Consider the following 72089-nt stretch of genomic DNA (forward strand, 5'->3'; position numbering starts at 1 on the left):
CTACCATTTGTAGGCACTTGGATGGAATTAGAGAACATTATGCTAAGTGAAATAAGCCAGTCAATGAAAGAAAAATACCACATGATCCCACTCATTTGGGGATAATGAAAAACATTATAAACTGATGAACAAAAAGATAGTTACAGAGGCAGTAAAGCATCAAACAGACTGTCAAATTACAATGGTAAGGTTAGGGAGAGGTGGGGGAAATAAGAGATCAACTGAAGGACTTGTATGCATGCATATAAGAGTAACCAACGGATGCAAAACATTGGGGGGTGAGGGCATGTATGGGAGTGGGGTGGGGGTGGGGGGCAATGGTAAGATATGTACACATATAATACCTTAATAAAAATTTGAAAAAAAAAGAGAAGCCAACCATAGCCCAATATTACATATTGTATGATTCAAATTTAGAAAAGTCTAGAAAATGTAAACTAATATATAATGACAGAAAACTGATGAGCATTTCCTCAACACTAGGGGAGAGGGTGGGAGAAAAGCAGAATGAAGAGATTACAAGAGGGTCCTGAGAAGGCTTTAAGAGTGAAGAACATGTTCATTATCTTCATTGTAACAACTTCTCTGGTGCATGCATCTGGCAAAACTTATTAAATTATATACTTTCAATATTGTAAGTGTATTGTATGTCAACTTTAACTCAGTAAATATGCTTGAAATTATGTATACACATGATATATTGCTTAAAATATAAGTTGAATAGAAAATACAAAACTCAAAAAAATACCTAAAAGTAGCATGACCTTTTTTTGCTCATTTTTCTGCTTGTTCACCAGAGGGCGACAAAGCTACTACATGACCTGGAGCCTCTCCAGGGGCTGCTGACCCCACTGGAGCAATTCCCAAGCCCAGCAGGTCCAACCTCACCAGCATCACTGAGTCCACAGCACTTCTCGCTCTCCAGTCTGTGCACTCTGGACTCTGTGAGCTCCTCCATGCAGCTTCACCTCTGCCCATCAAAGGCCAGTCCTCCGCAGGCAGCTCCTCCCCACCACCCTCTGTCCTTCAAGGGGTGAATGGCCACTCACACTTCAGAAGGCTCTCTGAGATCCACAGTCCAGTTGAGACTCAAGTAAGTGCTCTGGACATACCAGACCTTTTTCTTCACTGCCCTTCTCATGATTATTATTAACTCCTTAGTGCTGTGATTTCTCTTGGAGCCTGTCTTTGATACAAGGTAAACTCCATGAGCACAGGTCCCACCTATGTCCTGTTCTCTGAGTTCCCAAGGCCCATCCCAGGCCTGATACATCACAGATGCTCAGTAAACACTCATTAAATGGATGAAGGAAACCACCCAATGGAAGCTTGTCACCTGTGTGACACTTGCAATGGGAACATGTTCCTTATCAGCACGAAGGCATTGCTGTCAGCCTGGGAGGAGGCCAGAAAGTGCCTTTGGATGTCCCAGGTTTGGGTCTTTTATAAAATATATATTGTAATTGATTTCAGAGAGGTAGGGAGAGGGAGAAAGAGATAGAAACATCAATGATGAAAGAGAATCGTTGATCAGCTGCCTCCTGCACACCCCACACTGGGGATCGAGCCCACAATCCGGGCATGTGCCCTGACCAGAAATTGAAGCCAGGACCCTTCAGTCTGCAGGCCAACACTCTATCCACTGAGCCAAACCAGCTAGGGCCAGGATTGGGTCTTTACCCTACTTACAGCCAGGAGGGAGGACAGGCCCTTGGATAGCTTATGGGTCACTCACAAGGTGGAGATAGGAGTGTTGTGATTTTAAGGGAATAGGGAAGTACAACCTCTCACTGTTAGCAGATCCCTGACCTGGCAGACACCTGGATCCTCCACCCCAAGTAGAGTTACTACTAGGGAAGGAGGGTGCCCACCCTGAACTCAAAGGAATTAGGGAATAACTCTCTATCCCCAAGGTGCCTGGACTGTGGTACACATGCCTGTCATCTCTAAAGACATCTCATCACCCCTGTCCTGGGAGACTTCCTATACAGAATGGGACAGGAGAACCCAGGATCTGTGGTAGCTTCCATCTCAGAGGGGCTGAGGGAAGCCTCCCATCCCCTAACAAGAACCTACAGGCTTCCCGGATTAAGTCTCCACCTGAGCTACTCCAGCTCCAAGCCATGCAAGGAGGCCTACAGCAGATGACAGACAGGGTCACAGATGACTTGGATGCAACACCCCAATGCTACGATGGAGACACACAGGGCATTTGGGGGATCAGCCCTCCAAGTTCGAGACACTCTACTAAAAGCCTCAGAAGAGACCTCACCAGGGTATTTCTTTGAAATGTTTGGGACAGAGAGCTCCTCCTGAAACAGCACATCCACTAGAGGGGACAGTTTCATGACACTGGACTCATAATACTCTGGACAATGCCTGTCCTCTCACTGGGCTCACCCTGCTCTGGGATGGAGTCAGGATGCCTGGAACCCACAGTGACTGGGCCCTGACTGATTGTCCTTTCAGCTTGAAGGCCAGAGCCCACCTCTGTCCAGGTGTCAGAATCATCTCCTACCCTCTGGTCAGCATCCCTGGTGCAGCACCTGACATTGGCTGCAGGTCTCCTCCTGCTCTCCAGGGGGCGACATTTAAACACACAGACAACACAGGGAATTCACACATGAACCTGGCTTTGCCTAAGGAGCTGGAGAAGGAGCCTGATTTCCATCCCTTGCTCCCACAGGCCCTTTTGGACCCCGCCCTTGTGCCTGCTCCATCCCACCTGCCACTTCTAGGGCCTGTGAATAAAAAGGGGGGCTGTAAAATAAGCCTGAAAAGCCCAGCGGGTCACATGGCAGGCCTGTCAAGCTCAGTGATGCACAGTGTGGTCTGATCACAAATGCCTAACTGGGCAGGTGATGGCAGGTCATCATGTCCCAGGCCCACAGCTTCGTTAGCAAAGGTCAGATTTACCTTAAGTGAGCCCTGTTCCCCATTCTATGCATCTTGGATAACATAACGTTGACACATCAGAGTAAATTTTTCTTTGCAAGACAATTTGAAGGCACCAACTCTGGGACCAGCATACGAGACCACAGACTCCTTATATTACCTGGTTCTTTGCATAACCTCTCTACATGCTGTAAATGTTAATTATCTAGGGCCCACCAATGTAAAAAACAATGTGTTCTCCCTTTTGCCTTTTGTTAATTCTAAGGATTTCCTCACTATACTTTCTCTAACCTCCTAATGGATTTCAAGCAATTATTTTCATCTTCTCTTGATTATAATCCTATCTAATAAAGATGGAATATGCATATTGACTGTCACATCATAACTAAGATGGTGGCGCCCACAGCCAATAAGGAGGGAATATGCAAATTGATGTGACAAAGATGGCAGCATCCGGGCCAGGACACTTGTGTTCTGCCCCGCCCCGGCTGCTCCTGGCCTCTGGGCAGCTTGTGAAGGTGGAAGGCAGCGGCCAGAGTGAAGGTCCGGGTCTCGGGTGTCAGCAGCCAGGGAAAGGAAGGCCTATTCTTGCATGAATCTTCATGCATCAGGCCTCTAGTGTATAAAATAAGCTGCAAAATGGCCATTCTCTGCAGGATTTGAGATCCTGTTAACAAGCCTATGGTCTCAGTGTGGCTCAAATGAATTCATAAAAATTCTCCACGGGTTTGGATATTTCCTATTTTGACAGGGTCTAAGAGCTCCTGCTCTCCCAGGGGCTTAGTGCTGCTCCCCACCCCATGCTTGGCACCACCAATGGGCAAGGAGAGGGGACCACAAGCAAGTCTCCCAGGCAGAGGCCAGAGGCTGCCCCAACAGTCAGGGAGCACATGGACAGACTCAGCCAACAGAAATAGAGAGGGAGGGTCTCCTTGAAACCATTTCCCATGTACGTGGGAGCCCACAGCACATGAACTCCCCCCACCGTCTTCTTCTCCCAAGACAAACAGGACACCTTCCCCTTCACACTCAGGAACTGCAGGTCCTTCTGAGACATCCAGTCCTGAGTCTCTGTCCCTGGAAGCAAAGGCCAGGCTGGTGACAGCCTAAGATGAAGGAGGGATCCCTCTGCCATCACCACCCAGCTTGACACCCCCTGAGTCACCTCTATGGCCTTCTTGCTGGGAGAAAATCCAACCTTCCCGGCGCATTTGAGAACACGGGGAAGACCTGGTACCCAGCTGGATTTCTGTGTCACAACCAGAAATAATCCCCAGTTTGGGGCCCGTGGGGCTCTCTGTGTGGTGCTGACAGACCCCAGATCAAGACACAGCAGAGGCCAATGCTGGGGTGAGGGGGTCATTTTCTCAGGGGATACGTGCCCCCATGAGCCTTGCTATTGCAAGTGGGCTCCACAGGCCAGTAAGATCCACTCCCCTGAGAGCTCCTCAGATGCAGAGTCCCTGGTCCACTGCACACCTGCCGAGTCAGAATCCACATTTTAACAGGATCTGGAGACCCTCCCTGTGCACAGGAGCGGGGGAGGGGAGTCCCAACCACATCATGGGGTCTCCCTCTGGCATTGCATCCATGTTAGCTGGACAGCTGCTGAACAGCGTTTATTGATTTTAGATGAGAGAGAGAGAGAGAGAGAGAGAGAGAGAGAGAGAGAGAGAGAGAGAGATTTGTTGCTCCAACCAGGGATCAAACTTGCAACCTAAATATGTGTGTGACCAGGAATCAAACCCGCAACCTTTTTGGTGAATAGGACCATGTCAAGGCTGATGCAACCTTTTTAAGATGTTAACTGGACATCGCAGTCTTTACAAAGTTTCACAGGAGATCCAATGCACAACAACGGAGACACCCCTGTGACAATTTTTCTGAGGTGGCCCCAGAACTCCTCCTCTGAGGAGAAAAGTCAAATGTGAAAGAGAGAGGGCTGTGGGGGAGGCTACTGTGCACCTGCCAGGGAGCCAGGGAGAGTGACCAGAAACTGGACGCCCCAAGCTAGTGCTTTTCTGGATGCTGTGTGCATGTGCGTGCGTGCGTGTGTGTGTGTGTGTGTGTGTGTGTGTGTGTGTGTGTGTGTGTTCAGAGGTCTCAGCAATTCCCAGGGAACCGAGATATAGAGTAAAGGTAAACTGCAAGGAGGAGACGGGGTGACAGGAAAAAGGGGAGGGAGAGTGAGCTTCCTAAGCACAGACCCCACCGTGGCCCACGTGAGGAGGGAAGTGATCTGGCCCCAGGAGGAAGCTCAGCACATGGGGAGGAGGGACAGCAGATCCTACCCGTCTGGAGAGCAGTGCCTGTGAGCCTTACTGGAGCCCAAGCTCTTCCCACAGAGAGAGGAACAGAGAAGGCAGCAGTCACCATGGAGTCCCCTTTAGCCTCTGCTCACAGAGGGCTTGTCCCCTGGCAGGGATTCCTGCTGGCCAGTAAGGAGGGGACAATTCCTGGAGGTGGGCGGAAGGATGGGGGACAGAGACTGGTTAAGATCCTCTGGGGAGGACAGCCTCTGGGAGGAAAGCGAGGCTGATATTTGGACCTGAAGGGAAAGGTCAGGGGCGCAGAGTAGGATGGGGGAGGGAGTTCAACAACAACAACATCTCAGGATCTGAAAGTGGTGAAGGGCAGGAAAACCTCGATTGCTGTTCATTTCTTACATTGTTCCTTACTGAGGGTTGAATTTTGTAAACTGATTATAATAAGAACAATTTATGTGAGGAGACACCAGAACAACTTCACCAGGGGAGCTAAGCATTGTCTTTACCACCAACCTCAGAAATGGGCACCTGCACCCAGGGGGTGTAGGACCCAGGGAGCACTCATTCATTCACCCACAGGCACCTCAGCTTGCTGCAGGCCCTGGGGTACAACAGAGCAGACCAGTCCCTTCCCCCATGGAGCTCACCTTCTAGGAGACAGACAAGGGAAGATCTAGATGTGATGTCAGGTCCCCACAAGTGCCATGAGGAAAACAGCTGAGGGACAGGTCAGAAAGTGGAGACACCGGGCTTTTAGAGGAGGTGGTCACCACAGGTGTCTCCCAAGGACATTCTGAGGTCATCAGGGGTCTTAGAGCAGTGAGAAGGTGAGCCAGGCAGACACCTGGGGAGGAGTATTCAAAACAAACTAACAAAAATAACAGGTTCAGAGGTGCTGACCTTAGTGCCCCTGATGAAGTTTTTCTGGTGTCTCCTCACATGTGGCCATGCTACTGACCTTGGCCATGGGCGCCACACACACACTCACATACAGACAAAGGCAAAGAGATGAAGAGATGAAGAGACTTGCTCAGTATAAAGGGCCTCATCTTTCCATTCCAATACATAGATCCAAATAATGACCCATTTATCTTTTCCCTCTAGTCTCACTCTTAACCTTCTGGAGCCCCCCCACCACTGCACAGCTCTCTATTGTGCCGACCAATGCTGCCGAAGGGAAGGATGTGGTTCTGCGTATCCGCAACAAGCCTCCGGATGCTGTGAGCTTTCAGTGGTACAGGGGGGAAGGGGCGAGATTCCATCGGAATATTGCATCTATTGTAATGGACTTAAGAGTACAAGCATTGGGGCCCGCATACAGCGGTCGAGAGAAAGTAAACAGTGATGGATCCATGCTGTTAAAGAGGGCCACACGGAGGGACACGGGATACTACACCGTAGTAGCCTACCTTCGAGATTCAAAAAAAGAAATAGGATTTGGACGGCTCCGTGTATACCGTGAGTGATTGCTCTCTGACTTCTGGGTGTTCTGTGGGTGAATTTTACTTTACACACAGGACTGACAGCACTGGACTTTCCTCCATCCCTCTCTGCCTCACATTCCAGGTTGGGTTTGGGCATTTAGTGCAGGACACACACAGTGGACACAAACTTCCTAGGTCAGAGTTCCCTTCCCGGATTCCTGCCCTGCAGACAGTCACCACAGAGAGAAGGGCCAGTCTAATGGGACAGACTCAGCAGAGGGAGACCAGTCTCAGTCCGGGTCCCTGGGCCCCTCCCCATGACCATGACCCTGAGAAAGACCCTGCAGGACTCGGTCAGAGCCTGGCCTGAGGAGCTTCCTGGAATCCTCATAGAGAAACTCAGCTAAGGAAGCCCCTTCACAGGCCCTTCTCCTAGAGCTCCTGACTTCAAGGACCCTGGGGAGTGTGTGTCAGGTTGGGTTTGAGCTCCTGGAAAGGGCTGACTGAGATCAATCATTTCCTGAGTGTCTGAAGCACAAGGCTGGGCTCAGCCCAAAAAGCTACATCTGGGCAGAAATGGAGTCTGGTCCTTCACCTGAGGCTATGTGTGAAGAGCACAGCTAGATAAGGTCCCTGGGTCATTAGACAACTATTCTGGGGGACTTAGGAGAGTGAAGCGAAAGGTAAGTATCCCCAGGGAGGAACAGAGGAGAAAAGATGGTCCTGGCAGCTCCTCACCCACCAGGGACCAGCCCAGGGGATTCTCTCTTAGAGTTGATCAAGAAGAGATACCTCTTATTTGAGCATCTTTGTTAGATACTGTGAATATTTCATGATTAATACACTGACAACTGGGCAGTCAAATATCTATCCTCCTTCATTGAAAAGAAACTGAGGCACAGGTAGATACAGTCACTAAAACAGAATCCCACAGACCATGAGCAGCTAGCTGATCAGAGTCACCTGAGGTCTGGCTGCAGGCAGAGCCCCATCCTCTCCTCCATCCCGGGGCCTATTAGGTGTCTGTGGATCGCTAGACCAACCATTGGTTCAGATCCTTTCTTCTTAGGCATCCTCAGCTCAGAGGGAGATATTCTGGTCTGGGGAAGGAAAGGAAATGAAGAATTAATCTGTTTTCATGCTAAAACTAAATTACCTGCAGTAACAATCAGAGTCAGTGCTGGGAACGCCCAGGCCTTCCCCTCACGTGGCTGATCCACCCCTCCCTGCACTTCCTTCCTGCACTGAACTTGAAACCACTTATTTGTTTCCTGTGTGAAGGTGTCACTCCCACTGGATAGAAAGGAAAGGACTTTGCCTGCTCTCTCCTCACTCTACACCTACAACCAGTTCAGGGACCATCATGTAACACTCAGTTACTTTTGATGAATTAGGAAGAAATAAATGGTGATTGAATGAATGAATAAATAAATGATCCAAAATCTCTTCAGAAACTGGAAACTGGATGCAGAGTCCTTAAAATTCTGGCCACAAAGGACAAAACCCTTGTCCCTGCCCCATGTCTCAGATCCTTTGCTGCTTTTTAGAGAAATAGTCCTTCCAACAATTGGTGTATTAATAATAATTATCACATATGGAAGATTTTAAATTATTTCCAAATTTATATCTCATAACCACCAAACACAAATGGTTCACAAAGGTCAGAATTTCAGCAAGTCCATGCTACTCTATTGCCGTCCTTCACCCCTTCTGAATCTGTCCTCAGCAGAGGGAGAATGACTTTAATGACCAAGCTTTGGCCTGTGCTCACTCTTTTCTAACTCATTCCTCGGACTCTGCTCTATGACTTATTGGCTCACTGGCTCATGCCAGTCACACTTACCTGGGAAGGCCTGCTCAACCTCTTGGCCCAGGGGCCTGAGTAGTCAACTGACCCTGGGGTTGCTCCTGGTCCCCATGTGTTATTTCTCCTCAAAGCCCGGGCTGTAGGATGTCCTGAAAATGGTATTTCATAGAAATACACTTTAGCTGGACAATGGAGGTATGTGCAGCTGGAAGGAATGCTTCCTTGTCAGCCAGGCAGTCAGCTGGTCTATGAAAATCCGAAAGAAATCTGGGGTGGTCTCTGGCTCCTAGTCTTATGTTTTTCCATGACCGAACCCTGATACTTAACTGTCACCTGAGAAAGTCTGTGCTTTCTCCCATTCACAGAGCTGGAGGCCTTACATTCTCTGAGCACTCAGATCCTCATGCATTTGTCTTGTAATACACAGATCTGCCATATTCTTTTAAGGACTCATGTTGGTGAGAGGTCCAGCTCTGATTGAAGAAGCCTTTGGAGGACTCAAAGGTACCACACAGGGCAGTGTTCTCTCTGTCACCTGCACAGTCAGGTACCCACACCCAACATCACAAGCAACAACTCCAACCTTGATAGTTTTGATTTGCATTTTTGTGTGACAGTGATGTTGAGCATCTTTTCCTGTGTTTTGGTGGCCATTTCTGTATCTACTCTGGAGAAATGTCTATTCAAGTGCTTTGCCTATTTTTAAATCAGGTTATTTGGTTCTGTTGTTGTTTTATTGTATGAGTTCTTTGTATATTCTAGATATTAACCCCTCATCTTGTATATGATTTTCAAAATATTTTATCTCATTCCATAGGTCACTTTTCACTGTTTATTTTGTCCCTTGATGAACAAATGTTTTCATTTTGACAAAATCCAATTTATCTAATCTTTTTGCTGTGTTCTTAGTGTCATGTTTAAGAAATCATTGCCAAATCCAATGTCATAATGCTTCCCCCTAAGAGTTTTATAATTTTAGGTCTCCATCCATTTTGATTGAATTTTTGTGTCTGGTATAAGCAACAGTCCACTGCATTTGTTTTGCATGTGGATATGGCTGTTCAACACCATTTGTTGAAAAGACTGTCCTCTCTCCATCCAAACCATTTGCTTGTGTCTTTTGGTGAATAAAACTTTTTGTTCCACTGGCACACTATTTTAATTACTTTAGCTCTATAGTAAGCTTTCAAATTAGAAAGTATGAAACCTACAATTTCATTCTTCTTCTGTAAAATTGTTGCAACCATTTGGGGTCCACTGAAATTCCACTTGTATTCTAGGATGTATTTTTCTATTTCTACAAAAAAGTCCATGGGGTTTTTATAAGGATTGTGTCAAATATGTAGATAAGTGGGAGTCTTCCAATCCATGGACATGGATGTCTCTTCATGTATTTGTTTCTTCTTTACTTTCTTCCAGAAACATTTGGTAATGTTCAGTATATACATTTTCCTTTTTATTAATTAAGTTTAATCCTAAGTATTCTGTTCTTTCTGATGCTATTGTAAAGGGAACTGTTTTCTTAATCCATTTTGGGATTGTACATTTTTGTTGCAAATAAGTAGAAATGATGCTGAGTGTTGATTTTTGTCTCCTGTAACTTTGCCTTATTTATTCTTTCTAACAAATTGTGTGTCTTAATCTTTAAGATTTTCTACATGTACGATTATGTTGTCTTTCTTAAAAGATTATTTTCTTCTTTTTTTTTCAATTTAGATACCTCTTATTTTATCTTTCTGCCTAGTTTTTCTGGCCATGACTTCTAGTACTATGTTGAAAATTGGGAAAAGCAGCATCTTATCTTGCTCATGATCTTAGTAACATTTTCCAAGTATCTCCATGGAGTATTGTGTAAGCTGTGGGCTTTCATGCATGGCCTTGACAATATCGAGTAGTTTCTTTATATTTTGACCATCTTTTGTTAAGATGATAACCACTTCTCTAGCAATTTTGTCCATGGTGCTATTCAATGTGCTGGCCAGGAAATAAAGTTTTGTTCAGACTGAGGAATCCTTTGGATGGAACTTCTTCCAATCCAAATCATGAAGACTGGGGTGGGCCATCTTTATTGCCTAATGAATTATTTAACAAGGGGTAAATGCTTTTTTTTAAACTTTCTGTAAAGTTCCCTTGGCCCCAGAGATGGACAAATATGGTAAACCCACATTCTCCAACATATATGGAAGTTTACATGAAAAGTGGGACCTGATCATATTTAAAGTCAAATAAAGTTTTAGGAAAAAATCAATAAAAGCTCATGAAAGTTTTATCTTGATGATGAGGTTATTGTACACATGGGCTGGAAAGGGTTTCATGTGCTGATACTACAGAGATGTCTGTGGGAACAGGTCAGGGGTCACCCTGGTGTGATCTGGGGTCAGAGAGGAGGTGCAGCAGTCCTTTTAACACATTGTCACTGGATCAAAGACAGTGGTCCTTCTGCAGAGGCCAGGACCATCCTCTGATGACCTTACACTGGGCCAGTGAGAGCCTGAGAGGTCTGATTTATTTGCGTGGTTCCAGGCCCCAAGCCCACTCTCAATCAGTCATACCCTCTGTGTCTCTGCAGAGCCCGTGAGAGTGCCCACCCTCCTAGCCAGCAACACCACTGTCACGGAGCATAAGGATTCCGTGGTCCTGACCTGCTACACAAATGCAGTCTCTACCCAGTGGTTTTTCAATGGCATGAATCTGCGGCTGACGGAGCGGATGCAGCTGTCCTGGAAGAACAGAACCCTCACCATAGTCCCCGTCAGGAGGGAGGATGCTGGGAACTACCAGTGTGAAGTGTCCAACCCCATCAGTTCCGCTGAAAGTGTGCCAGTTGAGCTGGATGTAAAATATGAGTGACCCTCCTCCTCTCCTATAGGTTACTAAACTCTGAATAATTTTTTGCACCCTTTAAATAGATTTGTTGTGAGGGTGGAAAGTCCTTAGAAGACTTACATTGAGTCAATAAATACACAAAAATCAGAGCTGACTTTGTCATTATTTTTGAGTTAAGGTCACCTTCCACACTAGATCACACCTCTGACTTGTTTTAGTTGCACCATCTCCACAGTGGAGGTGACACTGAATCCCTCAGAGGATGGTTAGTGGTTGTGTGATGACTGGTGGGAGTATGTGTTGAGGTCACAGAAATTTGAGCTCTGTCCCTCTTTCAGGGGGCCAGTTGAGGGTGCCTGGACACTGTTGTTGGACAACAGAAATACACAGAAGGACACCCATGTGGGTAGCAACACTGACCTTTTTTTCTCCCTGTTTGACTTCTCCCCCCAAAATTTCTTAAGTCTTCTTGGGTATTTTTGTTTTAATGGCAATAGACTTATTTACATATGTTAAATGCGACTCTATTCTCCTTGTTAATAGTATATCATTGGAAATGTTGCTAATATAACCAAGGCTTTGGCTAAAATGTTCTAGTTCAGTGAGGTACACACAGAATTAGAAATGACCTCACCCTTTATGGAGCTAAGTTTGACCTGAGGAGTATTTTGGAATCTCTTGGAAAAGAGGGCATCCCCCAATGCTAGAGAGACTGCAAGTGAAGCGTGAGGGTGAGGATTCCTAACCTCAAGAGGCTGTTAAAACTCCCATCTTGGGTTTCATAGAAACACCTACATCAGAGCAAACTATGAGGTGAATGTCAGTTTCTCTGCACTTAGGTCACTAATCAGGCCAAATCCAGTGACATCAGCCATGATGTAGGATGGAGAATACTCTTCTTCCTTGGAGATGTCATTTCCTCAAAGGGAAGGTGACTGTAGAGAGAAATGTAAAGTCTTCATAGAAAGCACAGCCTTCTGGGAGATAAGATTCTGACTGTGTTCAGGGTCTGTCAGCTATTTTGCATCTGTTTATAAATGGCTGAGAATTGCACCACTTTATAAATTGCAGTAGCTGGTGGAGATGCAAACCAGGTCTTGGCTGAATGAAATTTAGTTGTGTTTCTTTCAACTCTGCAGAAAGCAGTTTTGTTATGACCCTGAGGTTTTAGTGTTCCCTCAAACAGGCTCTTCCTGACTACAGGTCTCTGATCTCTATTTATTTTTTTAGAGCATTTCCTTTATAAATGTAAATTGCAACTTGCAATTGCAGATTTTTTCTGTGCCTTTTTGAAATATACAGAAGTCTCCTTAAAAACTTTTTGCCAGTGTCATTACCCAGAGAATATCTGTCTCAAGGGCCTGGCCCCATCCCCTTAAAATATAATCCTCCTGGTGTCCCTGTGTCGCAGTCTCTGAGAAAGGGTAAGAGTCTAACTTGGGTGAGGACCTTTACAACCTAGAGGTAACCTCCTGTCAGGATTTCATAAGAAGTTTTCTTTTTTGAGTGTGTAAAGCCAGTTAGCAAACACAGATGCCTATGATCCTGCTTCTGTTCTTAATTTTTTCCCCAGCATTTTGTTTCGGGGGTGTTGAGCTCAGTCTCACTGCCCTATTGCATGGTCTTGAATAGAGTCTGTCTTGCTTCTTTCAATTTGCCCAATGCATGTTATACTTTGACATCACCTAATAAGCTGAATCAGTGTCCATCCTTCCCATATCTTCAAATATTCCAATTTCTTTGTTTTTTAAATATATTTTATTGATTTTTTACAGAGAGGAAGGGAGAGGGATAGAGAGTTAGAAACATCGATGAGAGAGAAACATTGATCAGCTGCTTCCTGCACACCTCCTACTGGGAATGTGCCCACAACCAAGGTGCATGTCCTTGACCGGAATTGAACCTGGGACCTTTCAGTCTGCAGGCCAATGCTCTATCCACTGAGCAAAACTGGCCAGGGCCCAATTTCTTTAAAATACATATTCCCAGTTTTCCTGCCTTTCTCCTGACTGGGCGTCCACAGCGGGAGATGACCTGACTGCCCATATCCTTCTGGTGCCTCGGGTTGCCTCAGAGGGGCCATTATTTGAGAGGACGTGGCAGTGTGAACAGTGTTCTCATTCTACATGTGTTTTCACTGCATGTTCAAAGAATAAGATCACAGAGGTTTTAAAAAATATTCTGTCATGAAACTCAACAACTCCAGTAAACATGCAGTTCCCCAGTCACGTCCTCCACCCACAGGCCTGCACCGGCCAACCCTGTTTCCGACCCTCTGTGACCTGGAGCTCAAGCCAGACATTTGTGTCCTCATTCTTTGATTTCTTTGTTGATTTTACAAACTCCATGTGCCTGTCCTTAGAGAGTCAACAACCAGAACCTGGGAAATGGAAACAAATCTCTCCTCTGGTTCTGTTTCCTTTCCTACTCCCTGTGGCCTCTGGGGTATTTGGCTGAAATCCTTGGAGACCCAACTAAGGGTGGATTGTAGGTAGGCAGAGGTGGGCAAGCAGGGGACGTTCATGAAGGAATGGGGTCTTCTCGGAATTAAGATAAGAAATGGTAAGGCCTGTGGGTTTGGGGGCTGTTAGGTATTATATGGGTTCAGAGGGACCTGGGGTACCATGCAGGAGGGCTTTTTTATAGGGTCTCAGAATGGGACTAAGAAATATGAGTGAGGGGCAGACCTAACTTGTTGAGGTAGGAACCACTGGAGCTGGTGTGGTGGGGTGGGGTGCCATTCTCCCAGACCTGGATGGGCATCAGAAGTGAGACACAGGGTGAAGGGGAAAGGACAAAGTTTTTAAACACTCCGATTCGTGCTCTGACATTGGGACACGAGGGAACAACAGGTGTACAAGCTGGCAGGAAACATGGGACAGGAGACATGAAACAGGGAACACAGGGGAGAAGTGGATGAGCATCTTGTAGGGAGCAAGGAGTCTGGAGAGCAATGAGGGATTGTAGGAAGGGGACACCATGAGTGCAGAACATGAGGACAGGGAGTTGAAAGATTTGAGTGAGGAAGGGAGTTAGAGTGCAAGGTAGTTAGACTAGAAAAGGGGCAGAAACAGAGCTTGGAGAAGGTGGGGAATGCAAGGCAGGCTTGGGGGTGAGGACCAAACTTGAGGGTCAGAGGTGTCCAGTCTCCAGGTCTGACGAGTAGAGGCATGTGCAGCAGGCTCTCAAAGGGTGGTCTGGGGCAGCAGTTTTCACATGGCCTCAGAGAGCCAGGAAAAGCCAAATCTCACCCGCATTGCCCAAGACGTGCCTCAGCTGAGTCAACAAGTTAGCCAAGTCCCAGGGGATTTGGATGTCAGTGAGTAAGTCTGACTAGTAACCTGGGGACAAATAAGAGAGTGGTCAATGGTGTGTGTGTGTGAATGTGTGTGTGTGTGTGTGTGTGTGTGTGTGTGTGTGTGTGTTTGGAAGGGGGAGATTGAGGGCTGGGATAAAGGTGGAATGAGTGGACCCTTTCCTTCTTTGTTGACTAGTCAGAGTGAACTTTCTGTGATTCAGGTGGGAGCTATGTGGCAGGTCACAGGGCTGGAGTGGTAGGTGCCCATGGTCTTGGCCACCTGTCCTTGTCTAATCCAGGATGTGTTACTTCCATATGTGATGGATGCTGCCCTCTCCACCTGACCTTCTGTTGGTGGGTGTGATAGAACCCAAGTCATGATGAGCAGTTCTGCCTACCTGGTCACCTACAGCCCATGTTCAGACTCTCCATCTCTCCTCAGGCCCAGAAGCCAGTCAGGAGCTCTTGTTCCATTGCTGTAGAAGATATGGCCTTGCTCTAAACCCTAGGAGTCTGCATGTGGTTTTCTTTTTTTTTTTAATATATTTTATTGATTTTTTTCAGAGTGGAAGAGAAAGGGATAGAGAGTTAGAAACATCGATGAGAGAGAAACATCGATCAGCCGCCTCCTGCACACCCCCTACTGGGGATGTGCACTCAACCAAGGTACATGCCCTTGACCGGAATTGAACCTGGGACCCCTCAATCCGCAGGCCGACGCTCTATCCACTGAGATAAACCGGTCAGGGCCGCATGTGGTTTTCTTATTAGGTCTCACCAGAGGCTTCACAAAGCACCTTTCATCCTTCTAACATGGATTAGATGGAGGTACAAGTGCAGTAACTTGTCCTTTACTCTGGAGGTACATCCAGCATGGCCCAGACTATTGGAGCCAAAAAGCCTCATAGATGTGGCAGATCCCTGAATTATCAGAGATGTGGATGCCCCTACAGCTCATGTTTTGCTTAAACTGCTGATCACTGGAGCTGATCCTGACCCTGCCACCGCTGTCATTACTGACGTCATTGTCTTAGAGCATCAACATCAGCGGACATCCACTTCCACCCTTCAGAGCACACGTGTCTTACAGAGGCATTTAGAAAACTTGCAGTTTTGTTCATCTTTAGCGGGAAAGCCTCTAGTGTTCACCCCTAAGGATGACATTAACTGTAGGTCTATTTTTTTATGACTTGAGCTTGGCGTGGAATTGACTTGGTAAATGAACACATCCCTTTGCCCTGGTAATGAGGGACAGCTTCATGGTCTCCCAATCTATGCAGTCACTTAGAAGGGACTGCAGTAGGTTTAATACTCAGCTTTCGCCGTCCTGAAATTCATAATGATTTTTGAACAAAGAGCCCTGCATTTTCACTTGACACTTGACTTTTCCTGCTTCTGCTGGTAAGAGCAGCTCTGGGTGGAAAAGAAGGGCTTGACCCAATTGGAAGGTGAAATTTGTAATGTAGCCACCAGAGGGCAGCACCACCACAAGATGACCTGGAGAGACTGTGAAGGGATGTGGAAGACTTTTTGGCGTTTTCTACTCTGTTTTTGTAATTAAACGTGTCTATTGAGTAGGACCACCCCACCCCCACAGAAAGAAGTTCCTCCATTTCTGATGTACCTGAGAGATTCAAATGTAAAGAAATCGGTTAGTTGGCTCAAATGTGAAAAACATTGAACAGACACAATAAAGTCTACACTAAATATTGGTCTTCAGAAAAATACTGGAGAAACAGGATGGGAAGTGTGTGTGTGTGTGTGTGTGTGTGTGTGTGTGTGTGTGTGTGTGTGTGTTGGGGATGAGAAGGAAAGCAGCTGAGTCCTCATCTTCCAAGAAGGATGACCTTAGATTAGATAATGCCTAAAAGTGAAAAACCAGTAAGTAACTTATTTAGAGAAAATTTGGTTTCATTTGGGGAAGCTGTTGTCATTCAGGGTCGATGTTCTCAGCAAGCAGTGGTCGGCAAACTCATTAGTCAACAGAGCCAAATATCAACAGTACAACAACTGAAATTTCTTTTGAGAGCCAAATTTTTTAAACTTAAACTGCTTCTAATGCCACTTCTTCAAAATAGACTTGCCCAGGCCGTGGTATTTTGTGGAAGAGCCACACTCAAGGGGCCAAAGAGCCACATGTGTCTCGAGAACCTCAATTTGCCGACCATGGCCCCAGACAGAGAAGCCAGACCTCCCTGTGATCACTTTAAACAGCACACAGAGACACAGGGCTTATCACAGCAATGTCCAGTGTTGTCACAAATACAAGAAAGAACATCCAACAGCAGGGAGCCAGGAACTGGCTTTGCTCCCAGCACAAATATAAGACAAAGAATAACAATTTCATGTTCCAGCCACAGTAGGAGTCAAAATCTCCTTGGGGTTGTACGTGATCACATCAAAACAAGATGCTTCCTTTGGGCCTTGCACACTGATTGCGTTTTGAGAAGCCCAAAGTTCTTGGTTCTTTGTCCAAATGAAATGTGATGGGCACTGACATGTTCTCCGTGTTTGTTTTGCTTTGTCTTGTTTGTTTGTTTTTTATATCAGGAGCATAGAATTTAAAAATTATAATCCTCGGTTCATGTATTTGGAAGCAGACTGAAGTTGCAGCTTCCAGAATGATCTCGAAGGGCAGGACTGGGCATGTGCCTCCCTAAGAAAGCTGCTGCTAATTCCCTGATGAAAACCTGGAAAATGTGACACATTGTATTGGTCACAGCCCCTCTGCACCCTCTGTAGCAACAGCCCAGGGTCGCCAGCTCCATGGCCCTGAGTGCTGAGAGAGGCACAACAACATGCACCTCACAAAACCACTTGCCTCTACCAGACTCACACACTGAATCTGCTGCCAGAGATTCCGGGAATTGCGGTCTTCAGCTGCTCAGTTTTTTGTGTTTCCAAGGGGTTTAGGAGAAAGTGAGTTAAAGCAATCTGGGGCATCAATCCTAGACATCATTGGGGCACCTCTGTTATAACATGTACACAACCGAGATCTTTCATTGTTGTTAATTCTCACCCGAGAATATAGTTTCCACTGATTTTTTTTTTCCAGAGAGAGTGGAAAGGAAGGAGTGGGGGAGAGAGAGACCCATCAGTGTGAGAGAGACACATCAATTGGTTGCCTCCCACACATGCCCCAACCAGAGCCAGGCCTGGGATGGAACCTACAATTCAGGTATATGCCCTTGACCAGGAATTGACCTTTGGTGCTTGGGCCGATGCTCCAACCACAGGGCCACAACCAAGATCTTTTTTCTGCTCACCTCCCAACCTGATCCTCCAGAGCCTTTCTCTTCTCAGTCAAGTTCATCTGTCACCTTCCAAGTGCTCAGGTTGAAAATATTGGCATTATTCTTTTTTAAAATGTATTTATTGATTTTTGAGAGAGGGAGGGACAGAGAAACATCAATGTGAGAGAGAAAAACTTTGATTGGTTGCCTCCCACACACACTCAAACTGGAGATCAAACCCACAATCTGTACATGTGCCCTGACCAAGAATCGAACCGGTGACCTATTGGTGCACAGAATGATGCTCAACCAACTGAGATACACTGGCCAGGCCTATTATTCTTGATGCCTTTCTTACTCCCCCAGTATTCGCTAATCCATCAGCACACCTGCAGTCAGTCTACACAGTATAGATAGAACCCAGACACTCAGGTCCAAGCCATCATCACTCCTTAATGGAATTATTATGTCTCCTATCTCCGTGGTCAGCAAACTGCGGCTCGCGAGCCACATGCTGCTCTTTGGCCCCTTGAATGTGGCTCTTCCACAAAATACCACGGCCTGGGCGAGTCTATTTTGACGAAGTGGCATTAGAAAAAGTTTAAGTTTTAAAAATTTGGCTCTCAAAAGAAATTTCAGTCGTTGTACTGTTCATATTTGGCTCTGTTGACTAATGAGTTTGCCGACCACTGTCCTATCTGATCTTCCTGCTGCCTCCTTGACCCACCTGATATCAATCTCCCCTGAGTAGGACCTGTGAATTCCTAGAGATGAATTTTTTTTAAAACCCAAGTCAGGTCACTCTTTTTCTTCCCAAAGCCCTCCTGTCACTCATACCTCCATCACACCAAAGTCCAAAGACATCACCACAGCCCACAAGGTCCCACATTAGCGCTGCTCAAAGGGCTGGTCTGCACAAGACAAGGAGTTTCCCCCGGAAGGTCAAGCAACTCAGTGCTCTGGTTGAGAAAGTCTTGCAATGAAGAACATGCCAGCAGAAATAAACAGGACACTGAGCGATGTGGTTGGTCTACTTTCTGTCCTAGGCTCTTTAGGGCCTTGCAGATCAACCTTTGATGGCAGAGCCCTAAAAAAATCTGGTCCCTGTCTACACTGCTCGTGCCATTCTCCCCATCCCTGCTATTCTGGCCACAGTGGCTTCCTGACCTTCGAACATGGCAAGCATCCTCCTGCCCCAGGGTCTTTGCGCTGGTCATTCCCTCTCTCTAAAATAATCTTTCTTTAAAGACCTACAGGACCCCTTCCTCTCGCCTAGGTTTCACTCAGATGTCACATAGTCATGGAGGATTTCCCTGACCATCTTATATAATAAATAACCCCCAACCCACCCACTCCCTCTCTCCTTTACCCCACTTTATAATCCTTTTAGAGGACTTATTGCCATCTGAAATACTGTTCATTTATTTTTTTTATTGTTTCTCCCTCATCACTAGACTATCAGCTCCGTGAGGCCAGTGACTATCTGGTTCACTTCTGTGTCCTTACAACCACTATAATCCTGTGAAAAACGTGTGCTCATTGTGCAAAAAAGAAATTAACTCACCTGTGAATAATTGCATGCTGGGTAATGAATAACATCCCTTCAGTTTCACTGACCATAAAATGTGAATAATTCCAGCCCTATCAACGTGTAGGAATCATGTAAGAATGGGCCTTCTTCCAGATACCTATTGCTATGTAACAAAAGACCCAAACTTAAAATCGCTACATGTCTGACATGATGAGGGACCTGGGATGACAAACTCCAATCATGATGATAAATAATCAATTTTTGCACAAGGTACTAAAACCCCAAAATCTTGGGTGAAATTCCCTAAAGAAGGGACACTGGGGTTCTTTTGGAGGGTCAGCCCTCCTGGTTTTTCATGCCTCTCTTCACTCCATCTCCGGAATGACCCTAAGGGATATGCACTGTCCTCACTCTGGATTTCAGAGAGAAAACGGGCTTGTACTGGGGTTGTTACTTCACAAGGCACGGGTCTCAGGGGGACTATTCTGTCGTCCTCTGTACTTACCTACACACACCATGTGGATCAGACACATGGGTCAGTGCTGCTGTTTCTCTGAGATACGTCCAAGTTGGCATGTGTTGTCTTATTCCTCTCGTCGCTATGACTACAAGATTTTTACACTTCCCCAGGAAAGAAAATTTTTATTAAAGTCAGGATCATTGTACCTGGGACATGATCTGGGTATTTTGAAAGGCAAAGGTTTAAAGGCATATGGCACTTTTCAAAGGACAATGTCTTTACAATTAATAAGTAGGCATGATCATTTCATTTCCTATAAGGACAAGCTCATTACTCTTAAAAAACTAAGCATTGCATTTTTCTTTTTGTGTTTTTTGTGGGATTTTTTTGTTTTGTTTTGTTTTGTTTGTTTTGTTTTGTTAATCCTCACCCAAGGATATTTTTCCATTCATTCTTTAGGGAGAGAGGAATAGAGAGGGAAAGACAGAAGAGAGAGAGAAACATCGATGTGAGAGAAACACGATTGGTTGCCTCCTGTGAGCCCTGACCAGGGCCCTGGCCAGGGAGGAGCCTGCAATCAAGGTATGTGTCCTTGACTAGAATCGAACCCAGGACCCTTTGGTCCCCAGGCCAACATTCTATCCACTGAGCCAAACCAGCTAGGGCAACCTTGCATTTTTCAATAGACATGATCATTTTACTATTTGAAAAAACATACATCTTACTTTAATAGATGACTTTTTTAATTTTAAAAGGCAAAAGATCATTTATCAGATATGGATCACTATACTTTATAAAAATGTTGTTCATATTAAAGATAAGGCAGTTATGTTTAAAGCCCAGATGATTATGAAACAAAACCATGAACGTTGCTTTATAATTTAGGAAGCATGAGAAACTTCATACCATGTGCACACGAATTAACAAAGTGTAGTTAAGCTAACAGCTGGGTGACCACCCAGCCAGGAAACGGTGCATTGCCAGCATTCAGAAGCACCTCTGGGTACAGTCCTGGCCACAAACTCCTCCCCTGAACCAGGAAGGGACAATTCGCTGAATTTATGGTCATTTCCATTATTTATTTATTTCAGTTTTCCCAACTACACTAAATCTAGAGAAAGTGATTTAGGTTTTATCTTCTCAACTCCCAATAAGGCATATCATTACTCCAAGTGCCAACTTATCTTGCATCTTTATTAAGTTGTGTCAAACTCATTATAGCAATGGGCTTTTTTTTTTCTTAACTTTTTTTTATTTTTATTTAACTTTTCCCCCCTTACCTTTGTTTTTATTGTAGTAAAACACACATAAATAAAATTTGCCACTGTAGCCATTTTTTAGTGTATAATTTGTTTTCATTAAGCAAATTCAAAATGTGTATCCATAATCACTATTTATTTCCCATGTAATTTTGCCTTTTAAACATTTCAGGAAGATCTTGTTGTACAGATACGGTGCTCAATTTGTAAGCAGTAATTAAACCACAATTACTGTTATGGGTTTGCAACATATCGCCTTAAAAAAAAGATACTGTTTTTAAACATTTCACCACTAACCGGTTCTGTAGAACTGGAGCCCTCTCGCCCACTACAAATGCAGGCGGGCTTTAGCAGTTAGACATCTGCCTTAAGGAGAGCGTTGACTCTCTCTTTGACCATGTCACTAGTCCGTTAGGGATAGCCTTACCTCATCCATGGGAAATGCAGCCAGCATATCCACTATCACTTCCATGGCTTTGTATTTGGACATGAAATAATCAAATGCTTAGGAAACACAATGTGTGTGTCTCCTTGCCTCAATCCTGGCTATGACTTCACCCCTGGAGGGTGGACTATGAAAGAAGTAAGGAGACACGTCTGCTCCTCCCACAGGGCAGCGGTGTTCCTGGCCACTGAGCACATGCCACGTCAGCCAGCACCACGAACCATCCTCATCAGCGCCCTGCAACCAGCCTGGCAGGGGTGGCAGCCAGCGGTGCAAATGAGAGTGAGGGAAAAGGGGGACCCTTCCACTGCCTGGGGGCAGCAGAGAGGGTGCAAATAAGCAGACAACACTTTACCTGACCAAGTAAACAGGTCCTGTAATGGATGGTGTTTAAAAGAGGTCTTAAATATGAATTCTGGACATTTTCAAGTTCTTTTTATACTTGGTATTCTGAATAATGGCCACTAGAGGTATCCATTGTGATTGTTCTTTCTCATGACAAAAGGGACTTTGTAGATGTGAGTTAAGGATCTAGAGAATATCCTGAATGGAATCCCAGTGTGTGTGTGAGAGACAGGCAGAGGCCAGTGTGGGAAGAGACATGAGGTCAGAAGCAGGGGGAGAACTGGCTGCGTGAAGGGGCCGATGGTGCTAGGAAGGAGGGCCTTCACTGGAGGTGAAGTCCAGCAGGAACTTCTCTCCGCTGCCTCCAGAGGGCGCACAACCGGCAGGAGCCTTGATTTCTGCCCAGGGAAGGCCAGGCCATCAGGGGAAACAAACAAATGACAATGACACATCTAAAGGTATAATTCCTAAATGTTTCCGCATTGAGGCATAAACTGTTCTTTCAAAGCTTATTTTTACAGCAGGCACACAGCAGCATTTTTATTTATAAAGCAATATGGTCTGAGCGGTCGACTTCAGCTAAAGACTGAAGCACAGAGAGCAACAGGTATAGTTCAAGGGTGGGCTTGGGGTTCTCAGAACCAACCCAGAGGGAGTGGTCCCCTGATGAACTGTCAGCACCACTAAAGGAGAGCTCAGGGCTTTGGGCACAAATGGAAATCGATGGAATATCTGGGAGGGCAGCACCGTCTGGGAGGTGGATGGGGTAAAGGCAGCAGGAGGCAGTGGGGCTGTCTGTAGGGAGTGGGGCATGTGTCCCCAGGAGAACACGCAGAAACAAGCCTCCCGGGGCATAGACTCTTCTGGTGAGGAGCGGGTGCCGGAAGAGGAGACCAACACAGATCAAAGGACAAGAGACAAGGCCAAGAGGTGACAGAATCCAGTGGGGACTAGGAGTCTAGAGTATTTGGGACAGGCTGAGGCAAAGGCTTAAGGCAAGGGCTTGGCGGGTTCCTCCCCAGCTGAGAAGGAACTGGGGAGCAAGGGGTCAGACCAGGTGGTGTTCCAGGAAGGGGCAATGACTAAGGGTGTGGGGGCGGGACCCAGGTGCAGAGTGAGGGAAGGGTTTCCAGTGTCCAACTCAGACCTGGTGAGACCGGCTGGTGGCTCTCAAAACAGGTCCACTGGAGCATCACCCAGGAGCTAGGAGCCAAAAACTCTCCACCCTTATCACCAGCTCATCCTGTGGGCAGAATTTCGAGTTTGCAAGCGACCTGGGGGCTGCGAGGAGGAGGAGAAAGTGACTAAGGCCGCAAGGCCCCCCAGAGGAGCCTGAGCTCTGGGAGGGGGAGATTGATTGAGAGAGGTCAGAGGCCCCATAGCCTTATTGTGCATGGAGACAATAAAAAAAATAAAAAAATAAAAACCACACACACACACACACACACACGGAAAAAGGGGCAACGTCCCTGAGGATTGGAAATCAGCTCCGAGGGAGGGTATCTCTCCAGGCCTCAGAACCATTTCCAGTTTGCCTTCCTCAGACATTAAAGGCTCTCTCTGTAGTATAACGTGCTGCTCCAAACACTAATCCAAACTTGCCCATTTAGGGCATACTTTTTCCAACATGATAGGCTTGATGCCAAATGTACTAAGATTCAGAAATTGTGTATGAAGTCAAATGCCCAAATGCATCCAGTTTTATAGACTTTTCACCATCAGGAGCGTGCAGCGCACTCTTCCTATGGCCACGACAAGGTGCTGACAACACTGGAGCAGAGAGAACAGAAGGACAACAAGACAGGACCCCTCTGTTTTGTTTTGTGTGTGTGTGTTTTTTTAAACATAATTTTCTTGATTTCAGAGAGGAAGGGAGATGGAGAGAGACAGAAACATCAATGATGAGAGAGAATCATTGATTGGCTGCCTCCTGCACACCCCACACTGGGGATCAAGCCTGCAAACCAGGCATGTGCCCTGACCAGGAATCAAACTGTGACCTCCTGGTTAAGTCGACCCTCGACCACTGAACCACCCCAGCTGGGATCCCTCTGTCTTGTTTTAAAGCAACAGGGCTTCTCATTGTTGCTGTAGAGGATGATATTTACATGCTTTGTTATGAATGAGGAGGCACCTTTCCAGGTCAGCGCAGGAGAGATGTCCCCAGTGAACGGCTGTTTCCCTCACACCCTTTTCCCCCTCCAGCATCTCTTTGACCCGTGCAGGGCTCCTTCCTCTCTGACTTCAGAGATCTGTCACCACCCTGCACCCCGCACATGTGTACTTAGAAGGGCAGCCCCTGGGGAGTTGGGCACTGAGACCACTGACAGGTGGCGATGCTGGAGTTCAGTGAGACTCAGGCTGCAATGATTCCCAAGGAAAGGGAGAGTCAGTTCAGCACGCCCAGGGCAGGTGAGTCCAGCATGGGGGCCAGGGCCCAGGGCCCAGGGCCCAGGGCTATGTGTCAGGTTCAGTAATTGTGGTAAAATATCAAGTTTCTTAGGGAAATGCTAATCAAAACAATAGAATTCATCAAAAATTAAAAGTAAAACTACCAAACAACCCAGCAATTCCAATTCTGGTTATTTATGTGAAGAAACCTTAAACACTAATTAAAAAAGAAACATGTGGCCTGCTGATGTGGCTCAGTGGTTGAGCGTCACCAGTTCTATTCCTGGTCAGGGCACCTGCCCGGGTTGCAGGCTCCATCCCCAGAAAGGGGTATCTAGGAGACAGCCTATCAATGAGGTTTCTCTCATTAATGTTTCTATATCTCTCCCTTCTTCTCTCTCTAAAAAACATCAATAATGTCCTAGCCAGTTTGGCTCTTTGGATAGAGCATCGGCCTGCAGACCAGAGGGTCCCAGGTTCGATTCCAGTCAAAGGCAGCTACCTTGGTTGCAGTCTCCTCCTCAGCCCAATCCCTGGCCGGGGCTTGTGCAGGAGGCAACCGATCAATGTGTTTCTCTCACATCGATGTTTCTCTCTTTTCTTCCCTCTCTCTTCCACTCTCCCTAAAAAAACAATGGAAAAATATCCTCGGGTGAGGATTAATTTTTTAAAAATCAATAAGAACATATTTTATGAAAAAAGAAATATGGCACTCCTATGTCTATTGCCGCATTGTTAACAATATATGAAATATGGGAGCTACCAAATTGTCTATCAATGAATGAATGGATAAGATAGATGTGATATATATGGTGTAAATACATATATACAATGGAATATTACTCAGTCATAGAAATGAATGAAATCTTGCCATTTGTGACAAAACAGATTGTTCTGGAGGGTATTATATTAAATGAAATAAGTATAACAGAGAAAGACAAATACTCTATGACAAGGATCCTCAAACTACGGCCCGCAGACCACATGCAGCCCGCCAAGGACATTTATCCGGCCTGCCGGGTGTTTTTGCTGCCGCTGCCTGTCCTGCTTAGCAGCCGTCTCGTCCCAGGCCCGCAGTGCGCATGTGTGGAATGTGCGCTGCACTCTCCGACTCCCCTCCTTCTCTCTGTCTCTCTACTCCTCCTCTCAGTCTTGGGTGTGATCACACGAGTCACGAGCTTGCCTGTGCAGAGCCTGCTGCTGTCTGAGGACCGAGGTAAGAACAAGTTAGGATTTATTTTTATTTTTTTTTTGAAGTTAGGAGGTCTATATTTTTTTTTATTTTGCAGTTAGTAGGGCCTTTTTTTTGCGGTTAAGGGGGGCCTTTTTTTTCTGAAGTTAGGAGGTCTTTTTTTTGCAGATAGGGGGCACCTTTTTTTGAAGTTAGGAGTGCCTTTTATTTAAGTTAGGAGAGGCTTTTTTTTTTAAGTTGGTTAGTTGGTTGGGGGTGGTTTCTAGGGGGGTTGCATCACAGTGATAACGCAAATAGCGTTCAGTGCTAATGCAAATTGCCAGTGCTCAGAGGTAATGCAAATGGTCAGCGCTCAGAGGTAATGCAAATAGTCAGTACTCAGTGGTAATGATAATTGCAAGTGCTCAGTGTTAATGCAAATGGTCAGCGCTCAGTATTAATGCAAATTGTCAGCGGTCAGTGTTATCGCAAATGGTCAGCGGTCAGTGTTAATGCAAATGGTCAGTGCTCAGTGTTATCGCATGGGGGCCCCAAACTGGTAATCTGTCTAGGGCCCCATGGGAACTTAATCCGGCTCTGCAGACATCCGAGCAGTAGGAAAACCAATTTAATTGACAGTAAGTGCATTTATATTTTGATTGCTATTCAGTTGTGTATGATGTTGTATGTTGTGTGCTGTGTAAGCCCCGGTTCACACTGTTGCGATCTCTGAGCAGTGCGAGTTCAGCCATATGCTTGTATGGCTGAACTCGCATTAGATTCGGATGAAAAAAGGCATATGTGCCTTCTTTTTCCTGCAGTGGAATCTGATTGCATGGGTCTTCTCACCCATGCGATCAGATTCCTGTGCGACTTCACAGATCGCAGTGCGGTTCGCACAGGGTAGTATGAACTGGAAAGGTGGTGGAGGAACCGGCTCTGTAATCGTGCTGGTTCCCGCACCACACCAGTGTGAGCCTGAGGTAAAAGCGGAGTTCCACCAATATGGGCACTGGTGAGGCTGAAATGATGTGGACTGGCAAGGCTGTATTGATGGACACTGATCAGACTGCATTGATGGGCACTGATCAGACTGCATTGATGGGCAGTGCAGTCTATATGTCTCTGTGTGGGCAAAGTTATTGCTGGTATATTGTTTTTGTAGCGCTATATATATATATATATGTATTTTACTAATAGCAATTTGGAATCCCTGGGAAACAATGATATCAAGAAAGAGAAAAATTGACTCGGAGTGTAGAATATTCAAAGAACAGTGGACTTATGATTACTTTTTCATGCAGTACAAGGAAAGAGCTGTGTGTTTGATATGCCAGAATATAGTGTCTGTGTTCAAAGAATGCAATTTGTGTCAACACTATCAAACTCAACATAAAGATAAATATGATTGTTTGGTCGGAGAAGTGAGAAAAGATAAAATATTAAAACTGAAAAATACATTGACAACTCAGCAAAATACTTTTGTGAAGCAGAAGCAGCTAAATATTTCATCACTGCGAGCAAGTTTTCAAGTTGCCAAGCTAATAGCGTGCACTGGCAGACCATTCGTGGAGGGAGAATTTGTTAAAAAATGCCTTCATTCTGTTGCTAGAGATGTGTCCAGAGAAGGCCGATTTATTTAGTACAGTGAGTCTTTCAGGACCTACAATTACATGAAGGATTGAAGAAATGGGAGACAATTTGCATCAGCATTTGCAAAACTCCGCAAAAAAACTTTCCTACTTTTTCTTGGCACTCGATGAAAGTAGTGATGTTCGTGATTCTGCACAACTTCTAATTTTTATTCGTGGGACAAATGACTATTTCGAAGTCACAGAAGAGCTTGCTGCACTGCAAAGCATCAAAGGAACAACTACAGGAGAGGATATCTATGAAAAGGTTTGCCAAACTGTGAATGGTTTGGAGCTGGACTGGGCTAAACTAGCCAGTGTGACAACTGATGGTGCTCCTAGCATGGTGGGGTCTAAGAAAGGAGTAATTGCTCGCATTAACCAAGAGATGGACAAACATAACCATTCTCACCCAATAGCCATACACTGCCTCATCCACCAACAAGCGCTGTGTAGTAAATCACTGAAGTGGGACTCTGTTATGAAAACTGTGGTATCTTGTGTTAACTTCATTAGAACTAATGCACTAAACCACAGACAATTTCAGGAATTTCTGTCTGAGCTAAATGTTGCCTATGAAGATGTTCTGTACCACACAGAAGTCCGTTGGCTGAGTCGAGGAGAGTTTTGAAACATTTCTATGACTTACTTCCACAGATTACAGCTTTTCCGCTTTCAAAAAACAAAGAAGTACCAGAGCTCAATGATGCAGAATGGAAATGGCACCTTGCCTTTCTGACAGATGTAACAGAGCTACTCAACAGTTTCAATGTGCAACTTCAAGGAAAGGGGAAGCTCATCTGTGATATGCAATCACATGTGAAAGCATTTGAAGTAAAAATAGGCCTCCTCATCAAACAAGTGAAGGAGGAAAATTTCTGCCATCTCCCCACAACTCATAATCTGTTAGCGGAAAAACCATTGGTTGCATTCCCAAACAAAACATGTGTGGATTCACTGGGAAAGTTGCAAAAGGAGTTCCAATTTAGATTTAAAGAGCTTCATCTCCATGAACAGGACATACAGCTTTTCCGTAACCCATTTTCTATTGACATTGAAAATGTGGATACAATTTACCAAATGGAACTGGCTGAACTGCAGAATTGTGACTCTCTGAAAGACACATTCAAGTCAAGCAGCCTTCCTAATTTCTATGCATCTCTCCCCCCTGAGACATATCCTAATCTCAGGAACCATGCACTCAAAATGGCAACCATCTTTGGCATCACTTATGTCTGTGAACAGACTTCTTCCAGAATGAAACATCTGAAATCTCCAACCAGATCTAGACTAACTGATGCACACTTGCATCACTTGTTATGACTAGCAGTGACAAATATGGAACCGGACATTGACCATCTCATTAGCCAAAAGCAGGCCCATAGTTCCCATTGAAATACTGGTAACTTTGTTGATTTAACTTTACTTGTTCTTCATTTTAAATATTGTATTTGTTCCCATTTTGTTTTTTTACTTCAAAATAAGATATGTGCAGTGTGCATAGGAATTTGTTCATGGTTTTTTTTTAAAAAACTATAGTCCGGCCCTCAACGGTCTGAGAGACAGTGAACTGGCCCCCTGTTTGAGGACCCCTGCTCTATGATGTTACTGTATGTAGAATCTAAAAAGCAAGACAAATGAGCAATCAAAATAAAATAAAAAAAACAGGATCATAGATGCAGAAAATGAACTGGTGGTTTCTAGAGAGACGTGGGTGGGAGAATGGTAAAAATAGGTGAAGAGGATTAAAGGGTGCAAACTTCCAGTTATAGAATAAACAAGTCACTGGAACATACCAGACAGCACAAAGAATGTAGTCAGGAATATTGCAATAACTTTGCATGGTGACAGAGGGTCACAACAACTATCATGCTGATCACTTTGTAATGTATGTAAATATCAAGTTACTATGATGAACACTTGATCCTAATAGAATATTGTAAGTCAGTTATGCTTCAATTAAAAATAACATTTAAAAATACAATGAGATTCCATCTCACACCCATATGTTGGCTATTATAAAAAACGACAACAAAACAAAACAGAAAATAACAAGTGTTGGCAACAACGTGGAGAGGTCGGAAAGATTGTGCCCTGTTGATGGGAATGTAAAATGCTACAACTACTTTGGAAAACAGTGTGGAGGTTCCTGAAAAAGTTAAATATAGAATTACCGTATAACCCAGCAATTCCACTTCTGGGTACATACTCAAGTTGACAACAAGGTTTCTAATAGGTATTTGTACAAACATGTTCATAGAAGATTTATTCACAATAGCTAAAATGTGAAAGTAACCCTTGTTAGGGTCGCCAAAGGAGGAATGCACGAGGCCAAAGTGGTAAGGGATTATAAATTTTTTAGGTCATCTGGATACAAGATGGGCTGAGCCCCTAAAGACTGGGAGTCAGAGGTTTCTAAAGGACCCTAGGCAGGCTTTTTCTGGGTGGAGAATTCTCCGTGCAGGTCAGGATTCTGGGAAACTCTGGAGGGGAGAGAGAATGGTTTTAGCAAGTGGAATGTGGTCTAAGCAAGAGGAATGTGCTTTGTGAAGTGGCCAAAAGGTCAGTTCCCAGGGGAGGAGGTATTGATTCAATGACTTGATCAGACCTAGCATTCCAGCCTTTTTGTTTTATGAAATAGGGCTGAAGGTCATATCTTCTGTATTTACTTCATGCTGAGGGGGGACATCGAGATCACAGGGAATGGACTTGGATAGTAGTGGGCCAGACAAGGGGTCACAGCCCCATGATTTCCACAATAGACTGGTTGGTGAAGGTTCGAAAATGGTCCTGTTGAGTGTCTTGGGAGGTAAAAGCTGGTCCTGAGGCTGCCACAGCATCATTTGACTGGTTTTGCTGCTTTTCTAGGCCTGGAGCTGAAATACATCTGAGGACTAGATGTTATCTTTAAGGAGGAAAAGATCAGGGGTCTTAGTTGCCTGACTAGTTATTTACTAGGTGAGGATAGGTTATCCTGAGGACGAGGTTCTTGTTTACCCATTTTTGCCCCTTGCTAGCATCCATAGCTTTCTGGCCCAGTGATATTCTATACCTGTACCTGGCCCATCATCCTTTCTCTGGGGGTCAAAGGGTTGATGAGGCCTGAGCACAAAAGAAGGTTATGATGGTATCTAGGGCTGGTATTTCCTGAGTACAAGTAGGGCTTGTAACCTGGTGGAGACAAAATGTTTTATAAATTTTAATATTACTGGGGCAAAAACTAGAAGAACAAGAATTATATTAAATGGTCTGGTGGAAGGAAAGAGACATTAGTTTGGAGGGCTGTAGTCTAATATACCAAAACTAGAGGCCCAGTGCACGAAATTTGTGTGCAGGTATGGTCCCTAGGCCTGGCCTGCAATGACGGCCATCTTCCCCAGCTGCCTGTAGCCGGCCCCGCCCCCCACCACCACCCACCCCCGGTTCCCTGTTCACCATTAGGCGATCAGAGCCTGCCAGCCGAGGGGAGGAACCAAGAGGTCGGCCATTCCTACCCACTCACCGCCCCGCCCCTGTTGCAGGTCGCCCTCTGTGTGTGGGGTGACTGGCAGGGCTGGGGCTTTGGCCTGACGCCACCTGTGTCCCCCACCACCCACCCCAGTTCACTGTTCGCCATCGGGCGATGGGAGCCTGCCAGCCCGGGAAAGGGACAGAGAGGTGATCAGTGCACCTCATAGCAACTGGTAGAGCAGTCATTCTGGTTGTTCTACTGTTTGGTTGATTTGCATATTACTCTTTTATATATATAGACTAGAGGCCCAGTGCATAAAATACGTGCACTTCGGGGGGAGAGGTCCCTCAGCCCAGCCTGCACCATCTCCAATCTGGGACCCCTGTGGGATCGGGCCTAAACCGGCAGTCGGACATCCCTCTCACAATCCGGGACTGCTGGCTCCCAACCGCTCACCTGACTGCCTGCCTGATTGTCCCTAACTGCTTCTGCCTGCCAGCCTGATCACCCCCTAACCACTCCTCTGCCAGCCTGATTGAAGCCTAACTACTCCCCTGCGAGCCTGGTCACCCCTAACTGCCCTCTGCCAGCCTGGTTGCCCCTAACTGCCCTCCCCTGCAGGCCTGGTATCCCCCAACTGCCCTCCCCTGCCAGCCTCGTTGCCCCTAACTGCCCTCCCCTGCAAGCCTGGTTGCCCCCAACTGCCCTCTCCTGCTGGCCATCTTGTGGAGGCTATCTTTGACCACATAGGGGCAGCCATCTTTGACCACATGGGGGCGGCCATCTTGTGCAAGGGTGTGATGGTCAATTTGCATATTATCTCTTTATTATATAGGATGAGGTTAATCCTCAAATATTTACTCTTACATGTCCTTGATTTAGGGAAGATAAGGTTTTCTAAATGGCTACAAACTTCTGTTTTACTATCTCAGTTTCCATATTCTGCTTGTCCTGGCTTACAGGCCTGTGTCATTTACTGGTATATAACTTCTTTTTAACATTTCTCCCTACAAACCTCTATAGCTTTCACAAACCTTCATACAACTTTCACAAACATTAATTCACTTTCTTTTTTCTTCAAAATGCATGCCCATGCCTTATGCCTTCTATTACCAAAACCATATAATTTATTTGCAATTTAATTAGGATTCTTAACTCTTAAAAACATTAATTTTCCAATGATAACCAAAAAGTAAACAGACAGCCTTTCTTAGATTGACATTTATGAACACACTTTAAACACACTCTTACTTTCAAAAAAATATACATTCAACAAAGTACAAGAGACCTTCTGTAATAGAAGTTACAAACAGGTGAATTAAAACCTGTCTAGCAATCAATATTTCAGTATTTTATGCTATTTTAAAATATTTAGATGTTTATTATTTAACCCAGCAATGCTCCAAAGCCTTTAAGTTACCAAAGACTTTGGAAAATTATGTATAGGCATATGAGGCTGTAGAAAAGGTGGCGGGGGGGGGGGGGAGGGAGCAAGCCCAGCAGCCTGTTCCCAGGCCTCTAGCCACTTGGATTTAAAATTGCCACATTTTTCCTTAGAGATAATATGCTAAGGTTTGGGTGATAATGAGTTCAGCTTCTAATAGTAGCTGGACTATTAAGTAAGCGTTTGTAGTTTTGCAATAAAGAAAGGTGTTTTGGGGAGGGGGTGTGTGTGAGAGAAGGCCCTGAGATCAGAGAAGTTTTTAGCGCATTGAAGGGGTGAGAATGCTGACCTTGGGAACCTAAAGGCTAAGTGAGTGTTCCCTTTGCTGTGTCATAGAGGGGCTTTGGGAGAAAACTGAAGTTGGGAACTCAGAGGTGAGAGTACCCAGCAAGCCTGACAAAGGAGAGAATTTCTTGTTTAGAGGAGGGAACAGTCATGAAAGAGATAAGGCATTTACATCTAAGGAATAGCACAGCTTTGTGGGGTGGGAGTGAAACTGAGATAGGTGACTATGGTTTGGGACAACTGGGCTTTATGAGGAGATGCATGGTAGTCCTGGCCAGGCACTGAAGTAGAATGAGATAAGAGTGAATGGGGGTGTCCAGTAAGATGAGGTGGCTAATGGTTGTGAGACTAATCCATCAACCCCCATAATAAAGACTGAGAAGGGGCAGGGGTCCCAGTGAATTCGGAGAAGGCAGAATAAGTGGCCCCAGTGTCAATTAAAAAGGAGATCGTCTTACCTGCCACCACAATCATTACCTGAGGCTCTGTTCTGGTGATGTAATTTTGTGGGGCCTTGTCTGGGCCTGGGCAGCTTCAGTCTTTGGTGGCTAGTCCCAAGAGGTCTGGGAGCTCCAAACTGGGTCCAGAGGGTGGCCTTGCTGGACTGGCTGAGGTCTGACCTGGAAAGACTGGACTACAATCTGATTTCCAGTGGCCTTCCCTTCCTCACTTTGGAAAAGGTCCAGACGGGGGTCTTGGGTTTGAGCGGGACTTGGCTGAGTCCTTCCTTATTGCATTTGAAGCATGGGCCTGGAGGAAGCTTAGCCCCTGACTTACCCTCAGTAGGAAGACCGGCACTTCGTTTGGGTTTCATCAGAGTAGTGGCTAGGAGCTAGAAGGCCTCCATCTGTGCCTCAGCCTTGGCCTGATCTCGCCTTTCTTTTGGGATTTGGGTCTCCTTGTCTCTATTATTAAAGACCTTAAAGGTCAGGTTAATGAGGTCCTTTTGAGGGGTTTGTGGACCTGTGTCTATTTTCAAAATTTGCAGCCAATCAGTCTGGGACTGATTGGGATATAAAACGGGTGTTCAGAAGAAGGGCTCCATCTGGGGAGGTGGAGTCTAAGGTGGTAAATTTCTGTAAGGCTTCTATGAGACGTAAGATAAAAAGAGCTGGGTTTTCATCAGGTCCTTGAGTGATTTCATTAACTTTGTCATAATTGACCACAATACCTTCAGTTCCTGCTATCTCCCTCAGGGGTAAAATGGACGTGGGAATAGAAGAGGCTGTGAGGAGGGTGGTCTTTGGATGGCCTGAGAGCAAGTGTTAGGTGGGAAAAGGCTGTTTTGGAGCTTGTGTTCTTGAGATTTGGGCTCTGGGGGCTGAGGGAGAAGGTGGTTGCTGATTAGGAGAGTCTGGGTTTTGAGAATCTATTGCAGATGAGGGAGGGGATGTGTAAAAGGGTGGAGGTCAGTGGTCTGCTGGTAAAAAGTAGATTCAGAATCAGAAGTGTTAGAGGTATGATGTTTTGCGTGAAGGAGAAGGATCTGATGGGTACAGCAGGACTGACAGAGAGAGTGTCAGGACCAAAGGGTGAAAAAGGCCTGGACATAGGGAATCTGACAATTTTCCATTGTGCTGACAGCAATTATCTAAATTGTGCAATGTGCTAAAATTGAAAGTGCCATTTTCAGGCCACTGAGACTTATCTAGTTTATATTGTGACCAAACAGCGTTACAAAAGAAAATGAGGTGCTTGGGCATGATCTCCCCCATGAGTGTGCAGAGGGAGTGTAGCATGGCCCATGAGAGAAGAAGGGTGAGTGACAGACCACAAATCCAAAAGTGGCCGTTTAGGGCAGGCATCCCCACTGCTAAACAAATCACCATGAGAATTGACAGTTGACCCTCTGGACTAGGCATCCCCAATCCAGAAGGACCCAAAGCCAAATGGCTGATGAGTCTTCTGGCCTAACTCTAGGACTTTTGAGACTATAGATGTTTAAGAAGTCAGTGAGAGAGAGTGGGCAGAAGACTCCAGATGAGGGAAATTGTGAAACATCACTCACCTAGAGAAGATTGGCCAGTGTGGGATGGGGGGTCAGCAATGGAGAAGGAGAGATTCCCAATCCAGCATCCTCCTTGGCTGGTTCAGGAGGGCCTATAAGGGAGGAGGCCTAATCAAGGCTCGCTATCATGTCACCAGTGTAGAATTTGGAGGTAAGCCCAGGTCCAGCTGCTGCTGTCTACTGTTCTCTGAGTAGCAAACTCAAAGTGACCGAAGCTGGGGCAATGGCTCCCCAACCCTGTGGAACCACCTTGGGTTTCAGCACTAAATGTTAGGGTTGCCGAAGGAGGAACGCACAAGGCCTAAGTGGTAAGGGATTATAAATTTACTAGAGGCCTGGTGCACAAAATTCATGCATGGGAGGGGGGAGTCCCTCAGCCCAGCCTGCACCCTCTCACAATCTGGGACCCCTCGGGGGATGTCTGACTGCCAGTTTAGGCCTGATCTCTACAATCGGACATCTGGCAATCAGACATCCCTCTCACAATCTGGGACCCCTCACCACTAACTTCTCACCTGCCTGCTTGCCCCTAACCACTCACCTGCCTGCCTGCCTGCTCACCCCTAACCACTCACCTGCCTGTCTGCTCACCCCTAATCACTCTACTGCCTACCTTCTCAGTGCCCATCATAGCAACTGGTTGTTCCAGTCGTTCCAGTTGTTCTGCTGTAATGATTGCTTAGGCATATATATAGACTAGGGGCCCTGCGCATGAAATTCATGTGCGGGTATGGTCCCTAGGCCTGGCCTGGATTCAGGGCCATCTTTCCCAGCTTCCAGCAGCTGGCCCATCCTCCCCCCATTGCCACCCACCCCCTGTTTCCCATTCACCATTGGGTGATTGGAGCCTGCCAGCCGGGGGAGGGACCAAGAGGTCTGCTATTCCTGCCTGCTTGCCAGCTCCGCCCCCACCACAGGTCACTCTCTGTGTGGGGGGCAACCAGCAGGGTGGAGGCCTTGGCCTGGTGCCACCTGCATCCCTTTCCACCCACCCCTGGTTTCCCGTTTGCAATCAGGTGATAGGAGCCTGCCAGCCAGGGGAATGAACTAAGACAGCCGTGGGCAAACTACTGGATCCGGCCCGTTCGGCTGTTCTATCCAGCCCGCGGAGCCGAAAGAGCGGAGGGTTCTCTTGCTCTCCCCTCCGCTCCTTTACTTTGAATTTATATTAGTTCACACAAACACTCCATCCATGCTTTTGTTCCGGCCCTCCGGTCCAGTTTAAGAACCCATTGAGTCCCTCAAGTCAAAAAGTTTGCCCACCCCTGAACTAAGAGGTGGTCAGTGCACCTCATAGTGACTGGTCGAGTGATCATTTTGGCCGTTCCACCGTTAGGGTCAATTTGCATATTACCCTTTTATTTATAGGACTAGAGGCCTGGTGCATGAAATTTGTGCACTGGTGGGGGTCCCTCAGCCCAGCCTGCTCCCTCTCCAATCTGGGACCCTTAGGGGGATGTCTGACTGCTGTTTTAGGCCCAATCCCCTCTCACAATCTGGGACTGCTGGCTCCTAAACACTCACCTGCCTGCCTGCCTGCCTGATTGCTGCTAACCACTTCTGCCTGCCAACCTGATCACCACCTAACCCACTCTCCTTCCAGCCTGATTGATGCCTAACTGCTCCCCTGCTGGCCCTGTCACTCTAAACTGCCCTCCCTTGCTGGCCCAATGGCCCCCAACTTCCCTCCCCTGCCAGCCTGGTCGACCCCAACTGCCCTCCCCTGCAGGCCTGGTCCCCCCAAACTGCCCTCCCTTGCAGGCCTGATCACCCACAACTGCCCTCCCCTGTTGGCCATCTTGTGGTGGCCATCTTGTGATGACATGGGGGCAGCCATCTTGTGGTGGCCATCTTGTGATGATGTGAGGGCACAAGGACCACCTAGGCTTTTATTAGTATAAATTAGGTCATCTAAATAGTAGATGGGCTGAGCCCCAAAACTGCACCAGCCCCTAATGATGGGGAGTCAGAGGTTTTTAAAGAACCCTAGATGGGCTTTTTCTGGGTGGAGAATTCTCTGTGCAAGTCCGGATTCTGGGAAACTCTAGAAGGGAGAGATGATGGTCTTAGCAATGGAATGTGGTCTAAGCAAGAGGAATGTCCATTGTGAAGTGGCCTAAAGGTCAGTTCCCAGGGGAGGGGTATTGATTCAATTATTTGATCAGACCTAATAACCCAAGTGTCCATTGTTGGATGAATGGGTAAGCAAAATGTGTTATACACAAACAAAGGAATATTGCTCAGCCTTTATTTTTTTTCAGCATTTTAAAACTTTATTATGACTCTGTTTGTTTAAATATGTGTGTGTGTGTGTGTGTGTGTGTGTGTGTGTGTATATATATATATATATATATATATATATATATAACTCTATGTACCTCCCCCACCCAATCCCAGTCCCCTCCGGCCCCTAATTTTTCCCTTTGGCTTTCTGTCTGGAGGCTGTGTAGGGAAGCACTGTCTGCGTGCTCTTGTCTGACACTGTTTGGGTGCTGCTGTTCCTTATGATCCTTCGCGTCTGCTCGGGGGCCAAGGTGGGGCCTGAGCATCAGCCAGTCAGTGTAGAGCGCCTTGGCTTGTTGGGGGCCAGGGAGGTCTTGAGGGGGCCCACATGGGCCTCTGTATTGGGAGGCTCTGGTGACAGGCCCACCTCCTGCTCTGCTGCTGCCTCCTCACCATCCCCCTCTTCATCATCACAGCACAAAGCATGGTAGAGCACTTTGTCACTGAAGCGCACTCTCTCCCATGTGCCTGGGGTCCGCTGGGGCAGTTGCCCCTTGAGAGGGCCGGTGCTGAAGGCCTCCTCACTGGAGGAGTCTGGGGTCTCCACCCGTGGACCATTAGAAATGGGCATGCCACCGTTCATGAGTCAGTAGTCTGAACCAGCCCCTGGTCGTGTTGGCTCGGGGGCATCCATGGAATCTGAAGGGGTAGAGACATCCAGGAAGGAGCAGAACTCCCAGCTGTCTGAGAGGATGTCAGCTGTCGTGAAGTCCAGGTGGCCCAGGTCAAAGGGGCCACCTACACCGTCCTTGTCACTGCTGGAGGTACTGCTCGCAGTGGCTGTGGTCCAGTCATCTGGCTCCAGTTCAAAATCGAAGTCTGAGGTTAACTTATCTATCTGGCTCACCACCTCCCTGAGCTCCTTGGCCACCTCCTTGAGCTCCCGTAGGATGCCCTCCAGCTGCCCGATAACCATCTTCATGCGCTGTCGAATCCGCTCACGTTCACCACCAATGCTGGGTCGTCACTGGGCTGCCAGAGGTCCGGGGTGCCCCGAATGTTCATCCTTCACCACGTGGCTGCAGGCCTGCCCATACTCCCCGCAGCCAGGCACACACTGAGTCTGCCTCCACAGGGCCCCCCTCAGCCAGGCAGAGCTCCATATCTTAACGGCCCCCCAGCCTACGCTGGCCCTGGGTGGCCCTCACCCAGCCCCTGACTCCTGCCACCCCGCTTCCTTTGCCTCTGGATGGGGAATGGGACACCCAGAAGGAGACAGAATCTGACACAAGGGGCCAAGATGAGGACATAGAAGGGCAGGGGGAGGGGTCTTGGGTCTCAGGAGGCCTTCAGGACTTGAAGTGCCTGTAGGTGTGCTGGGCTGATGTCTGGCTGAGTCTGGATACAGAGGCAGGGGGATGACTCTGCAGAGACTAAGGGTAAGAGATGCCCTTGGGATTGGGGAAGGCAGCACAATCCCCTCACGATTCTTGGGCAGTTGCAAAGGCAGAGGTCTCTGGTTGCAAGTGACACCTGCAGAAGGACTGTGGCTGGGGTCTTCCAGATGTGGAGGGGGCTCCAGATGTGGACAGCTCTGGGAAGGGAGCTGGACTGGAGGAGGGCAGCCCCCGAGGGTGGGGGCACCTGCCTGCCTTCCGAGTAGCGTGGGGGCCAAGCCCCAAGATAAGGTTGGGGGGCCCCCCAGGATCCCTAGGGCTGGCTTCTCTCTCTGGACCCTTCGGCCCCTGGCCTCAGGGAGGTCCTCAGAGCCGCCCCCTGAGACATATGGGCGGTGGGAGGGGCGGGGCCTCTGCGCTCCCTGACGGGCGGGGGAGGGGGGCGCAGGAAAAATGTCCCCCAATCCCCGCCAGGCGCTGGGTGGGAAATGGGGAAGAAGGGTCTGGTGAGTCTGGGGCTCTCAGACCACAGGTGACCCGGGCGTAGGGCGTCCCGGTGCGTGAGCCAAAGTAGCTGGGATCGGAGGGCACCGGGATCCCCTCAGCCCGCGGTCCAAGCTTCGCTCGGTCCAGTCCTGAATGGTATGAGCGGGCACCTCTGGGTGCCCGGACGCACTCAGCCCGGACCCAGGATGTCCGCGCTTCCGCACCCGCGGCGTCCCGAGAGGCCGCGAGGGTCCGAGCAGCCCAGCCCCGCTCTCGGCCGGCGGCCAGAGAGAGCGCTGCCGCCGCTCATCCACGGCCGGGGAAAGGCCGTGGGAGGCGGCGTCGGCCGCGGGACTGGTCCCCGCTGGCCCCGGCCAGGAGCGCGCAGGCGAGGGACCCGGCTGGCTGGTTCGGCAGCCCGTGCGCGGGCGGGAGCGGCGCGAGGCGGAGGAGAGGAGGCGACACGAGTGGGAGGAAAAGGCACGGCGCGGCGAGGGGCAGGCGGGGAGAATGCGCGGCGGCCCAGCCGGCAGGAAGCACCGGGTTCGCAGCCCGTGCCCAGCGGCCGCCGCCTCCCGCCGGCTCCCACCCCGATCGCCGCCTCGCCAGCCCCCGGCGCCGGGCCGCTGCCGGAGGGGCACCAGGCGCCGCCTGGGGCTGGGCCTCCCTCCGCGGCCTCGCCCTGACCCGCCCCGCCGAACTCCGCGGGCCTGGGCCCGCTCCTCGAGGGTGGCCCCGCGCCTCTGGCGCCCGGCCACCTCCCGCCCCCCACCGGCTGGCCGCCCGGCGGGCGCTGCTCCCTCCAAGACCCCGGGCTCCGCAGCTCCGCGCGCTCGGCGCTGGCAGGGAAGGGTGCTCAGCCTTTAAAAAGGGAAATTCTGTAATATGGTACAGCATGGATAAATCTTCAGGATATAATGTTAAGTGAAATAAGGCACAAAACAAAAATAAAATACTTTATGATTCGAATTATTCAGGGGACTTACATTAATCAAAGTCTGAAAGACACAAGGTGTAATGATGGTTGTCAGGGGCTGGGAGAGGAGGAAATGGGACTTTTTGTTTAAAAGGTAGTGTTTCAGTATTATGAGATGAAAAGAGTTTGCACAATGTGAATGTATTTAATACCATTAAATGGTACCTTAAAATGGTTAAGATAGTAAATTTACATAATGTGTATTTTGCCATCAAAAAATATTTTTAATGTATTTCTCTGAATGTGAATGCCAACTGTATACCTGAATACAGAATGAATATAGTCCTAGCCCTGTCTGGTTTGGCTCAGTGGTTGGAGTGACATCTGGACAGAAGGATCTCAGGTTAGATTCATGGTCAAGGGTAAGTACCAATGCTGCAGTCTCCATCCCAGACCCGAGTCAGAGCATGTGCAGGAGGCAACCAATCGATGTGTCTGTCTACATCAATGTTTCCCTCTCTCTGTCTCTCTCTCTCTCTCTCCCTCTCTCTCCCCTTCTTCTCCTCTACTATCTCTAACATACCAAAAAAAAATCAATGGGAAAATATCCTTGAGTGAGGACTACATAATAAATAAATAAATAAATAAATAAATAAATAAATAAATAAATAAATAAATAGTTTTTAAAAGAATGAAGGCAGTCCTAATTGTGCCATTTGGCTCTCTTTGTGGTTAGGGTGGTTGCTTTTCCAAAAAAACAGTTGCCTGGTTTTCTTTCTGTGGCTGTACAGTTCTCAGATGCTCTGATAGGGTTCAGTGCTGCCCTTATCTGAAGCTTGTTCATGGGAGGAAGTTAATCTACTGAGACATTGTTTGTGCCCCTTAAAATCTTTCCCTTTGCCTTAACCACCTGTTAATGCCATAGGTAACTCTCCTCCTCCCTCCTCTTCTGCCACAGACTACATGCTTCAACATTAGGGAACTCACTCAATTTAATATCTTCAGAAAAGGCAAAAGTTTCTTAAACAAAGGAAAGCTTCAATGATCACACAGAACAACTGACATGGAAAGTCCTCAACACGGCTCATCTCAGATGCCACCCACCTCCTCATCCCTGTCCTCTTTGGCCCTTTATTTTCCAGCTGAGACTCTTCAGCTCTCTGGAACATTTGATCTGCCCGGCCCTCCAGACTCAATCTCCTTGACCAGTCTTCCCAACCCTGCCAAATCTTTCCCCTCCCACCTGGGCCTGCAGATACTGAGAGTCATTGGAGCTGTGAGTCCTCTCCACCATCATAGGCTCTGAAGGGGCTCAGAGACACCAAGACCAATGGCTTGTGTTACAGAGAACCGGAATAAATCAAGCAATGCAGGAGAGTTTGGAGTCACACTTTATTCACCGCGGTGGGCTTAGAGAAAATGAATTCAAATTCTAAGCAAGGCTACAAGCAGAACTTCCCTTTTTATTAAAGAGCAGGCCCTATGTGCGCTTAGTGGTTATCTCGCTGCTGGCCTTGAAAACAACACAGTTCTATCCAATTAAAAATGCACCTGGCATGGCATTGAGAGAATGGGCATATCTAGTCTCTGGCCTACAAGGTCAGACAGCTAAGGTTATCTTCCTCATTATTCAAGCAGGCTAAAGCAAGCTAGAAAGCAAAGTTATTTTTTTAGAATAAGATGCCGCCTAAAAAATAGCAGAGAATTCCAAACAGTAGTTTTACAAAATAGGGGTTAGCCTTCTCACTTGGAGATGAAAGAAAGCAGTTGGAAACAGGAAATGAACCCCACAAATCACACACATGTTACACTGATCACATCCAGACAGAACTTGCCCTGTTGAGGCAGGATGTTTCCACAAGCCTCAAGGTTTTTAACCCCAAAGTTTTCCCTTAAAAATCTTTATACAATTGTATTTTAAAGCACATAACATTAAATTTACCATCATGAACCAAGAGCCAGTGTACAGTTCAGTAGTGGTACATGTATTTTCATTGTTGTAAAACAGATCTCTGGCACTATATCATCAGTGAAACTAAAAGTCTATACCCATTGAATAACAACCCCCTGTTCCCTCCTCCCCAATAACCTGCAATGACCAATCTTCTTTGTTTCTGTAAATTTGAATACTTGAGTTACCTTATATAAAGAGGAATCATGCCATTTCTGTATTCTTGGGACTGGCTTGTTTCACATAGCATAATATCCAGAATTACCTTTTGTTCTAAGACTGGGTAATATTCCATTGAATATGCATATACTACATTTTCTTTTCCATTAATCTGTCCATGGACAATTGGATTGCTTCCAGCTCATGGCTTTTGTGCATAATGTTGCAATGAAAATGGATATCTTTTCAAAATACTGCTTTCAATTCTTTTGGGATTGCTGGACCACATGGGAAGTCTATTTCTAGACCCATTTTCTATTTTCCTTGGTTCCCTGAGCTTTTGGTTTCCTATCCAAGAAACCATAGCCAAATCTGTCGGGAAGCTTTGCACGTGGCTATCCTCATGTAAGGGTTACAGTTTTGGGTCATACATTTACAGTAGATCTATAGTGTATTTTGTGTTAATTTTTGTATGTGGTGTAAAATTCATTAGCATGTGAATATCCAGTTTTCCCAACACCTTTGGTTGAAGTCTGTGTTTTCCCCATTGACCAGTCTTGGCAACCTTGTTGAAGATCACTTGACCGTATACAGGAGGGTTTATTACTGGGCTCTCTATTCAGTTCCATTGGTCTATATGTCTATCTTTATGCCAGTACCACTGTATTTTTACTTTACCTTTGTAATATATTTTGAAATCAGGAAATTTAAGCCTCTAAATTTGCTCTTTTTGAAGATTATTTTGGCTCCTTGGGGTCCCTTGAGGTCTCATATAAATTGAGAATTAGATTTTCTATTTCTTTAATAAAATGCCATTGGGATTATAATACATTACATTGAAACTGTAGATTGCTTTGGATATCATAGACAGCTTAACAATATTAAATCTTCCAATCCATAGTTTTGTTATTAATGAGGATGGATTTTCAAAGAAGCTGTTGCTCTGGTCCCTTCCCTGGTATCTCTTTCCACTCAACCCTCTGAAGGGGTTTATGCCAATCTCCCACCTTACTCTGTGTCTCCTTGAGGTGAGGACGGGGACAGGGGTTCCAAAGCTTCAAGTCCACAGGGTGTGTGAGAAGATTAAGCAAGCTGGACTCTCTCCCTGCTTTTTCCACTATTTTCTCTCTGGTTTAACTATCTGTTAATGCTATGGGTGATGCTATTCTGTAATCCATCCTCATTTCTTCTGCCAACACAAGCTCAAATGGAACAATATTCTCTGTTAAAATAAGATCCTTATTCATCAGGAAACTTCTGAATGACAAAAGGAGACTTTCCTTGGGGCAATGGGCAAAAATTCAGTTCACGGGTGGTGTTTTATTGAATTGTACACTTGAAACCAGTATGGTTTTGCAAACCAACTTCACCACAGTAAATTTAATAGGAAATAATTAAAAATAGACAACTTCTGATTTAAGAAACTTGGTGACTAGTTCATTGGACACATCATTAGTTTGTCATAAATACTTGAAATTCATTCATGAGAAATGTAGTCAAATTGTCCATTAGACATTCTAAAACTTTGTCTTTCATAAATGAAGTTAATGAATCTTTGGAAGACATCATGAGCATGTGTGTGCCTTCAGTCCCAGGAATGACTTCAGACCTGGAAGGCTGGCTTCTCACAGAGTCACAGATCTGACATGTGCCAACCCCACACCCTTAGGGAGTGCTCCAGGCCAAGGAGCCTATGCAGCAGTGCCCCGCCCCCTTTTCATTCCAATGGAACCAGATTGTCTGGAAGGATGTCTTACAACACAAAGGTCCAAGGGAGTGGGAAGCCATGGTACCCTCCTCTAGAGCTGGTACTGTGAAGAGCTTCAACTGCAGGGACAACACTTCCCCCATTCAAGAACACAGAAATGAAACAGGTAGTTTTAAAAGCTTTTAATAATATGAAGAAAAGACATTTTGAAGTTCTGTGAATACAGTGGTAGGAACAATCATTGCCCCATAAAGATATGCTGAGGTTTATGCCTGGAATCTGTGACTGTTACATATCCTTACAGAAGGCATTTTGCACATGTCATGAGGTTATAGGTGATTTGATGGAAAGACTACTCTGGATATTTGGGTGGTCTCTTTACGGAATCTCAAGTTTTCTTATGAGAGAGAGAGAGAGAAAGAGAGAGATTAAACAACAAAAGAAAAAGCAGATATGACCATGGGAGCAAGGGAGGGAAGGCATGTGATGTAGAGACCTAAGCTAAGAATGAGAAAAGGCTCCAGAAGTTTCATAAAGCAAAAATAGATTCTCCCATGGAGTCTGGGAAGGGAGCAGTGTCCTGCAGACACACACAAGATTCCAGGACAGTGACACCCATTTCCAGCTTCTGGTCTCCAGGATTGTTAGAGATTATGTAAAAAGGCTGTTGGCCAATCAGGACAAAGAAAAACTTTAAGGTCTCCTCACTAATATTGGCAGAAACAATGAGCAGATTGCATGTGTAATAGATGACCAACAACTTGCTAGAAGCTGGAAGGATCCTAACCACCAACATTGTGGTAATTCCACATGCAATTTCACTTCACAAGTAAGGGAACAGATCTCAGAGATTTTTCAAAGATATTGTTATAGAACGTTGATGGTACATGAAGGATAAAAACTCCTTTAAAAGGCAATGGGATGGAGCCCCAATGCTGGTAGACTAACTGATGCCAACCCGGACATGCGCCCCGCTCCCCAATGCCTTCAGTGCCATATGATCACCCAAGGCCTTCCAGGGAGTCACACACAACACTGCAAATATTTCTGTCCTCATCTGTTGGTTTTCTTTGTATTCTACACAAACTCCATTTGCCTGTCCCATTGAGAGTCCATACACAGGGTACAGGGAAATGGGAAATAAAATCTACTTTCTGTGTTCTGTTGGGCTCTGTCACCTTGGCTTGGCTTCTGAGCAAAAAGCAGAAACCTAGAGAGACCTGTGGGTCAAATGTCCTTTAGAAACCAGGGGCTGCCAGGGAGGAGCAGGAAGGGATGAGGTCCTGGACAGAGTAGGGATGGGAAAATGTAACCATTGGGGAAGCAGGGATGAGAGAAGCAAACGGGGTGTTAGTGTTATGGTGAGACAATCAGTCGGAGCACAGGGCAGCTGGCAGCAGGATGAGGACAGCCCAGCTGGCCACTGCAGAGGGGCGGGCCATGGAGGTGCTGCACAGAGACCCACTGGTCCTCATCCAGAGCCCAGGGATGTCTGGATGCTATGTCCCACATCAGAAAGTGGGCTGAGGTTTGTGCCATCTCCAAGTTTCCTGTCTATGGGTCCTGAAGCACCCCTCTGCCCACTGACCATTCTACCCTAGATAGTCAGGGAACTCTATGGGTTCTCACCCACTGACCAAGATGGCCAAGGGAGAGTTTCTTTCACCAAATGCACCAAAAGCTAGAAACATGAATGGATAGGACCCAGGTAGGAATGTAAAAAGCTGTCAAGGTAATTAGATAGAAGTGGCAGAAAAAGCCCTTCACTCCATATCACTATTGGCACCCCAGGTATGAGGAGGGAGAAGGGATGCTCATTGAGAGGTCAGTCCTTCATTCTCCCAGGCATGGAACCTGAATGAGCCTCTTTCCTTGTGCACCAGCACCTGTGTTGTGAGTTTGGATTTACTTGCAGCAGCTACCTGAACCTGTGTTTTGGTCACATTAGTCTTGGTTTAGGATAAAGAGAACGTAGGAGGACGAGGGAGGGGTCAGGTGTCAGGCAGAGGCTGAGGACTCCAGCCTGCAGAAGGGTGGAAAAGACAGGTGGGCTGGTGTTGGCAGGAACACACAGACGATAGTCCAGGGATCACAGTGTCCAGAGTGAGGGCCAAGGTTGTCAGTGTCCAGCTATGGTCAGGGCAGCATTGGTACTACACATTTCCCACGGTGGGTCTGGGTCCCGCATTTTCAACTTCCCCTCCAAGCACCATAGCAACACAAACTGTCAACTTGCCAGTGTCCCAACACCTGTAATCCCGAGACTACAATTGGGAAGAAGTGCCCACAAAGGAGGCACCATGTAGAGGATGGGGAGCAGCCTGGCGGTGGGTTTGGGGGTGCCTTAAGGGAGAGGATAGAGAGGCAGGGTGTCTTTGAAGCTTGCTGAGTCCAAGTGATTGAGGAACGGGGTGAGTGAGGCTTGGGGACTGAGGACCTTAGATGTCTGTGGTAAACGTGGGGTTAAGGCCTCTCCAGGGATAAGAGGTATCTGCAAGGTTTTCTTTCTTCTTACCTAAAGGATCTCTGCAGTGAAATGTGCCCTTGTCATCTAAGCATGCCCATTGTTGCATTGTTTTCCCAAAAGGCTGGTGGGGTACTACACCAACTGATTCAAAAGCTGTGTGTTCAGAGGATCCTGCACAGACCTGTCCAGTTGTCAAGACTTTTCCCCACCAGGAGCATGAAGCTCATGGCTCTTCCATCCACCCGAGGAGGTGCTGACCATACCTGAAGAAGGGGAGGACCTGGGCCGCTTGGGTCCCAGTGATCAAAACCATGACATCAGAAAGCCTTTGGCAGGTTTCTCTGTGCCCCATTCTTCCTGTCGTTTTAGCCTCTAGACTCTCATTTCTACTTGCGTCCCTTTTCAAGTCCCTTGCTCAGATAGGAGATTGCCCCTCAAAACACCCACAGTGTGGACTCAGCCTCCTTAGAGTTTCTCCTATGAGGCAGGTGGTCAGCAAAGCCACTCAGAACCCTCAGCTACAATGTTAGCCTTTGGACTTGCATTTCCCACCGTCCATCCAATGCAGCCTCAAGCCCCTTAGCAGGCAGCCCCCATTATGCATGAAGAACTTCTTCTCTCCCGGGTCTCTCTGCTCTGCCCCGCATGATCCCGTGTGCGTGGGAGACACACATCGACAAATACACACACTTTACACTGTATTGAGTTTTAAAATATTTTATTCAGTTTCAAAATTTTCTCCTTCATCAGACAAATTAGATTGTGTCCTAAACGGGCAGTCAGACATCCCTCGAGGGTTCCCAGATTGGAGAGGGTGCAGGCTGGGCTGAGGGACACACACCCCCGTGCACGAATTTCGTGCACCGGGCCTCTAGTCTATATATATAAAACCTGAATATGCAAACAGACTGAACGGCAGAACAACTGTACAACTGGTCGCTATGACATGTGCTGACCATTAGGTGGCACATGCAGAATGTGGCAGGCATCGGTAGCTGGCAGCAGAGCATGTGACATGGTGGGTATTGGCCGTGGTGGGATGGTGGAGCAGGTGAGCGGGGTCGCCAGACCAAGGTGGGGCGCCAGTCGCTGTCATCGGGGCGAGCCTCTAGTGGTTACTGAAAATTTCTTGCTCCCGCATGCCAGGGTCCCGCTGGGCACTTGCACCCGCAGCTGGCCCTGGAGCCGCTGCTCACACCTGCTGCTAGCACCCAGCACGGGTCCCGATTGCTTGGCGCCATCAGCGGGTGTAAGCGGCAGCTGCTGGCCCTGATTGCTCCTGAGGGCTTCTCAACCTTCCCCTGCTCCTGAGGAGTGATCAGGGCAGTAGCCGCCACTCACACCTGCTGCTGGTGCTGGCCCCAATTGCTCCATCCCGTCAGTGGGTGCGAGCGGCGCCGGTGCCGTCAGCATGTGGGAGCGGTGGCAGTGGGAGCAGGGCTGCCAGCAGAAAGGGGACTGGGGGCCACGGTAGGAGGGGCCAGGCGGGGGTGAGGAGGATGGGTTGAGACCCACCCCTGTGCCCACCACAGCCTCATGGCCCACAGTTCCTTTCAAGGGGGACTAATTCATGCACTGGGCCCCTTGTATTTTAATATTTTCACATAATTGGCTGGCCAATTCCTACAGACAGTGATTAATTTACTTGGGATATACTCTTGAGATCCAAGATGGCAGCCAACAGGAAGAGAGTGTGAGTGAGGGAGTGAAAGGGGAGTGTGTGGATGTGTGGGGCATGTGTGTGTGTGGGAGTGATGGACAGTTATATTCCATGGGACTTTTGGGGGCTGGTGGACCAGCCTCCCCTAGCCAGGCAGCCTCTGCTACCACTGCAATCTCTCCTGGGGCAGCCAGCTTTGCCACAGAGGCCATGCCATTTTGAAGGGGAGAGCTGCTGTGACTGGGAGCCCAGCCTCACTCCCAACCGGGGAGCTCTCAGATGCCACCTGGCACTCTATGGCCACACCAGCCAGGGACCTGCTGCCTTGGCTGTGAACCCACGAACACAGACTCCAGCCTCCACCACCATGGGCTCCTAAAAAGTTTGCCTGGGGGGAGACAAAATGGCAGTCAAATAGGTGGATGTGTCCTGCACCTTCTCATGGAGCAGATAGAAGAAACAAGTAAATTGAATAACATCCACCAGGAGTTGGTGCATTTAACACAACTGGTGAGACGATCTGCAGCTGGAAAGGACAGAGGATGCCTGGAGAATGGTAGGATCGGGGATCTGGGCTGGAGAGAGAGAGACATGTGAGCACCAGGACTAGAGGGTCAGAAGGAAACTGCACTGCACCAAGTCCACGTCCCTTGGGGACACAAGTAACACTTGACTGTAGAAGGGGGTCCACAGGGCTGCTGGCAGTGGGGGACTCTAGATCTAAGCACACAGCCATGGGAGGCTGCACCCAGAAAGGCATCCTGAAGTTCTACACTGGCCGTGCAGTGTCACAGGGAGAGAAATGAGCAGCAGCGCAATTGCTCTGTCTTCATATTTTCCTTGCTTTTACTTGCTAAACCCTTTCAATTACAAACACTCACTGAGGCTGTGTCACAGGTGGAGGTGGTTTTGTGGAGGCTGGGGAGCAAAGCAGGGAGAGGCAACCAGGAATCCAGCCCTGGGGCAGACTGTTCTCTCCAACCCTAAACAGCCATTTTTCTCCTGAAAAGCCAGCCCCTCCTAGCAGCGTAGATGCACCCATCCTTGAGCTCTGCAGGGGAACAAAGATTCTTAATACCCTCAGGGAGCCTTTGGGGACTGGGCTGAGGGGCCATTTGGTCTTGGAAACTAATACAGCAACACCCCCACCTAGAGCCTGTGTCAAAAATAGACACTTGTATAAATATGACTGAAAGTAGGCAGACAAACAAAGTGGGCAGATTGGTCCTGCCTGCCTGGAAAAAGAAAAGACTGTTGAGACAGACACAGAGGAGCAGTGGATTGCTGGGAACTTCAACACGGTGCTGACTACCTCACAGGAAACTGAGAGGTGGCAGCAGAGGAAACCAGCCCCCATGAGATATTAAAACTCAGCTGAAGTGAATGACACTTCACTACTTCACTTTTTTATTTTTTATCTTTTACTTAAGAAAGAAAAGGAATTTTTTCTTTCTTATTTTACTTTATCTCATTTTTTTCTATTTTGCCAACACTTTCTTCCTCACTTCTCCGTTTCATCCTGTTTCTCTTCTCCAGTTGCTGCTTTAGTTTTTCTCTCTCCTTTCTTTTTACTCCTTGTTAAAGAGTGATCTCCTTTATCTGCTTTATTGACGTGTTACTATTATAGTAGTCTCTGTTGGTTTACTCATATATCTAATTTCCTCTCCTCTGCTCCAAGTCCATATACCCTTCTCTTTTCTCTTCACTAGCCTATTGTTTTTATGCCTTTGTTTTTCCTCACTTGCTCTCTTCTTCTCCTAATTGCTTAATTAGTTTCACTCACCAAACTCAAGGCTATTTTCTCTCTACTCTTCTTTTTCAAAAATAGATGAATATATAGATAAAGAAAGAATAAATTTTATTATTATTTTAAATTTATTGATTATTTAGCTTTTTACTTTTCTTTTTATCTACTCATTCTCTTTCTACCTCCTCTATACTGAACTGTGGCCATTCTCCCATTCATTGAATTCCTTTACCTTATCTTCTGATCTGGAAATAAGCTCTGCCTCTTCAGATTCAGTTCCCCCCTTTTTTTCTGGGTATTTGTTGTTTGCATTTTTTTGGTTTATTTGTTTGTTTTGTGGAGTTTTATCCCCACATATGTATTTTTTTCCCTGTCTTTTTTTCTTACTTTCTTTTCTCAATATCATTTTTTGTGTGCTCTTTTCTCTCCCCTAATTCTCTTTTCTATGGTGGCCACCTTTATTGGGATTATCAGTATTGTGAATGCATTTGTGTTTTTTCCCTCTGTGTTGTGTCTTATTAAGTTGTATTTTGTTCCTTTCGGTCAAGGTGGTAGAGAGTGAGCCACATAACCAGACACCTTGAGAGGAGCAAAAATGGGGAAACAAAACAGCCCCCATATGAAAGAAAAGGTGAAATCACCAGGAAAAGAAGTAAATGAAATGGAGGCAAGCAATTTTTCAGAGGAAGAATTCAGAGCAATGGTCATAAAGATGCTGAAAAGGATGGAAGACAAATTCAACAGCATGTGTAAGAATCAAGAGGAAATGAAGATTGACAAAACTGCAATAAAGAACACAATAGAAAGCATCAACAATAGACTAGAAGAAGCTGAGGACTGCATCAGCAAGCTAGAAGACAAGGTAGAAAAATCACCCAAGCAGAGCAGCAACTTGAAAAAAAACTTAAAAAGCAGGAGCCTAAGGGAGCTTTGGGACAACACAAAATGAAAAACGTCCACATAATAGGGGTGGCAGAAGGAAAAGAAACTGAGAAAAGAATAGAAAAGCTGTTTGAAGAATTAATGACAGAAAACTTCCCTGATGATATTGGGAAGGAAAAACTCATACAAGTTCAAGAAGCACACAGTGTCCCAAACAAGATGAACCTAAAAAGACCAACACTAAGACACATCATAATTAAATTGGCAAACAGCAACGACAAAGTAAGAATCTTTTTTTTTTTTTTTTTTTTTTTTTTTAGCAATCATAGTAACCTTTATATTCATAATGGGTAGTTGTCTATACACAGTTCTCCTTTCCATCATTGCCAGTGCAAATTCTCAGGAATAAGCACCATAAAAATTACCAGTTGGGACTAGACACAGTAACCCAAGGCCTGCAGTTGATGGTCAAATAATAAGTAAAATAAGAAATAAGAATGAAGGTAAATGACATTGTATCTGAATTTGTTCCTGCTTACCCAATGATTTGAGTGAAAAATTAGCATTTGCATGTTTATATGCCATAAAATAATAGGCATATATATTTTCAAATATTGTTCTTTTCCATCATTAGAAGTACAACAAATTCCCAACTTAATGTTACTGATTGTCAGAAGTCCATATTCTATGGACACATTAAAATCTCCTATGGGTTAAGTATAGGCAAAGTAAGAATTTTAAAGGCTGCCAGAGAAAGACAGAAAGTTACCTGTAAGGAATCTCATTAGACTATCAAGTTATTTCTCAACAGAAACACATCAGACCAGAAGAAAATGGAATGAAATATACAAAGTGATGCAAAGCAAGGAACTGAATCCAAGAATGCTATACCCAGCAAGGCTATCATTAAAAATTGAAGGTAAAATCAGAAGCTTCACAGATAAAAAAGGATAAGGGAGCTTATTACACCAATCCACCATTGCAAGAAATGCTAAAGGGACTGCTGTAAAAAGAAGAAATAGAAAGGGAAGAAGGAACACAGGCATAAAGAATAAAAATGGGACAAACAAGTACCTATCAATAATAACCTTAAACGTAATGGATTAAATTCTGCAATCAAAAGACATAGGGTAGCTGAATGGAGAAAGAAACATGACCCACATATCTGCTGTCTACAAGAGACCCACCTCAGAACAAGGGACTCACACAGACTCATAGTGAAGGGATGGAAAAAATTTTTTTCAGGCCAATGGAAATGAAAAAAAAACACAAAAAAAACTGGGGTAGCAATACTTATATCTGACAAAATAGACCTCAAAGTGAAGGCCATAACAAGAGATAAGGAAGGCCACTTCATAATAATACAGGGAGCAATTCAACAATAGGCTATAACCCTGGTAAACAGATATGCACCCAATACAGGAGCACCCAAATACATAAAAAAAACTTCTGGAAGATATCAAGGGAGAGATTGACAACAATACAGTCATAGTAGGGGATTTTAATACCCCCACTAACACCATTGGATAAATCCTCTAAACAAAAAATCAGCAAAGAAACATCAGTCCTAAATGATTCACTAGATCAGATGGAATTAATTGACATCTTCAGAACATTTAACCCCAAAGTTATAGAATATACATTCTTCTCAAGTGCACACAGATCATTGTCAAAGATAGACCACATATTGGGACAAAGGCAAAGTCTCTACAAATTCAAAAAGATAGAAATCATATCAAGCATTTTCTCAGATCACAATGGCATAAAATTAGAAATCAACTACAATTAAAACTATGAAAAAATCAAACACTTGAAAGCTAAATAGTATGCTATTAAACAATGATTGGGTTACCAAAGAGATCAAAGAAGAAATAAAAAGCATCCTGGAAACAAAAGGCAATGAAAACATAACAAACCAAAATCTACAGGACACAGTGAAAACAGTCCTTACAGGGAAGTTCATAGCTCTACAGGCCTACCTCAAAAAACAAGAAAAAAAATTGTAATAAATTATCTAACCCCACAACTTAAAGAATTAGAAAGAGAGAAACAAGAAAAGCCCAGAGTAAGCACAAGGAAGGAAATAATAAAGATCAGAGTGGAAATAAATGACACAGAGAATGAAAAACAAACAAACAAACAAACAAAAACAATACAAAAGATCAATAAATCCAAGAGATGGTTCTTTGAAAGGATAAACAAGATTAATGAACCTATAGCCAGGCTCACCAAGAAACAAAGAGAGAGGACACAAATAAACAAAATCAGAAATGAAAGAGGTGAAGTAACAACAGATCCCACAGAAATACAAAGGATAGTAAAAAAATTCTATGAACAACTCTACTCCAACAAACTGGACAACCTAGATGAAATGGACATATCTTAAAAAATTACAAGCTTCCAAAACTCAATCAGGAAGAATAAAACAACCTGAATAGGCCAATAACTACTGATGAGCAGTAATCAAAAATCTTCCAGCGAACAAAAGCCCTGGTCTAGACAGCTTTAAAGGGGAGTTCTACCAAACATTCAAAGAAGAACTAAAAGCTCTCCTCCTGAGACTATTCCAAAAAATTCAGGAGGAAGGCACACTTCCAAGCTCATTCTATGAAGCCAGCATTACCCTAATTCCAAAGCCAGATAAAGACACCAGAAAGAAAGAGAACTACAGGTCAATATCCTTGATGAACATAGATGCTAAAATCCTCAATAAAATTCTAGAAAATCAGATCCAGCATTACATTAGAAAAATCATACACCATGACCAAGTGGGATTTATTCTGGGGATGCAAGGATGGTACAATATCTGCAAATCAATAAATATGATACATCACATAAACAAATTGAGAGACAAAAAACACATAATCATACAAATCGATGCAGAAAAAGCATTTGACAAAAGCCAACACCCTTTCTTCATAAAAACTCTCAGCAAAGTGGGAATAAAGGGATCATACCTCAACATAATAAAAGCCTTTTATGACAAATGTATAGCCAACATCATACTCAATGGGCAAAAACTAAATCTATTTCCCCTAAGAACAGGAACAAGACAGGGATGCCCACTTTCACAACTCCTGTTTGACATAGTACTGGAAATGGTAGCCATAGTGATCAGACAAGAAGAAGAAGAAATAAAAGGCATCCAAATTGGAAAAGAAGTAAAACTGTCACTATTTGCAGTTGAGATGATATTGTACATAGAAAACCCTAAAGACTCTATAAAAAAAACTATTAGACTTGATAAATGAATTCAGCAATGTAGCAGGATACAAAATTAACATCTAGAAATCTATGGCTTTTTTATACACCAATGATGAACTCACAGAAAGAAAAACTAAAAAAAAAAATCCCATTTACCATTGCACCAAAAAAATTAAGGTACCTAAGAATGAACAACTAAGGAGGTAAAAGACCTGTACTCAGAAAACTACAGGACACTGAAAAAAGAGATAGAGGAAGACAAACAAATGGAAGAACATGCTGTGCTCATGGATTGGTAAAATTAACATCATTGAAATGTGCATATTACCCAATGCAATTTATAGATTCAATGCAATCCCCATTAAAATACCAATGGCATATTTCACAGACCTAGAACAAACTCTCCAAAAATTCATCTATATAATAAAAGCCTAAGCGACCATTATGACAGAATAACCAGAATGACTGGTCACTATGATGCACAATGACCACTAAGGGGCAGACGCTCAATGCAGGCACTGCCCCCTGGTGGTCAGTTCACTCCCATAGGGGGAGCGCTGCTCAGCCAGAAGCCGGGCTCATGGCTGGCAAACACAGCAGTGGTGGCGAGAGCCTCTTCTGCCTCCATGGCCACGCTAAGGATGGAGCAGCAAGCCAAGTGGTAAGGAGCAGCAATCAGGCGGGCCATAAGGAGTGAGGGGTCCCGGCCTGTGAGAGGGATGTCCGACTGCCAGCTTAGGCCCGTTATCCATGGGGAGTGGGCCTAAGCCAGCAGGTAGACATCCCCTGAGGGGTCCCGGACTGTGAGAGGGTGCAGGCCGGGCTGAGGGACTGGCCCCAGTGCATGCATTTCATGCACCAGATCTCTAGACTGGAATAAAAATAAGACCCCGAATAGCCATAGCAATCCTGAGAAAGAAGAATAAAGTTGGAGGGATAATAATACCAAATATCAGGCTATATTACAGAGTCACTGTTCTCAAAATTGCCTGGTACTGGCACAAGAACAGACATATACTAGTAAACCATTGGAACAGAACAGCAAACCCAGAAATCAACCCAAGTCATTATGCTGAATTACTATTTGACAAAGGAGGTAAGAGCATAGAGTGGAGTCAATACAGCCTCTTCAGTAAATGGTGCTGGGAAATTTGGTCACACACAAGCAAAAAAAAAGAAGAAAAAAAAAAAAAGGAACTAGACCACCAACTTATACCACACACAAAAATAAACTCAAAATGGTTAAAGGACTTAAATGTAAGATGGGAAATCATAAAAATCTTAGAATACTCCATAGGCAGCAAAATATCAGACATGTCGTAGCAATATTTTTAATGATACAGCTCCTAGGGCAATGGAAACTAAAAAGAAAATAAACAAATTGGACTACATCAAAATAAAAAGCTTTTGCACAGCAAAAGAAACCATCAACAAAACAACAAGAGAGCCCACTGCATGGGAAAACATATTGACCAATGCTATATCAGTTAAGGATTTAATCTTCAAAATTTACAGGGAACTCATACACATTAACAAAAAGAAGATACCAATTTAAAAAATGGGTAAAGGACCTAAATAGACACTTTTCAAAAGAGGACATGCAGAAGGCCGAGAGACATATGAAAACATGCTCAGTCACTAATCATCTGAGAGATGCAAATCAAAACAACAATGAGGTAGCATCTCACACCTGTCAGAATGGCTATCATCAACAAATCAACAAATGACAAGTTCTGGCGAGAATGTGGAGATAAAGGAAACTTCATGCACTGCTGGTGGGAATGCAGACTGGTGCAGCCACTGTGGAGAACAGTATGGAGTTTCCTCAAAAAATTAAGAATGGAACTCCCATTCAACTCAGTAAAACCATTTCTGCGAATATATCACAAGAAATCAGAAACACCAATCAGAAAGGATATATGCACCCCTATGTTCATAGCAGCACAATTTACAATAGCTAAGATTTGGAGAAAGCCTAAGTGCCCATCAGCAGATGAGTGGGTTAAAAAACTGTGGTACATCTACACAATGGAATACTACGCTGCTGTAAAAAGGAAGGAATTCTTACTATTTGCAACAGCATGGATGGAACTGGAGAGCATTAAGCTAAGTGAAATAAGCCAGGCAATGAACGATAAATATCACATGATCTCACTCATAAGTGGGAATATAATGAACAACATAAACTGATGGACAAAAATTGATCCAGAGACAAAGAAACACTGAACAGTCTGTCCAACACCAGAGAGAAGGCAGGGGAGGGGGTGTAAGAGATCAAACAAAGGATGCATGCATATTAGCATAACCAATGGACACAGACATTGGGGAGGTGGGGGCTTGTCTTGGGGGATGGGTGTGGTGGTGGTGTGGGTCAATCCGGGAAAAAGGAGAAACATGCAATACTTTAAACAATAAAAAAAGAAAAGAAAAGAAAAGAAAAGAAAAGAAAAGAAAAGAAAAGAAAAGAAAAGAAAAGAAAAGAAAAGAAAAGAAAAACGACACCAGGCATGGAAAAAAAAAATACACTCGCCCAGTTGGTGTGTCTCAGTGGTTGAGCATCAACTAATGAAGCAGGAAATCAGGGTTCGATTCCAAATTGGGGCACATGCTTGGGTTTGGGGCTCCATCACCAGTAGGGGGCATGCAGGAGGCAGCCAATCAATGATTCTCTCTCATGGTTGATGTTTCTATCTCTCTCCCCTTATCCTTTCCTATTTCTGAAATCAATAAAACATATTTTAAAAAAATAACTTCCATGGCAGCAGAATTCTCATATGCCAGCTAAATAGCTTCTTATTTTTTAAAAAAATCTTTATAATAATTATGAGAGTTGTGAGAATAAACAGATACTCTTTTCTGTCTAAGAAGGGAGTTTTAAGCAGCCTCCATTTTGGCTCCATGACTTGCACTCCTCTGGGCGCCACCATTTTAAAACCTTAAATATCAACCCCTCCCCATCCTTTGAACCAGGGGTACTCAAGCTTTTTAAACAGGGGGACAGTTCACTGTCCCTCAGACCGTTGGAGGGCCGGACTATAGTTTAAAAAAAACAAAACTATGAACAAATTCCTATGCGCACTGAGGGCCCGGGACGAGTCGGCTGCCCTCAGCAGGCCGCATGTGGCCTGTGGGCCATAGTTTGAGGACCCCTGAATTAGCCAATCGTGCAAGAATGTGAACTCAAGCTGTGACCAATCCCGAGTGAGGGACAGCCTGTTGCATCAGAAATAAAACCACAGCAGCCCTCCCACTCCATGTGGGTGCCGACCACACCCTGTGCTGGCTGCCCACCTTCTGCAGAAGTAAAGCTATTTGCCTTGTTGTCTGGCTCCTGGGTATCCTCTGTGTTCTACCGGGGCCCGAGGTTTTGTGGCTCACATCTTTCTAACATACTTCATAGTTTCAACTGTCTAACATGAACAGGTATATATTTTATAATTAGAAAAATCAAATGTTATCACGTGTTCAACGTTATTGAGACACAGCTACACAACTACCCCCAATCTAACTCCCACACAAAGCAGATGTTTCCCGCCAAGCCCACCGCAGTTTCTCTTCCAGATCACTCCATTTTAAAACGTTTTGCTTCCGGAGTCCTTCCTGGGAAATCACCCAATCACAGCTCAGGCTTAGCCCCGCCCCTTGCATTTTGAGCAACCTTCCCCAAATCTGCCAGTCCTGCTGTGTCTCAGCTGGGTGAGCAGTGCGGCTCCTGTCCTGGGGCACTGAGACCCAATCACTTTTATGGCATTGGCCTCCCTGTTTTCAGTCACCTCGATTATTTATGTCCCAGCACAGAAAAAGTGGCACCAGCTTTGAAGTCACAGCTGAGGCTGAGTAATCTATTCATCATGTTTTCCAAAGGTATGATCATTTCATTTATTCAAGACACTAGAGGCCCAGTGCATGAAATTCATGCACGGGGGTGTGTGTCCCTCAGCCCAGCCTGCACCCTCTCCAATCTGGGACCCCTTGAGGGATGTCCGACTGCCCGTTTAGGCCCGATCCCACTGGATTGGGCCTAAACGGGCAGTCGGACATCCCTCTCACAATCCAGGACTGCTGGCTCCCAACTGCTCACCTGCCTGCCTTCCTGATTGCTCCTAACCACTTCTGCCTGCCATCCTGATCACCCCCTAACCACTCCCCTGCCAGCCTGATTGATGCCTAACTGCTCCCCTGCCAGCCTGTTTTCCCCTAACTGCCCTCCCCTGCAGGCCTGATCACCCCTAACTGCCCTCCCCTGCAGGCCTTGTCCTCCCCAACTGCTCTCCCCTGCAGGCCTGGGTCCCCCCCAACTGCCCTCCCCTGCAGGCCTGGGTCCCCCCTAACTGCCCTCCCCTGCAGGCCTTGTCCCCCCCAACTACTCTCCCCTGCAGGCCTGGGTCCCCCCCAACTGCCCTCCCCTGCAGGCCTGGTCACCCCTAACTGCCCTCCCCTGCAGGCCTGGTCCCCCCCAACTGCTGTCCCCTGCAGGCCTGGTTGCTCCCAACTTCCCTCATCTGCCAGCTTGGTCACCCCTAACTGCCATCCCCTGCAGGCTTGATTGCCCCCAACTGCCCTCCCTTGCAGGCCTGGTCCCTCCCAACTGCCCTCTCCTGCTGGCCTGATCGCCCACAACTGCCCTCCCTTGCAGGCCTGGTCCCTCCCAACTACCCTCCCCTGCTGGCCTGATCACCCACAACTGCCCTCCCTTGCAGGCCTGGTTCCTCCCAACTGTCCTCCCCTGCTGGCCATCTTGTGGTGGCCATCTTGTGTCCACATGGGGGCAGGATCTTTGACCACATGGGGGCAGCCATCTTGTGTGTTGGAGTGATGGTCAATCTGCATATTACTCTTTTATTAGATAGGATAGAGGCCTGGTGCACGGGTGGGGGCTGGCTGGTTTGCCCTGAAGGGTGTCCCGGATCAGGGTAGGGCTTCCCTTGGGGCGTGGGGCATCCTGGGCAAGGGGCCTGTGGTGGTTTGCAGGCCGGCCACGCCCCCTGGCGACCCAAGCGGAGGCCCTGGTATCTGGGGTTTATTTATCTTCTACAATTGAAACTTTGTAGCCTGGAGCGGAGCCAAGCCTTCTGCTTGCTCTGTGGCGGCAGCCATTTCTATTGGGATTTATGTATCTTCTATCATTGAAACTTTGTAGCCTTAAGTGAGGCCTGGGACAGCCAGGGTGTGTGGAAAGCTTGGCTTCCTTCATCGCCATGAGCAACCCTAGCCTCCTGCTCTTTCCAGCTCCATGGCTGCCGCCATTTCTGTTTGGATTTATGTATCTTCTATCATTGAAACTTTGTAGCCTTGAGTGGAGGCCTAGGCCAGCAAGGGCAGGCAGAAAGCTTGGCTTCCTCCATCGCCGGGGAAACCCAAGCCTCCCTCCTGTTCTCTGTGGACGTAGCCATCTTGGTTGGGTTTATTTGCATATTCGCTCTTGATTGGCTTGTGGGTATGGCTTGTGGGCGTGGCTTGTGGGTGTAGCGGAGTGATGGTTAATTTGCATATTACTCTTTTATTAGATAGGATGCTCTTGAAATATCTATTGACAAATCCTATCCATTTATAATGGATAATATGATGCTCTTTTTACCAGAGAAAATAATGTATCTAAATAAGTTAATGATGTTCTTAAAAGGAGTACTTAAGTTTGCAACTGAGAATATTGTGCTTGTAATGAGGAAGATCACTGCTGTTACTGAAACCCAGTTTGTTAAACGTAGGAAAAGTATCACTTTTTTCTTGAAGGAGAAGAATCTTCATAAACCACCCTGTACTCATGTGGTTTAAGAAAAAATAACTTTACTAATTTTTTCCCCACTTCTTTTTTTCAAAATATATTTTTATTGATTTCATAGAGGAAGGGAGAGAGAGACATAGAAACATCAATGATGAGATGGAATAATTGATTGGCTGCCTCCTGCACGCCGAACACTGCAGATCCACCTGAAATGGGGCATATTCCCTGACTGGGAATTGAACTGTGAATTCCTCATTCGTATGTACCATGATAGCCTCATTCATGTGTGGATGCTCAACACTGAGCCATGCCAGACAGGCAACCTTCCCTTCTGAGTAAACAATATCTTGCTTTCCTGGATGAATCACAACTAAAGTGATCTATTGAGAATCACTCTGTACAAATGTGGTTTAAGCAAAAGACCATAAATGCACAGCTGAAACTATACATCATGTTTTCTAAAGGTACGAGAATTACACTTATTCAAGGCATGCTCATGAAATATCTAGTCAACATGTCTAATCCACTAATAATGGACTAGAGGCCCAGCGCTCAAAATTGTGCTGGTAGGGTCCCTAGGGCCTAGCCTCCTGTGACCAGGGCCATCTTCTGCCAGTTTGCCAGTCCCCAGACTGAATGCTGCCTCTGCCACAGGGCTGTCAGGCCATTGGGACCACCAGCTCATCCTCGGCTGCTCAGGGGCTCAGGCCTGTGGGAAATCAGGCACCAGCGACTTCAACTCCATGCGCATGCACTGGGCTGGCTGCTGATGGAACATGCTGCCTGCTTGGGAACGATCAGGCAGGTGCTGCCGCTGCTGCTGGAGCCTGAGGAGCTGACGGAAGCTGCGGGGCATGCCCGGGACTTACCCGCACCGGTGTGAGCCGGGGGGAGGGACCCAGAGGTGCTCAATGCACCTAATCGTGACCGGTCATTTGGTCATCACAATTGTCATGGACACTGGCTTTTTATACCCTATGTAAGAAAGACGGAGTATGCAAATTGACCATAACTCCATGACAAAGATGGAGGAGGCCACAGCCAATAACAAGGGAATAAGCAAATTGACGTGACAAGGCAAGAGGCGAAAGGTGGCTCCAGGCCGGAGTGAAGGTGGTGCTGGCAGCCAGGGGAAAAAAGGCCTATTCTTGCACGAATCTTCATGCATCGGGCCTCCAGTATATAGATAAGATGATGCTATAATGAAAACGATTACAGCCCTAACCAGTTTGGCTCAGTGGATAGAGCGTCGGCCTGCGGACTGAAAGGTCCCAGGTTTGATTCTGGTCAAGGGCATGTACCTTGGTTGTGGGCACATCCCCAGCGGGAGGTGTGCAGGAGGCAGCTGATCGATGTTTCTCTCTCATTGATGTTTCTAACTCTCTATCATTCTCCCTTCCACTCTGTAAAAAATCAATAAAATATATATTAAAAAAAAAAAGATTATAACTTCGGACCTTCCTGGATGAATCACAACTAAACAAATTGATTCATTTATAATCACAAAATAAAGACTTCTCTGATTGAAAATATTTCTTCAGAGCATTATGTTGCCCATTTGCCTTCATAATTTTACTGAATCCAATTGTCTAACTAAGGAGGCAGTTTTGAACCTGAATAAAATATTTGTAAACAGAATACAGTGTAAAGCCTGTGTCTTTGTCGGGTGTCTTACAACCCCTCTCAGTCCTTTGAATTAGCCAATCATGCAAGAATATGAACTCAAGCTGTGACCAATCAAGAGTGAGGGGCAGACTGTTGCATCAGAAATAAAACCACAGCAGCCCTCCCACTCTGTGTGGGTGCCGACCACACCCTGTGTTGGCTGCCCACCTTCTGCAGAAGTAAAGCTATTTGCCTTGTTGTCTACCTCCTGGGTATCTTCTGTGTTCTACCAGGGCCCGTGGTTTTGTGGCTCACATCTTTCTAAGATACTTCATAGTTTCAAGTATCTGAAATGAACATCTATATATTTTATAAATAGAAAAATCAAATGTTATCACGTGTTCAATGTTATTGAGGCACAGCTACACAACTACCCCCAATCTAACTCCCACACGAAGCAGATGTTTCCCGCCAAGCCCACCGCGGTTTCTTTTCCATATCACTCCATTTTTTTGCTTCCGGAGTCCTTCCTGGGAAATCACCCAATCACAGCCCAGGCTTAGCCCCGCCCCTTGCATTTATCTTTGAGCAACCTTCCCCAAATCTGGCAGTCCCGCTGTGTCTCAGCAGTGCGGCTCCTGTCCTGGTGAACTAAGAACCCAATCGCTTTTATGTTCCTGGCATTGGCCTCCCTGTTGTCAGTCACTTCGATTATTGAAGTCCCAGGCACGGAACAAGTGGCGCCAGCTTTGAAGTCACAGTTGAGGCTGAGGAATCTATTCATCGTGTTTTCCAAAGGTATGATCATTTCATTTATTAAAGTCCTGCTCCTGAAATATCTGGTTGACCAATCCCTTCCATTTATAAGGGATAAGATGATGCTATAATGAAAACGATTATAACTTCAGATTGAATGATATCTTGTCTTCCTGTATGAATCACAGCTAAACCAATTTATTCATTTGTAATCACAAAATAAAGACTTCTCTGATTGAAAATATTTCTTTGTAACATTATACTGTCCATTTGCCTTCATAGTGTTACTGAATCTAATTGTCTTACTAAAGAGACCGTTTTGAAACTGTATAAAATATTTTTTATACAGAATACAGTGCAAAGCCTGTGTCTTTGTCCAGGTCTGTCTCCCACACACAGGGGATCTCGAGGGGCAGAGCAGAGAGACCCGGGAGAGAAGTTCTTCATGCGTAATGGGGGCTGCCTGCTAAGGAGCTTGAGGCTGCATTGGGTGGACAGTGGGAAATGCAAGTCCAAAGGCTAACATTGTGGAGCTGAGGGTTCTGAGTGGCTTTGCTGACCACCTGCCTCATAGGAGAAACTCTAAGGAGGCTGAGTCCACACTGTGGGTGTTCTGAGGGGCAATCTCCTATCTGAGCAGGGACTTGAAAAGGGACACAATTGGAAATGAGAGTCTAGGCAGGGGTCCTCAAACTTTTTAAACAGGGGCCAGTTCACTGTCCCTCAGACTGTTGGAGGGCCGGACTATAGTTTTAAAAAAAAACTATGAACAAATTCCTATGCGCACTGTGGGCCCGCATCGAGTCAGCTGCTAAGCAGGACAAGCAGCGACACCCGGCGGGCCGGATAAATGTCCTCGGCGGGCCGCATGTGGCCCATGGGCCATAATTTGAGGACCCCTGGAGAGGCTAAAACGACAGGAACAATGGGGCACAGAGAAACGTGCCAAAGACTTCCTGATGTCATGGTTTTGATCACTGGGACCCAAGCGGCCCAGGTCCTCCCCTTCTTCAGGTATTGTCAGCACCTCCTCGGGTGGCTGGAAGAGCCATGAACTTCATGCTCCTGGTGGGGAAAAGTCTTGACAACTGGACAGGTCTGTGCATGATCCTCTGAACACACAGCTTTTGAATCAGTTTGTGTAGTACCCCACCAGCCTTTTGGGAAAACAATGCAACAGTGGGCATGCTTTGATGACAAGGGCACATTTCACTGCAGAGATCCTTTAGGTAAGAAGAAAGAAAACCTTGCAGATACCTCTGATCCCTGGAGAGGCCTTAACCCCACGTTTACCACAGACATCTAAGGTCCTCAGCCCCCAAGCCTCACTCACCCCGTTCCTCAATCACTTGGACTCAGCAAGCTTCAAAGACACCCTGCCTCTCTATCCTCTTCCTTCAGGCACCCCCAAACCCACCGCCAGGCTGCTCCCCAGCCTCTACACGGTGCCTCCTTTGTGGGGACTTCTTCCCAATTGTAGTCTCGGGATTACAGGTGTTGGGGCACTGGCAAGTTGACAGTTTGTGTTTCTATGGTGCTTGGAGGAAAAGTTGAAAATGCCGGACCCAGACCCACCTTGGGAAACGTGTGGTACCAATGCTGCCCTGACCATAGCTGGACACTGACAACCCTGGCCCTCACTCTGGACACTGTGATCCCTGGACTATGGTCTGTGTGTTCCTCCCAACACCAGCCCACCCCTCTTTCCACCCTTTGCAGGCTGGAGTCCTCAGCCTGTGCCTGACGACCTGACCCCTCACTAGTCCTCCTATATTCTCTTCATCCTAAACCAAGACTAATGTGATCAAAACACAGGTTCAGGTATCTGCCGCTACAAAAGCCAAACTCGTGAGACAGGTGCTGGTGCAAAAGGAAAGAGGCTCATTCAGGTTCCAGGCCTGGGAGAATGAAGGATTGACCTCTCAAAGAGCATCTCTTCTCCCCGCTAAAACTTGGGGTTCCAATAGTGATATGGAGGGAAAGGCTTCTTTCCACTTCTGTCTAATTAACTCTCCAGCTCTTAGCCTTCCTGCTTGGGCCCTATGCATTCATCTTTTCAGCTTTTGGTGCACTTGGTGTAAGAAACTCCCCCTTGGCCATCCTGGTCAGTGGGTGAGAATCCCTAGTGTTCCCTGACTATCTAGGGTAGAATGGTCAGTGGGCAGAGGGGTGCTTCTGGACCCACAGACCGGAACTCTGCAGATGGCACAAATTTCAGCCCACCTTCCGATGCACGACACAGCACCCAGACATCCCTGGGCTCTGGTTGAGGACCAGTGGGTCTCTGTGCATCCCCTGCATGGCCTACCCATCTGAAGTAGCCAGCTGGACTGTGCTCACCCCTCTGCTGGCTGCCCTGTCCTCCAACTGACTGTCTTACCATAACACTGACACCCAATACCTTTCTCTTCTTCCTGCTTCCCTAATGGTTACATTTTCCCATCCCTACTCTGTCCAGGACCTCATCCCTTCCTGCCACCCCTGGCAGCCCCTGGTTTCTAAAGGACATTTGACCCACAGGTCTCTCTAGGTTTCTGCTTTATGTTCAGAGGCCAACCCAATGTGACAGAACCCAACAGAACACAGAAAGTAGATTTTATTTCCCATTTCCCTGTACCCTGTGTATGGACTCTCATTGGGACAGGCAAATGGAGTTTGTGTAGAATACAAAGAAAACCAACAGATGAGGACAGAAATATTTGCAGTGTTGTGTATGCCTCCCTGGAAGGCCTTGGGTGATCATATGGCACTGAAGGCATTTGGGAGCGGGGCGCATGTCCGGGTTGGCATCTGTTCGTCTACCAGCATTGGGGCTCCATCCCATTGCCTTTTTAAGGAGTTTTTACACCTCATATACCATCCAGGTTGCTTAACAGTATCTTTGAAAAATCACTGAGATCTCTTCCCTTACTGGTGAGGTGAAATTGCATGTGGAATTGCAACAATATTGGTGGTTATGATCCTTCCAGCTTCTAGCAAGTTGTTGGTCATCTATTACACATGCAATTTGCTCAGTGTTTCTGGCAATATTAGTGAGGAGACCTTAAAGATTTCCTCTGTCCTGATTGGCCAACATCTTATTTTCACAATCTCTAACAATCCTGGAGACCAGAAACTGGATTGGTGTCACTGTGCTGGAATCTTGTGTGTGTCCGCAGGACACTGCTCCCTTCCCAGACTCCCTGGGAGAATCTATTTTTGCCTTTTCAAGCTTCTGGTGCCTTTTCTCATTCTTAGCTCATGTCCCTACATCATATGCCTTCCCTCCCTTGCTCCCATGTTCATATCTGCTTTTTCTTTAGTTGTTTCATATCTATCTATCTATCTATCTATCTATCTATCTCTATCTCTATCTATCCATCTATCTATCTCTATCTATCTATCTAATATCTATCTATCCTCTCTCTCTCTCTCTCTCTCTCTCTCTCTCTCTCTCTCTCTCTCTCTCTCTCAAGAAAACTTGAGATTCCGTAAAGAGACCACCCAAATATCCAGAGTAGTCTTTCCATCAAATCACCTATAACCTCATCACATGTGCAAGATGCCTTCTGTAAGGATATGTAACAGTCACAGATTCCAGAGATAAACCTCAGCATATCTTTATGGGGCAATGATTATCCCTACCACAGTATTCACAGAACTTCAAAATGTCTTTTCTTCATATTATTAAAAGCTTTTAAAACTACCTGTTTCATTCCTGTGTTCTTGAATGGGGGAAGTGTTGTCCCCACAGTTGAAGCTCTTCACAGTACCAGCTCTAGAGGAGGGTACCATGGCTTCCCACTCCCTTGGACCTTTGTGTTGTCAGACATCCTTCCAGACAATCTGGTTCCATTGTAATGAAAAGGGGGGCGGGGCACTGGTGCACAGGCTCCTTGGCCTGGAGCACTCCCTAAGGGTGTGGGGTTGGCACATGTCAGGTCTGTGACTCTGTGAGAAGCCAGCCTTCCAGGTCTGAAGTCATTCCTAGGACTGAAGGCACACACATGCTCATGATGTCTTCCAAAGATTCATTAACTTCATCTATGAAAGACAAAGCTTTAGAATGTCTAATGGACAATTTGACTACATTTCTCATGAATGAATTTCAAGTATTTCTGACAAACTAATGATGTGTCTAATGAACTAGTCACCAAGTTTCTTAAATCAGAAGTTATCTATTTTTAATTATTTCGTATTAAATTTATTGTGGTGAAGTTGGTTTGCAAAACCATACTGGTTTCAAGTGTACAATTCAATAAAACACCACCCGTGAACTGAATTTTTTGCCCATTGCCCCAAGGAAAGTCTCCTTTTGTCATTCAGAAGTTTCCTGATGAATAAGGATCTTATTTTAACAGAGAATATTGTTCCATTTGAGCTTGTGTTGGCAGAAGAAATGGGGATGGATTACAGAATAGCATCACCCATAGCATTAACAGATAGTTAAACCAGAGTGAAAAAAATGGGAAAAGCAGGGAGAGAGTCCAGTTTGTTTAATCTTCTCACACAGCCTGTGGACCTGAAGCCTTGGAATCCCTGTCCCTGTCCTCACCTCAGGGAGTCACCGAGTAAGGTGGGAGATTTGCATGAACCCCCTCAGAGGGTTGAGTGGAAAGAGATTCCAGGGAAGGGACCAGAGCAACTGCTTCTTTGAAAATCCATCCTCATTAGCAACAAAACCATGGATTGGAAGATTTAATATTGTTAAGCTGTCCATGATATCCAAAGCAATCTACAGTTTCAATGTAATGTATTATAATCTCAATGGCATTTTATTAAAGAAATAGAAAATCTAATTCTCAATTTATATGAGACCTCAAGGGACCCTGAGGAGCCAAAATAATCTTCAAAAAGAGCAAAGTTAGAGGCTTGCATTTCCTGATTTCAAAACACATTACAAAGCTAAAGTAAAATATAGTGGTACTGGCATAAAGCCAGACATACAGACCAATGGAACCGAATAGAGAGCCCAGTAATAAACCCTCCTGTATATATATGGTGAAGTGATCTTCAACAAGGGTGTCAAGACTGGTCAATGGGGAAAAGACAGACTTCAACAAAAGGTGTTGAGAAAACTGGATTTTTACATGTAAACGAATTTTACACCACATACAAAAATTAACACAAAATATACTAAAGATCTAAATGTATGACCCAAAACTGTACCACTCACATGAGGATAGCCACGTGCAAAGCTTCCAGACAGATTTGGCTATGGTTTCTTGGATAGGAAACCAAAAGCTCAGGGAACCAAGGAAAATAGAAAATGGGCCTAGATCAAGATTAAAATCTATTGCTCTTCAAAAGAAACAATTAAGTGAGTGAAAAGTGAATCTACTGAATGAGAAAAAGTATTTGCAAATCACATATATCTGTTAATGGTTAACACCTAGGGTACATAAAGAAACCTTATAATTCAACAACAACAAATAGAGCCCAAATGACCTGATTTAAAAAAAAAAAAGAAAAGACATTTCCCCAAAGTAGACTTACAAATGACCAACAAGCTTGTGAAAAAAATGTCCCATATCATTAATTACTAGAGAAATCCAATCCAAATAACAGTGGAATATCACAGCACACCCATTAGGATGGTCACTATCAGAAACACAGAAAGTAATCTGTGTTGGTACAATTTGGAGAAATTAGAGTCTGGCCCATTTTTTGTGGAAATGCAAAATAGTGCAGCTACTACAGAAAATAGTTTGGAGGTTCCTCTAGAAATAACAAATAGACTTACCTGCAATCCCAAAAGAATTGAAAGCAGAATTTTGAAAAAAGATATCCATTTTCATTGCAACATTATGCACAAAAGCCAAGAGCTGAAAGCAATCCAATTGTCCATGGACAGATTAATGGAAAAGAAAATGTAGTATATGCATATTCAATGAAATATTACCCAGTCTTAGAACAAAAGGTAATTCTGGATATTAAGCTATGTGAAACAAGCCAGTCACAAGAATACAGAAATGGCATGATTCCTCTTTATATACAGTACCTCAAGTATGCAAATTTACAGGAACAAAGAAGATTGGTCATTGCCGGTTATGGGGGAGGAGGAAATGGGGTGTGGGTATTCAATGGGTATAGACTTTTAGTTTCACTGATGATAAAGTGCCAGAGATCTGTTTTACAACAATGGGAATATATACACCACCACTGAACTGTACACCGGATCTTGGTTCATGATGGCAAATTTAATGTTATGTGCTTTAAAATACAATTATATAAATATTTTTAAGGGAAAACTTTGAGGGTTAAAAACCTTGAGGCTTGTGAAAACTCCCTGCCTCAACAGGGGAAGTTCTGTCTGGGTGTGATCAGTGTAACGTGTGTGTGGTTTGTGGGGTTCATTTCCTGTTTCCAACCGTTTTTTGGTGTGTTTTTTTTCAAAAGAAAAAATCCAAAGCAGCAATCTAAAGTCAGTTGGTCTTGGTGTCTCTGAGCCCCTCCAGAGCCTGTGATGGTGGAGAGACCTCAAAGCTCCAATGGCTCTCAGCTGTTGAGGGCCCAGGTGGGCGGGGGAAGGCCTGGCAGGGCTGGGAAGACTGGTCAAGGAGATTGAGTCTGGAGGGCCTGACAGATAAAAGATTCAGGAGAGCTGAAGAGTCTCAGGTAGATGAGGAGGACGGAGGCATCTGAGATGAGCAGTGTTGCGGACTTTCCATGTCAGTTGTCCAGAGTGACCACTGAAGCTTTCCTTGTGTTTGTGAAACTTTTGCCTTTTCTGAAGATATTAAACTGAGTGAGTTCCCTAATGTTGAAGCATGTAGTCTGTGGCAGAAGAGGAAGGGGGAGAAGACTTACCCATGGCATTAACTGATGGTTAAGGCAAAGGGAAAGATTTTAAGGAGCATAAACAATGTCTCAGTTGATTAGCTTCCTCCCATGAACAAGCTTCAGATCAGGGCAGGAATGCACCCCCTCACAACATCTGAGAGCTGTAAAGGCACAGAAAGGAAACCAGGCAACTAAGATTTTGTTTGTTTGTTTTGAGAAAATCAACCACCCTCACTTCCAAAAGAGCCTATGGCACACTTAGGACTGCCTTCATTCTTTTTTAAATTATCTATCTATCTATCTATCTATCTATCTATCTATCTATCTACCTATCTATCATCTATCTATCTATTTATTTATTTTTGTAGTGCTCACTCAAGGATATTATTCCATATATTTTTTTATTTTTAGAGAGAGTGGAGGGTAAGGAGGGGGGAGAGAGAGAGAGAGAAAGAGAGAGAGAGAGAGAGACTTAGATGCCTCCTGTACATGCTCTGACTTGGGTCCAGGACCAAGACTGCAACCAAGCTACATGCCCTTGATCAGGAATCTAACCTGCGACCCTTCTGTCCAGATGACGCTCCAACCACTGAGCCAAACCAGACAGAGCTAGGACTGTCTTCATTCTGTATTCAGGTATACGGTTGGCATTCACATTCAGAGACATTCATTAAAAATATTTTTTATGGCAAAATACACATTATGTAAATTTACTATCTTAACCATTTTAAGGTACAATTTAATGGCATTAAATGCATTCACACTGCGCAAACATCACCACCATCCATCCTCATAACTCTTTTCATCTCATAATACTGAAACACTACCTTTTAAACAAAAAATTTCCCATTTCCTCCTCACCCAGACCCTGACAACCACCATTACACCTTGTGTCTTTAGGATTTTGATTAATCTACATACATGGAATTATTACAGTCATAAAGTATTTGTTCTTTTATGCCTTATTTTACTTAGCATAACATCCTCAAGATTTATCCATGTTGTAGCATATTACAGAAATTCCTTTTTTAAAGGCTGAGCAATATTCCATTGTTTGTGTATACCACATTTTGCTTACCCATTCATCCATCAATGGACACAAAGGTTACTTTCACATTTTATCGATTGTGAATAAATCTTCTATGAACATGTTTGTACAAATACCTATTCGAGCTCTTGTTATCAACTTGAGTATGTACCCAGAAGTGGAATTGCTAGGTTATACAGTAATTCTACGTTTAACTTTTTGAGGAACCTACACACTGTTTTCCAAAGTAGCTATAGCATTTTACGTTCCTACCAACAGTGCATAATCGTTTCGACCTCTCCACATTGTTGCCAACACTAGTTATTTTTTGGTTTTTGATATGCATCTATCCATCCAAGTTCATTGATCCATCTCTTCCCACCCACCCTCCCTTGCCTACTCTCTGAGGTTCCACAGTCTGTCTCTGGGTCTATTTTTGTTCTTCAGATTCCACATGTGATATTATCTTTCTCTGACTCGCTTATTTCGCTCAGTATAACAATCTCCTGCTCCATTCCAATGCTGTTGCAAATGGTAAGAGTCCTTTCTTTTATACAACAGCATAGTATTCCATTGTGTATGATTTGAAATTTCAAAAGAAAGTTATGTCTTAAATGTTTTCATGTAATTGGTCAGCCAATTCCTGCAGACAGTACCAGGGAGCTGGTCACATATGCCAGCTAATTAACTCCTTACCTTTAAAAAAATCTTTAAAATACTTTATAGTCTCAACTATCTAAAATGAACATCTACATATTTCATAAGTAGTAAAATCAAATGTTATTATGTGCTCAACGTTATTGAGGTGCAACTATCTTCTTCTCTAACTCCCACACCAAGCAGATATTACCCCTCCAAGCCCACCGGGGTTTGTCTGTCAGATTAGACAATGTTAAACCCTTTGCTTCTGGAGCCCTTCCTAGGAAATCACACAGTCACAGCTCAGGCTTAGCCCCGCCCCTTGTATTTATCTTTGAGCAAACTTCTGCAAATCTTGGCAGTCCTGCTGTGCATCAGCTGGCTGAGCAGTTGGGTTCCTGTCCTGGGGAATCTAGAACCCAGTCGCTTTTACATTCCTGGCATTGACTTCCCTGTTTTCAGTCACCTCGATTATTTAAGTCCCAGGCACAGAGAAGTGGCACCAAGTTTGAAGTCACAGCTGAGACTGAAGTACCTAGTCATCATGTTTTCCAAAGGCATGATAATGTCATTTATTCAAGGCCTACTCATTAATTATCTGGTCGACATATCTAGTTCATTTATAATGGATAAGATGATACTATTTTTACCAGAGAAATTAATAACGTATCGAAACAACATGTTAAATGGAGGTCTTAAAACAAGTACTTAACCTGGCAATTGAGAATACTCTTAAGTTTGTAATGAGGAAGATTGCTGCAGTTACTGGAAGCCAGGCTGTTAGACGTATGAAAAACATCACTTATTTCTTTAAAAATAAGAATCTTCATGAACCAATGTGCACCAACGTGGTTTAAGAAAAAACATTAAATGATGATGGAAAAAAATTATCACTATTGAATGAACATCATCTTGCCTTCCTGGATGAATCACAACTCAATTTATTGACTTACATATAATCACAAAATAAAAATATCTCCTATTGAAAATATATCTGCAGCACCTTTCGTCAGCCTTTTGCCTTCATAATTTTACTGAGTCTGATTGCAAGACTAACGAGACAGATTTGAAACTGAAAACAAAAACCTAGATAAAAAGAAAATGTGGCAACTCCTTTAGTGATAAGGTTAAGGGACAAAATTTAGAAGATCAAAACATACAAATTAGAGCAACAAAACATGGATATGAAAACACCATATTGAACACCTGATTCAATGAAAAACATTGCCAGACCCTGGTACAGGAAAAAAGGAAGAAGTGGCAGACAAAGAAAATGCATATAAGAGGAGGAGGACACAGTTAGACTGAGGGGAAGTTAACAGGACAGCAGAAGACTGTACTGCTTAAATACATGCTCATCCCGGACCCAATTGGTATGTTTATATATTCTGTAGAACGTATAAAATACGAAAGTTGGTGAAGAAGAAATAGACAGCGTGTTCCTTTATATTTTCCCTCGTGCGTTTTCCCTTAGTTGTTGTTACTCATCTTTATCCTACACTTTAATTTGCGAGTTTTCATTTGGCACGTTTTATGTTTTCATCTTATGATTTAGCATGTTCCTATATATTTTTTCTTATGCTTTCTCCTTCTCATTTGTCATATCCATCTTCACCTACACAAAATTTTCATTTTGTTTTTTTTTTCATTGGGCATATGTTCATTTTATGTCTTTTGTTTTATCGTGTTGTTTTGGGCTGTATACTTCTTTTGGTTTGTTGTCTTATCATTAGTCTTTGCAAGAATGTTTATTTTGGGTTTTTCATGGGATGTAATTAATATTTATGTATTTTTCTTCTTTTCTTATATTTTACCTCATGCGTTCCTAGTCATTTGACCCATCGTCATCAAGAATTTCTATTGCACATTTTCATGTGCTGTATTTTAATTTTTAAAAATTGTGTTTATTTCTATTTTAGGTGAAACCCTTTGCTTCTGGAGCCCTTCCTGGGAAATCACACAGTCACAGCTCAGGCTGAGCTCAGCCGCTTGTGTTTATCTTTGAGCGACCTTCCCCAAATCTTGGCAGTCCTGCTGTGTTTCAGCTGGCTGAGCAGCTGGGCTCCTGTCCTGGGGAACCTAGAACCCAGTCGCTTTTACATTCCTGGCATTGACTTCCCTGTTTTCAGTCACCTCGATTATTGAAGTCCAGCACGGAACAAATAGCACCAGCGTTGAAGTCACAGCTGAGACTGAAGTACCTAGTCATCATGTTTTCCAAAGACATGATAATGTCATTTATTCAAGGCCTACTCATGAAATATCTGGTTGACATATTTAGTCCATTTATAATGGATAAGACGATGCTATTTTTACCAGAGAAATTAAAAACTTATCTAAACAACATGTTAATGGAGGTCTTACATAAGTTGGCCATTGAGACTATCCTTAAGTTTGTAATGAGGAAGATTGCTGCTGTTACTGAAACCCAGTCTATTAAACGTCTGAAAAATATCACTCGTTTCTTTAAGAGGAAGAGTCTGCGTGAACCAATCTGCACCCACATGGTTTAAGAGAAAATAATGAACGATGATGGAAAACAGTTATCACCACTGAATGAACAACCTCTTGTCTTGCTGGATGAATCACAACTAAACTAATGTA

General features: G+C 45.3%; 1 protein-coding gene and 1 pseudogene across 2 annotated transcripts; one reads left to right on the plus strand and one right to left on the minus strand.

Moving 5' to 3' along the window:
• The first annotated feature begins 5125 nt into the window (after window positions 1-5125).
• Window positions 5126-11358, plus strand: LOC308236156 (cell adhesion molecule CEACAM21-like). Its single transcript, XM_080645526.1, has 3 exons — window positions 5126-5333; window positions 6267-6620; window positions 10963-11358. Exons 1-3 carry the CDS (start codon window positions 5270-5272, stop codon window positions 11241-11243), a joined length of 699 nt encoding a protein of 232 aa, XP_080501652.1. The 5' UTR covers window positions 5126-5269; the 3' UTR covers window positions 11244-11358.
• A 25223-nt stretch (window positions 11359-36581) lies between these two features.
• Window positions 36582-37459, minus strand: LOC308236151 (inhibitory synaptic factor 1-like; annotated as a pseudogene). The gene has a single exon. The product of its transcript is annotated as an inhibitory synaptic factor 1-like (transcript).
• Between the last annotated feature and the right edge of the window lie 34630 nt (window positions 37460-72089).

This window comes from Plecotus auritus (genome assembly GCF_963455305.1).
Source record: "Plecotus auritus genome assembly, chromosome: 10".
Taxonomy (NCBI): Eukaryota; Metazoa; Chordata; class Mammalia; order Chiroptera; family Vespertilionidae; genus Plecotus; species Plecotus auritus.

Coding starts and splice junctions, on each gene's coding strand:
- LOC308236156 (XM_080645526.1), top strand. CDS start 5,270: ATGGAGTCCCCTTTAGCCTCTGCTCACAGAGGGCTTGTCCCCTGGCAG. Junction 5,334..6,266: donor GCAGGGATTCCTGCTGGCCA/GTAAGGAGGGGA, acceptor TTTTCCCTCTAG/TCTCACTCTTAACCTTCTGG. Junction 6,621..10,962: donor TGGACGGCTCCGTGTATACC/GTGAGTGATTGC, acceptor GTGTCTCTGCAG/AGCCCGTGAGAGTGCCCACC.